General features: G+C 37.7%; 3 protein-coding genes across 4 annotated transcripts; all 3 read right to left on the bottom strand.

The window, feature by feature from the left end:
- Positions 1–8282: 8282 nt before the first annotated feature.
- On the bottom strand, positions 8283–31985 carry LOC128529043 (probable E3 ubiquitin-protein ligase HERC3). 2 transcript variants are annotated; one of them, XM_053502346.1, is made up of 23 exons: positions 31723–31985; positions 25953–26079; positions 25800–25870; positions 25351–25572; positions 25177–25268; positions 24548–24678; positions 23173–23300; positions 22996–23069; positions 22801–22910; positions 22387–22446; positions 22187–22292; positions 21891–22083; positions 20412–20569; positions 20175–20249; positions 18549–18602; positions 13174–13242; positions 12947–13081; positions 12702–12839; positions 12437–12603; positions 12244–12307; positions 12109–12167; positions 9635–10011; positions 8283–8933 (listed from the first exon to the last, which is right to left on the bottom strand). In XM_053502346.1, the coding sequence occupies exons 1-22, from the start codon at positions 31907–31909 to the stop codon at positions 9753–9755; spliced, it is 2679 nt and encodes an 892-aa protein (XP_053358321.1). In that variant the 5' UTR covers positions 31910–31985; the 3' UTR covers positions 8283–8933; positions 9635–9752. The 2 variants fall into 2 exon arrangements, with proteins under 2 accessions (XP_053358321.1, XP_053358322.1); XM_053502347.1 differs by lacking the exon at positions 18549–18602.
- Positions 31986–36644: 4659 nt separating this feature from the next.
- Positions 36645–55732, bottom strand: LOC128529042 (probable E3 ubiquitin-protein ligase HERC3). Its single transcript, XM_053502345.1, has 24 exons — positions 55469–55732; positions 54548–54674; positions 54386–54462; positions 53945–54166; positions 53770–53861; positions 50609–50739; positions 49541–49668; positions 49379–49446; positions 49145–49263; positions 48793–48852; positions 48594–48699; positions 48303–48495; positions 43042–43199; positions 42193–42267; positions 41255–41308; positions 40567–40635; positions 40350–40478; positions 40083–40217; positions 39831–40000; positions 39667–39730; positions 39530–39588; positions 38353–38536; positions 38154–38253; positions 36645–37375 (listed from the first exon to the last, which is right to left on the bottom strand). Exons 1-24 carry the CDS (start codon positions 55644–55646, stop codon positions 37161–37163), a joined length of 2913 nt encoding a protein of 970 aa, XP_053358320.1. The 5' UTR covers positions 55647–55732; the 3' UTR covers positions 36645–37160.
- A 1438-nt stretch (positions 55733–57170) lies between these two features.
- On the bottom strand, positions 57171–71413 carry LOC128529040 (probable E3 ubiquitin-protein ligase HERC3). The gene is made up of 24 exons (XM_053502341.1): positions 71111–71413; positions 69760–69874; positions 69011–69087; positions 68608–68829; positions 68340–68431; positions 67444–67574; positions 66732–66859; positions 66579–66652; positions 66381–66496; positions 65426–65485; positions 65223–65328; positions 64850–65033; positions 64483–64649; positions 64308–64382; positions 63825–63920; positions 63306–63398; positions 63109–63207; positions 62136–62276; positions 60961–61127; positions 60475–60538; positions 60324–60394; positions 59872–60055; positions 59626–59728; positions 57171–58358 (listed from the first exon to the last, which is right to left on the bottom strand). The coding sequence occupies exons 1-24, from the start codon at positions 71328–71330 to the stop codon at positions 58147–58149; spliced, it is 2997 nt and encodes a 998-aa protein (XP_053358316.1). The 5' UTR covers positions 71331–71413; the 3' UTR covers positions 57171–58146.
- Positions 71414–72089: the final 676 nt, after the last annotated feature.

Here is a 72089-nt window from a genome sequence, read left to right as displayed (position 1 = left end):
GACTCATTGTGCACGATCGATTCACTTGCACTTTCTACATGCAAGGACGACGACTCCTCTTCCCAAGCGGTGCTAGCAGCGTCTCCACCATGCCCGCCAACACCATCGGCCTCCAGCTGCACGACGACACCGCAGCGTGTGTTAACGGGTACAATACACATTTGATACTTCATATATCATAATATGTACAAATAGAATATCACAATATAGGATATATATCCTTATAAACCGTGTCTCATGAATTACTGTTGCTTACCATAAATAGTTTAATACCATAAATAATATTATACAATACCATAGATACTGTAAATGTAATTGAGTAAAATCACATTAATTTCAAAAATAATTTCTCTCATTCTCACTCCAATTTTCTACGCTCTGTTCCAGGCAAGAGGAAACGGAGCCTGCACCATCAGGAACATCTTGCTGCATTAAGAGAGATGCAGGTGGCAGACATTGAGCAGCAGGAGCTGAACCGTGCCCAGAGGGAGCGCCACTTGCAGATGGCACTGGAAGAGGCCAAACAAGCGAGGGAGCAGGAAGCGGCCTTAAGGGCAGAGGAACACTCTCAGACGGCTGCTTTCAATCAAGCATTCCTTAATGTTATGGGGATGCTTGTCCAGGCAATGAGTGGCCGACGGGAATAGAACTCTCTTGCTGACTAATGCCATAGGTGTTTTTTTTTTTTGTTTTTTTTGATAATGTTTGCACTACATGTCTGCACACTGTTAACAGTTTCTTCTGTTAACGTTAAAATTTATTTTGTTCTACTTGTCTGTTGTATGTCCTTTGTGCACTACGTGCATGTGCACACTGTTTAAAGTTTACAGTTTATATTTTCACAACTTATATTTTTATTTTTTGCACCTTGTAGATTTTTAGTGTTTTCTGGTCATATTTTTACCTGTAAAATTGTGTTGTGCTTTAATAAAAACAATCTGATCAAATACGTGTAGCCCAAGACTATATTAAAGATTTAGTATTGTATGAGCAGGTAAAGTACCTCCTGATAAAGACAAATGGTTAATGCCGACACAATACAAACCAAAAAAAAAAGGAATACACTGTAAAGTTTGAACTGGTGTTTAAAAATTTATTGATAATACACTTTACAGAACATGCTACGTGAATAGTTAGCTACTCAAGTAACGCATCAGACCTGCATGGACATCCCTGCCCTCCTCCTCTACAGCCTGTGGCACTGCCACCACAGTCTCTGCTGCTGGGGGTAAATCCCAAGCATTCTCATAGGCCTCACCATGACTCTCACAAAGGTTATGTAGAGCACAACATGTCAGCACCATGGACTACACAAGGTTGACAGCACAGTCATTTTTCATAATGCATCGCCATCTTCCTTTTAATCGACCGAAGGCATTAACCACAACGCGTGCTGGTTAACGAATTAGCTCTGGGACCAACATGGTTTCTGCTGCTGCACAGAACTCCTGAACACACCGACACACAGTTGTTATGCTTACACGGAGGTTTGTGTCCCGTCGCTCCATCGCTGGACGCAGTTTGTTGCATAAGTGGATGAATGTTTCTTCAGACATTCTAAAGTTCTCCAGCCACTGAGTGTTTGTAAAACCGGGAACAATCACATCCCACCACTCTGAAGCACAATCTGTAATATACAGAATCTGCATTTTAATGTAACACTGGCAGTTAAGTTTATTATATGCTTAGCAACAGTGATAAAAGTTAGCTAGTGATGAGCTTTTTTTTAAATGCTTACCCTTGTGCGTCGCCGAGATAACAAGTTGTCTGTGTTTTCGTGTTGTTGTAAAAGTTCCCAAACTCTTTTGTCTTTTTTAGCTGTGTTTTCTTTGGCTGCCATCAGCCTCTTTTGAAACAAACTCCTTCGTCTTGCTGTTAAAAACATCCACATGCCGAGAATGAAGAACACCATTCCGTCCATATGCTCCATTGTTGTGTGTTTGTTGTGGCGCGTTTAGATGATGTCACGGCAGTAGAGGCGGCGCAACTATGACGACACGTGAATAATCACGGCCACTCTAAAGCGGTACTAAACTGCAGTGGAAACGCAAACTGAGTCGAACTGAGCCGTGTGGTGTCGTGCCGAGCCGTGCCGAGCCGAGTCGTACCACGCAGTGGAAAAGCGCCATAAGTCTCCTGGGATGGGCTCCAGGCCCCTTGTGACCCTGTATACAGGATTAAGCGGTATATACGGTGGGTGAGTAAGTGAATGAGAGTGTTACAGAGTAAACATGGTTGTATGGTATTATAATATAATGAGAAGGTCCCTATGCCCATAAAACAGCGCTTCCTGCTCCTTATGTGGAAACACTTTCTATAGTCTGTGTCTAGATAAATATACATCCAAAACTTTCAGGTATGCTAGAATTTCAGATGAATAAAAATAAATGTTTTTCCACATTTATTTTTGACATGCACTGGCCAAAACTTTGTGGACACCCTTTCGTAGAGAAACCAACCCCTAAACTGGTTTTCCACCAGATCAGACATTTCCAACTCTGGTCCAAAAGGTACTCGCTGCCCTGCACAGTGTCTTCTCAGTTTCCAGCAGGCCTAACTAATAAGAAAACTTTATGTAGTGTGTAATAAATTTATACAATATATGAGTTTCACATTCTGAATTGAATTACTGAAATAAATCAACTTTTCAATGATATTCTAATCTATTGGGATGCACCTGTATTATATATATATATATATATATATATATATATATATATATATATATATATATATATACACTCACCTAAAGGATAGGAACACCTGTTCAATTTCTCATTAATGCAAGTATCTCATTAACCAATCACATGGCAGTTGCTTCAATGCATTTAGGGGTGTGGTCCTGGTCAAGACAATCTTCTGAACTCTAAACTGAATCTCAGAATGGGAAAGAAAGGTGATTTAAGCAATTTTAAGCATGGCATGGTTGTTGGTGCCAGATGGGCCGGTCTGAGTATTTCACAATCTGCTCAGTTACTGGGATTTTCACGCACAACCATTTCTAGGGTTTCCAAAGAATGGTGTGAAAAAGGAAAAACATCCAGTATGCGGCAGTCCTGTGGGCGAAAATGCCTTGTTGACGTTAGAGGTCCGAGGAGAATGGGCCAACTGATCTAAGCTGATAAAAGAGCAACTTTAACTGAAATAACCACTCGTTACAACCGAGGTATTTGTGAAGCCACAACACGCACAACCTTAAAGCGGATGGGCTACAACAGCAGAAGACCCCACCGGGTACCACTCATCTCCACTACAAATAGGAAAAAGAGGCTACAATTTGCACAAGCTCACCAAAATTGGACAGTTGAAGACTGGAAAAATGTTGCTTGGTCTGATGAGTCTCGATTTCTGTTAAGATATTAAAATGGTAGGGTCAGAATTTGGCGTAAACAGAATGAGATCATGGATCTATCATGCCTTGTTACCACTGTGCAGGCTGGTGATGGTGGTGTAATGGTGTGGGAATAGGGCATTGTTTAAATGCCACGGGCTACCTGAGCATTGTTTCTGACCATGTCCATTCCTTTAAGACCACCATGTACCCATCCTCTGATGGCTACGTCCAGGAGGATAATGCACCATGTCACAAAGCTCGAATCATTTCAAATTGGTTTCTTGAACATGACAATGAGGTCACTAAACTAAAATGGCCCCCACAGTCACCAGATCTCAACCCAATAGAGCATCTTTGGGATGTGGTGGAATGGGAGCTTCATGCCCTGGATGTGCATCCCACAAATCTCCATCAACTGCAAGATGCTATCCTATCAATATGGGCCAACATTTCTAAAGAATGCTTTCAGCACCTTGTTGAATCAATGCCACGTAGAATTAAGGCAGTTCTAAAGGCGAAAGGGGGTCAAACACCGTATTAGTATGGTGTTCCTAATAATTCTTTATGTGAGTATATATATATATATATATATATATATATATATATATATATATATATAAATAGTAGAGGAGAAAAGGTTGGATACACCTTTACTCAATGTTTTTTTTTTTTTTCTGACCAATTACATTGGTAGATTCTCACTGAAGGCATCAAAACTATGAATGAACACGTGGAGTTATGTACTTAACAAAAAAAGGTGAAATAACTGAAAACATGTTTTATATTCTAGTTGCTACAAAATAGCGACCCTTTGCTCTAATTACTGCTTTGCACACTCTTGGCATTCTCTCGATGAGCTTCAAGAGGTAGTCACCTGAAATGGTTTCCAACAGTCTTGAAGGAGTTCCCAGAGGTGTTTAGCACTTGTTGGCCCCTTTGCCTTCACTCTGCGGTCCAGCTCAACCCAAACCATCTCAAATGGGTTCAGGTCCGGTGACTGTGGAGACCTTTTTTTGTTAAGTACATAACTCCACATATGTTCATTCATAGTTATGCTGCCTTCAGTGAGAATCTACCAATCTAAATAGTCATGAAAATAAAGAAAACACATTGACAGATAGATGAGAAGGTGTGTCCAAACTTTTGGCCTGTACTGTATACAGTGGTTAATCAATCGGAATGTAGGTCCTACCGTCGCTGCGTTCGGCGGTACCGTTTGGCTTTGTGCGTTTGCTGGCTTTTACCGTTGAGTGGCGCTATATAACTACAGGCTGACGCCTCATGCCTTAGTTCATTCTCTGCTGGATTAATAAGACACAGAGTTTTAGAACTGCACGTAGTAGCGGATAAAATCAAGTAAAACATTGTAGTTAAACAAATTTATAATCACAGAACTAAAATGACGATACAAATGTAGAATTTAAATTAAATCTTATTAGGATCAAATTTAAACAAAATAAATGTTAACACAGTCAGCCTTTAAATTTTATCACGTGTAATTAGAAAAGACGCGTGTAGGGTTTTGTGTCGTCTTATATCTTGTGTTCTTTAAATTTATATAGATTTATTAACTAAAATAAATGACCATAAAATTATAACATTGTCAGGACGTTCTACTGCGTCAGCTGATGTTGGTCATTTAGCCCTGCTTGTGTTTGTGCGTTATTATAAGAATGAAATGCAGTAGACTGTTATGATCTGTAACAGGTTCGACCCATGTTGCACGGGCGGCACCATAAAGCACGGACACGAGGCGAGGTCTTACGGTAAAAGGGTAATTTATTTAGGTAAAATGGGGAAGGAAAGTGTTGAAGGAGGGAGAATGGAAAGAATGGGATAAAGGTTGTGCATGTGCAGTTCCGGGGGCTGTGCCACACTGGCATGCGGGCACACAGCTGGTGCTAAGTGTTGGTGCGCGGGGTGGCAGAACTGAGCACGCGGAGGCAGCCCTCCTGCACGCTCCCTCGTTACGGCGCTTCTCCCGCTGTCGATGGCCGGCGCGAGTTCTCGCTGACGCAAAAACCTAACCACACTTTTCCTCTTCGGCAGCGGGGCTGCGAGGGCGGGCACGGTGCGGGAGTGAAGATGCCGCGGGAGCTCGCGCAGCTCTTTCTCGCGCTGTCCTCAGCGCGGAGATCAAAGGGCGGAATTCTAGTGTCCTTGTTTAAAGTCCCTGGGGCGTGTCACATCTCCCCACTGACATGCTTTTTTTTATATTCTCCAATACATCACGTACTTCCCAGACCTCAGACAAACTTGTAATTAGAAAAAAAGCGTGTATGGATTTGTGTCATCTTATTTTTTGTGTTCTTTAAATTTATAGTAGATTTATTAACTGAAATAAATGACCATAAAATTAAAACAGTGTTAGGACGTTCTACTGCGTCAGCAGATGTCGGTCTTTCAGCCCCGCTTGTGTTTTTGCGTTATTATAAGAATGAAATGCAGTAGACTGTTATGATCTGTAACGGGTCCGACCCATGTTACTCAAACAACTCAGTTCAGGTGTAAGTAAATGGATAGAAAGTAAATGTCTGTGCTGTTTGGGGGAGGGACGTGCTAATGATTTGGTCGGCTCTGTGTGTGTGTGTGAGAGAGAGAGGGGGGTGTCGCGGTCGTTTTCAGTGAAACAAAGGCTCAGCTGAAAAATGTTAGGCACATCAGTCACTTAACCCCCAATAAAAGGTATTTGAGTGTTATGATAGTTGTAATATAACAGATGCGCACTGAATACTAAACCTAAACCAGGCACGGAGATTAATGAACCAAGATAGCCCCCATACCCGTTTAAAAAAAAAACAAAAAAAACAAAGAATATTATTGTGTATAGACTGATTAAAAACAATGCAATTTATGCTATCATAAGGAAAATCTCAAGTTCTTCCATTCCAATGATTAAAAAAGGTAACAATGTCAACTTTAGAATCTAGAATCCAGGAGATTAAAATTACACAAATTGAAATCACTGAAAGTCTCCAGAAGAGCCTCAGATTCAAGAGGTTTTTAAAGTGGGGAGAAGTGCATTTCAGTTCCTCTGAATGTATAGGTGAGAACTGCCGATTCACACCTGGGGTGGGTGAATCATTTGTATTTGAATGTTGTCTGGCATTGTAAAGCACTATAGTAACACTAAAAGAACAACCCAGGATTAATAGGAATTCTTATACTGCATAAACATTATTTAGCACAAAAAAATTCCTCGCGCTCGGGAAAACTATGCGTGCGGTTGAGCGCTGGTTAGACTATAGGAAATTAAATCGGAGGGTTTTTATTTAGACTATTAAAAAAATAACCTGCGTCTATTTTTAGGCGTGCCAGCTGCCACTTTTTAGTTAGAAGTTTTCAATACAAAGCTTATAATGCCCACATGACATGACGGAATAAGGCACGGCTGGTGATGATTGGGGTTTGTTGGGTTACAGTGGATTTTACTACGCGGTGTGAGTGCGACGGCCATCCGTCCGCTCGCGCTGACTCTGCTCTCCGCGGATGGCCGGACCGGCCCCTCCCACCTCTCGCTCCTTTGAAGTCCCCGGGGCGCGTTCCATTTGCCCTGCTTGCATGCCGCACTTCCGCGTTGTTGCACGCGCGCTGCGTACACAGAGCGTAGTAAAATCTACTGTAGCCCAACAAACCCCGAGTATTTTATAGCCCGGGCAACGATAGCAGCGATAGCTCACCAGTCATGTGTAATTCTGCGGTCCCGCTGCTTCGCATGTCTGAAGGGGAGGCCGCCTAACTAGTGAGCGAGGAGCGATATTGATTTGGGCGCACGCCGTGACAGGCTAAAAAAAACTGTGTCAGATTAATGTGCAAAAACTATATAATAAAACTATATAAGACTACATGCCTTTATAAGACTCAACTTTTATTTAAGCGCACTCACAATAACGAAAAAACGTTGTGATTTTGTAAGTGTTGTGATTTTGTAAGTGTTGTAAGCTGCGCTGTTCTGTATTGTTTTTGGTGAACTTGAGCGCGTCAGAAAATGAAAACAAACGTTTTTTTAAAAGGTCAGAGTCAGTCTGCTTGCTGTTTTCCTGACGCGTTCATAATCATTAGTCTACTTCTGCCGGTGCGCTCTGGAAAACTCCATGCATGCGGCTGAGCGCTGATTAAAACTATGGAGTAAATTAAAGAGGAGAATTACGATGCCGAATCGAAGTCTTGAGCCCAAACCTCATTTAAATTAAATTAACAAATATTATAAGTAAAAAACAATAGCGCACATTTAGAAACCGTTTATGAATTCTTTCCGACATGAGTCGGCCCGGTGTTATGCGCAGAGCGCTGGGAGATTTCCTGAAGCTCAGAAATCACTGGGCATGTTTTCTAAATAGCCGCTATCTTTAATAACTGATGGAGGTTTTGAGCTGTGTACACACGCATTCCTGCCTAAACAACTCTTAAAACTACACCTGTAACACAATAAACAGTAATATTTCAAACATGCTGCAGGCTGATATTTGGAGAAAGGAAAGAATAATGAATAAACCAGTTGTTGGGTCAAAATAACCCAACCAGGTGTTCATTTGTAAACTACATCTCATATGAGCCAACATGAGCAACCCAACAATGTGTTTAAAGTACCTGAAATAGATCTTAAATAACAATTCCAGATCTTAAATAACAATAAACCGATACAGAGATACGCTGTATAACGGTCACTGTTGTATTTACGGCAACGAGCGAAAATGTCACTTTGCGCCACCTGGCGGCCATTTTACGAATGACTTTGAAATGCAACTGATTTATTTTGGCCGCTGACGTTTTTACACGGCGGTGAGCGCGACGGTAATAACCATTCCAATTGATCAACTACTGTGTATATATATATATATATATATATATATATATATATATATTAAAGAGAGAGAGAGAGAGTTTGCATAATATGGAATTACTCACTAATTGTGCAACACAAGATAAAGACCGAGAATGTTTGATGTACTTATCTCTTTATTAAAGCTTTTCCTAAGATTCTTGGATCCAGAACTTGTCTTATCAAAGGCAAATCGTAAGCGTTAGGGTTAACAAAATAGTTTTTTCCAGAATAGAAAATAGCAGAAATATTATACACACACAAAATAAAGAACATAACATATAAAGAACATAGTACCCAGAAGAAGGGGAATAAAATTAGGAAACAAGGTATAAAACTTCAATGCAAACACATTTAAATGACAATAAACAGATTAATGTGATCCACTACAAGGAAGAGTATATAATAACCCTTAAACCATCAAATGAGTAAACATAGGAACTGTAACAGGTTATTATTATTTTAGGCTGATAACCTATCACTGTTTTAATGATATGTGTATGTAACGCCATATCAAGTCACACAGGTTACATAAGAAGACAGAAGATGACATGAAACACTTTTATCTTTGTCCAAAAATTTCACACAATGTGATGGCATCAGTGAGTTTGCTTTGAAGTATATGGATGCTGCTGTAATTCGGAAGGTGCAAAATGCCAAAACAGGTCTGTGCAGAGGGGAAACGGTCATCTGCGTCACTGTAGTTGCATCTTGTTATTGTCAGTCGCAGTTTAGAGATTCCCCCTACAGGCAGGCGATCGGTTCCATAAACAAAAGCTGGGGAAGATTTGTTTAGATCGATATTCATTTAGCCAAAAATATGTACAATGCGATACTTCAATGTACTTTCTTTTAAAAAAATAATAATAAATGTATGTGCACTCTCTCTGAGGTTACTATGAGGAAACAAATGAACAAAGTAATGACAGGAAGTATTATGTAGTAAAGTCATTACAGTATTTAACAAAGTATTAATTAATCATAGTATTGTTGCTAATTAATGCTAGGTCATGTTAAATAGTGCAGCTAGTACCCTTGTTCTGCAGGTAGTTAGCAATTTAAGATATAAAGCATAATTTAAGCACTGTCAATCTGTTGTACTTAATGTGACACCGTTGCACCCATACTTTTTGCAACCTATAGGATAGACCTAGGTCATTGTTAATCCTGTCTGTATAATATTTCTTAATACAAACTGTAATGTTATTTACCATTGATAATTTGTTATTGTATTTCTTTTCTGTTACTGAAGACCACACGCACACAAACACACCTTTGCAGCCACCAACACCTATCCAACCAACCCATCATTGTCAAATGTCCAATGCATGCAGGAATAATCCAAATAAACCATTCAGCTGGAACCATCTCTCTTGCCTTCAGTTTCTCTAACCGGACACTTCCACCACCATTTCCATTCGTACTCCACACGAACTCTTGAGCTGCCCAGAGGCTCGCACACCAAGTGTTGTACTTACTCAAAAACTTCTTCCTGTGCTCTTCATCAAGCTCGAAGAAAACGGACCAGAAGTGCTGGACGAGTTCATCTGAGGGTCCACATTGATTATAAATGACTCCCTGATGGAAATATGACCATTATGAAGAAATAAATCTATTATCACTGCTATAGAAATCCAAAACTCTGAAAAATGTACCTAAATGGTTTTGTACCTTTTGAAGCTCCTCCCAATCATATTTACACATTCCGTAGAGTAAGTCTCTGAGCTCCCCAGGCTTGAACATCTTCCAAAGTTCATAGGGGTTTCCACAAGAAAAACCTTCCTTAAATTTCTTGAACTGGTTTGCCACTGACTTGTTCAAAACAAAGTCGACGTACAAGTCCACATATTTCTCCCTGTAAAAGTATTCAATATGTTAAACTGTGTTTGTTATGATCTTTAATACAGTATGACTTATTGTGATATTAAACTACTTTATTATAAAGCTAAAAAAGGCAAAAAAAAATGCTTTGTGGGTTTGCTTGAGAGTAAATAGACAAAATACTGAGAAATTACATACAAGTAAAAGAGAACATCTTACTTATACATAAATCTTACTTATCCAGCCAAAAACAACCATTTAGGTGTACTAAAGTATAAATTAACATAAAAAAGGAAACATTTAAACCTTTGATGTAAATTTAATGAAATTAATCTAATATTTTAATGTGAAAAACAACTTTTACTAAATATAAAATCTAGGAAGAGTATTTTACACTTTGTACATTTACAATATTTACCATTAGCTAGACTTTGACTTACAATTTTATTAGCTACCGGAACTGATGCTAATCCAACCTGACATTAGCAAAGAAAGCAGGCTAACTTATTTAAATATATAAATAAATATTTAAATTGATGTTGAGAAATTATCATCATTCACCTCTACAAAAAAAGCAAAGAGGACATTTAATTTTATATGACTAGATAACTATAGAGCAAAGTATGTTGTGTAGCACGGGAAGGCACCAGCCAGTGAATACGTGGCGTCTGCATGTTCTTTCTGTGCTTGGTGGGTTTCCTCCAGGTACTTACACAGTCCAAAGACCATTTCCAAATTACCAGTGAGTGTGTGAGTGTCCCCTGCGATGATGGATAGGCACCCCAGGGTGTACCCACCTAGTGCCCTGAGTCCCCCTGGGACAGGCTCCAGCGTACATGAATTCAACTTCAATACTCCGGAAAATGTAGAAATATAACAAAATAATTATTAAGTATGGTGACTAAATACAACTACTCAAGCACCCCTGATCCTCACCAAAGGTCCTGAATGTGTCAATTGACTGTTTTACTATGAAGAAGAAATGTACAGTAGATATTGTAATAAAGACTCCAATGTTCAAGACAATGTTCAAGGATAAATGATTAGTTCCTTCTATGTCTAGTGAGAAAAGTCAAGTGCTTATACACTTCAGTTAAATACATGCTCTATTTTGATAAGTGTGCAGCTCATTACCAAACCAATCACACTGGTCCACGTTTCCAGTACATTCACCAAAAAAAAGGAAAAAAAGAAAACAAGTAAAAACTTCTAGATTTTGGCAGGAATGCAGTAGAAATTACTAAGAACATAATATTGTCTCCCTTGATGTGGCTCTACCATGCTGTTTTTGGACTTGTACAAATAAAGCCTGGTAAGAACGTGGTTGAAGCAAGACATAGCAGGAACTTAATAAGGACGCCATTGACCACTTAACGGCTTAACTAACACCCCTTAATGAGTTTATTGATGTACTACAAGCATGACATGGACAGGAGCGATGGTGTTCTGACCGAGTTGTCATCAGGATGTCATTGTGTTGTTGCTTCATCAATGGAGTTCTCACAGCACCCTCTTCAGGCTTGTGCGTGAGCATAGTAGGTCCATGTCACTTTATAGAAGCCCACATTAAGTTCATATTGCTTTCTTTCTAGTCTCTTTTTATCCTTATGGCACTCATGCAGCAGGTTATCAGAATGTCTATGTCACATTCAGAGTTTCTATAAATACTGGATCTAGTTCCTCACACCCTCACTTCTTGGTGAAGACCACTGTTTTAATTTATACCCACCCACCTGATGCAATGACGGCATGATAAGAGCGTGGTGCGATCTGATTAGACATAGTAATAACTCTTACTGCACCTGGTGAATGAGTGATTGTGATGTGTGGAAGGAAACTGGTGAAAGCATGATACACATATTGTGACAGGGATGTGGCGAGGAAGTAGTATACACTTAATAAATGCTCGTTTTTCTATTTTCACTGCATTCTTTGATATCTTTAGGACCCAGAGAGAACTTTATGGTTTTAGTCAGAGTGTGATGGGGTCTTAGATTAGTATGTTGTAGATGTAATTGCTGCATGTTGGTCATGTGATCACAAGATTTAAATATCCAGGTTGATCATATACAGAATAATAGTATAAATGCATGAAAACGGTAGTTTAAAAAAGAAGTACCTTATACAGTACCTGTTGGCTTTTGTGACTGGGATTTCTGCTCCATTTGGAATAAGTTCTTTTCCTTTCACCTGAGATAAGACAAAAACTTATACAGAAACCTTTTATCTTTTCAACATCCATTAAAACTCATGTAATTAATCTTACTGTGAAATCCAAATAGAGCTCCTCCACAACATCCTCGTCTTCTGTCAGTAAATTCTTTAGGCTTCTATGTTGGGGCATGGGGATGGGACAAGAACCTTGGTTTTACAAGTTTTTTTATTTTTTATGTTCATCTTTTAAAATTTTTAATTCACGACAACTTTGTCATTTTTTTTTTAAAGAAATGATGCTCAACCTGGCCTCCACTGGCGACAGCTCCTCCAGGTCACGCAGAGTCAGTCTGAGGTCCAGCAGCTTCTTGAACAGTACCACCGGGAAGTCGATGTTTATAAAACAGTGATTATAAAAGGCCAAGCCACACATGACGCCAAAGTAGAAGAATTTCTGCCTGGATTTAGAATCCTACAACCAATTAAGAAAAGTTTCATCTACTGTATATTGGTTTAAACATTAGTCTTGTATTAATGTTCTCCCCCAGCATAATTAAAAATCTGACTTACTGCAGAGAACCAAACGAGTCCCGAGTCCTCAGATACCTGGATTACTTTGGAGGCTTTTGTTATTTCCTGTCCAAGCAGGGTGAAGAATCCAGCACTCACGCCTCCGTAATCTAACCCATCCTCCAGATTAAATTTGACCTATAAACAAGTGTGAAATGTTATTTGAAAAAAAAAAAAAAAACAGCAACAATCAAATATTTTTTTATTATCGTAGTAATAAAATAACTCCATCATGTTAAACAAACCTTTAAAGGAAGAGAAAAATCATGGCAGCCCTTTTTCAGGTACTTAAGTGTGTCGGCCAGCACCGATTCTCTGTTCACATACAATATGTTTTGAATGCCAAACACAAGCGTTTGCCCATAATGTAACTGTAAAATCTGCATATAGGAAATTACATATTCAGTCAGACAGAGTAGATTCGAATGCAGCGTGTATGTCTGTATGTATGTCTGTGCCCAAGTCTACTTACCCTGAATGCTGTGCATTTACTGTTTATGTCAAGGATAAAAGGATAGCTTGTAAAGAGAATTGTACTTTCCTAAAAACAAACAAACAAACAAGCAAAATATGGGACCAAGAAAGCCACAAACATTATAAACGTTGACATTTAGTTTCTTTTAAAATGCATTATATGTGATGACTACATACCAAAACATTGATGAAAATACCTAGTTGGTCATCAGCGGGTAATGGCTTATGTAACAGTAGAGAGAATTTCAAGACATTGGATAGAGACAGTGGTAAATCTTGGCCAGTGAGCAGATGGTTGTGATTTTTTAAGGGCATGACTTTGGGTTTAACATTGGGGGTTTAGATCTTCACCACGGAGAGGTGTCTGAGGACATTCTTTGTTTGCCAAACACTTCATCATGTTTTATAACCTTAAGTCATTTTAATTCCTTATTTTCATTTTTATTTTAATGGGGTGTTTTAAAACCTCCAACCCATGTATAAATTACACTCACAGTGATTTCACTTCAGCTGGGCAATACTTTAAACACGTAAACTGTTTAAAAACAAAAATAACTAAGGTGATTTGAAATGACTAGAACTGGGTGAAGAACGTCTCGGGTTTCTTTGCTTTAACCCTGTTCCCTGAAAAAGTGGGAACGAGATGCTGCGTTAAAACGCTAAGGGAACATCTCTTTGTTCTACCGGTTGTAAAGCATGTGTGTATCAAACACACCAAATTTTGACTCATATAACCTCAGTCAGGTGACGTCATCCAATAAGGTGCACCTGCAGGTTATAAATAGGAGTGAACCGGAAAAATCCTCAAGTCAATTTTTGTCCGAAAGGGCGTCCAGTCACGCCAGCAGTGCGGCATTGGAGCGCAGCATCTCATTCCAGTTTTTTCAGGGAACAGGGTTACAGCAAAGTAACCCGAGACGTTCCCTTTTAAAAGAAAAGTAGTAGAATAGTAGAAAAGGAGTAATAGAGTAGTAGAAAAGGAGTAGTAATGGTGGACCAGCCGTTATTTGTTTGGACGAGAGAAGAAGAGATTGCTGTGGATCATTTTCTTTCAAAGATTTTTTAACCGGATTATCTTTGACTGGACATATTCCCCAGACTTCTTTTTGTAGCCACAGTTAATATAAAATTAGCTTGTCGCTACATGGTAAAACCGAAGCCATCTTTTTTTATGTATTGTCGGGTCTCCAGAGCCGTCGTTCAGTTATGGTAATGGGCTTTTAGTTTTCCGACACACGCTGTGGTGGTAGACCAGTCATAAATCACTGCGCCATCTGACCAATCACAGCAGTGAGGGCTCACGGAAAGGAGGGGTTTAGACAGACCGAATCTTCGAACTGCTTCACACGAGTCGTTTACGAATCATTTAGAAATGGGGTAAAATTAAATCTATTTTTGAAGAAAACTAACGTGTTTTTTGACCTTGCATACATGTAAACCTGTTTTAAGAGACTCATTGAGTAATATTAGCAACCCTTAAAATGGAATAATACGGGCACTTTAAAGACGAACACTACATTACTTTGGCTACCTGTTACATGTACATAAAAGGAATATGTTTTGTACATAATAATTTCATGTTTCCAAGATGAACATGAATAAATTATGTTGTATTTGCATGAAATTCCACAACTTAACATGTATTAGATTTAATCATGTTGAGATAAACCAAAGAGATCTTGTTACTATGAAAACCGGAAATATCAGAGCAAACATTGCGAGAAGATATCGCGAGAAGAGAACACAGTGTGTTGAGAAGACAAACGTTTGGCGGGTGTGTGGAAAAGGTAAGCAGGAATTAATTCCCATCTTTCCTAATAGAAACAAAATACTGAACATAAATGTCACCTGCTGTTTAGCGATGTTTAGTCACGTTATTTTGGTTTAAGCTATTTCTTGTATTTTTAATCACACTTAAAATACCGACGGTTATATGCGCGTGCTTAATCTGCGGTTCGGTTCTGGTTTCGGTCTGTTCTCATGAGTTGTGAAGCGAGAGGAACAAAGTATAAATATTGTTCATTTGCTAAATTAAGTATCATGAATTTTAATTGAATCTATCTCTGTATTTTTTCACAGCAGTTTGTGACTGAAAAGTGTCCTGTCTGCATCTGACTTCAGGAGTTTCCTGACCAACCAGATCTAACGGTCATATTTAAAAGTCATAACGTACAGTTATAAAGTACAAAACATTTCTGTTGGTGTTTAATTTTTTTTTTTGTGATTAATACTTATTTGTGGTGTTTTATGTTTTGTACATCTTTTCAAATTGAGACCTCATTTGTAAGTTGCTGCTGGTGTAAAAAATGGTGTTTATTAAATATAAAATAAAAATCTCTGTTTTATCCCGTTTGTCTTGTGCTTCCTTCCTTAACAGAATTCTGTTGACCAGGGCTTGAAATTTTAATTTACTTGAGTTGGATCACCTTAATTTACAACTGAAAAATTTGTTGTACCAACGCTATTCATTTATTTTAACAGTATTAAATTATGTTGGACGTAGCTGTAGTAAATAAGTTAAATGAACCTAATAAAATTAATTTGACTGATTCATTTTTCTTAAATTAAAATTACAATAAACATTTGAATAATGTAAGCACTAAGAAATTGTTAGACTTTTCAATGATAATGCAGTATCATAGGCATAATTCAATTACATTACAATTGCACAATCAATTGCTATTACAGTAAATGATAAAGATTATGTTAAGTCAACATGATTCTTTCACACAAGTTTAACATGAATGAAATACTTTGGTTTAGCAGCCGAAAATTGTGTAATTTGGCCACATTTTGATGATGTGGGACCGATGTACACATTAAAATCAAGTAAATTTAAAGGATTATTTTTTTCAGTGTGCGCGGGATCAGTTTTGAATTTGAACCCACTCCAGGAACAGAATTGGTAACCTCTTATAAAATTAAGGGGTGATTTACAGCGCCAGTTCATGTAGTTCTTTATCTTCATGGCGCTTATATCTTGCAATTCTGATAAAAAAAAAGGTTTGTTCAGAAGAACTACATAAAAAAAATATCTGACATTTATTAAGTGTAAGTGGGAAAAGACTGGTTTATATTTATTAAATTATTGTAATTGTTTCTTTCAACTTACAGCTTCAGCTATGAGGAATCCAACAGAATTGGATGCTGAAAAATTCATCAAAGATTTCCTTTGCTTGGCCCCACGGAGGATGTAATTTTTTGTTATTTGTTATGCATGTATGTATATATGTTATAAATATAAAGTGTATTGTTTTGTCTGTTTATAGTTTATCTCGTTTTCTCATTTTTGCATAAATTAATCAAATATTTGCTTGTTATTAAATTTATTTTTTTAAATAAGAAATAAAAGAATCTGTGTTTTATTATTAGTTTAGAGTGTGGTTTATTTATTTCTTATCATATTTGGTCATTGTAACATGCATTAGGGAGCATTATAGACGTGCCGAGAATATTTAATTAAAATAATGGGATTGTTAATCCCATAATGGGGTGTTTTAATAAAACGACGTCTATCCGACATGAATTAGACATTTGGCAGATGTATAAACATCTGATAAACATCATCTAAAGAGCGGATCAGGGATGTTTTAATTCATTTACGTCTTAAATACAGTACGTAGGTTAAGCTTCGTTCTAACATCTGGCACGGACGTCCCGGCGACATTTGGCAAATGAGCAAACGCCCTCTGCCAGACATCTGCCAGATGAAAAAGATGATGTGTGTGCTATCTGGGTCCTATCAAACTCTGCCATATTGGTGAGTTAACACTTTCTTTTCTTTTGTATATTCACTTGCACACACACACGCAAACACAATGCGGTCCTGAAGACCTGAGGATGTTTCGGTTCACTCCTATTTATAACCTGCAGGTGCACCTCAATAGATGACATCACCTGACCGAGGTTATATAGGCCAAAATTTGGCGTCTTTGATACACACATGCTTCACGACCGGTAGAACAAAGAGATGTTCCCTTAGTGTTTTCACACAGCATCGAGTGTAGCTTTTAAAAGAGAACGCTTGTGAAGAAAAAAATCATGGATGGAGATCACTTAAACATTTAGTAAAGTTGCATGGTGAAAAAAACCAAGAGTAAAAACCATCTGTATACACACACACAACGTGATGAGAACGTGTGTCCATAAGAAAACCACTTGTTAGTGAGACTCATTAAAAAGGGCTTAAGTTTGAGAGCCAGGAAGCATAAAGATTGGTCCTATTCCAGAGCGATGGGCGTTCTAGGTCTAGACTCAGCAATGTTATGTGACAATAAAATGAAGTCAGCTGACCACCTGAATGTACTGAATCACCAGGTTATTACATCTATGGAGGGTTTCTTTTTTCCCTAATGGCATGCATTATATTCCAGGACTATGTGAAAGAGTGGCTCTGTAAGCATAAGGAATCATTTTCACACATGAACTGGACACCACAGTGTGTGTAATCAAAGCTAAAGGTGACTAAATGAGATCTTAGAGTGTGTGACTTTATACAGTTGGTTTGTATTCTGCCTCAGGTCTAATGCTTTAGACAGTCTCTTAATAGTATAAAATACAGAGTGCTTCGTACCCTTTCATAATTTGCTGCAGTATGTGTAATTATTTAGATAATAAGACAATTTTGTGATCAGTATACTATAATTGTAACATTTCCTTTCTTTTTGACTTACACTGCATCAAGTTTAATTGGTCCTGTCGCTGTGTCAGATCTCTCTTTTGATCGCTTAGGTATTTGGCTATGCTAAGTGAGATACCAAAATTTGGGAAGCAAAACTTATTAGTTCTGCGCTGGCATTAACTGTATGCGCCATTACTTATTTTTAAAAACAATATTAATATTACATAATAATAAATTGTAAATAATGTGCATATACAGTACAGTATTGTGAAAAAGTGTTTGCCCCTTCCTGATTTTTTTTTTGCATATTTGTCACATTTAAATGATTGAGATCATCAAACAAATTTCAATATTATCACAAAGAAATGATTTTTAGAAAGGAAGAGTTAAATCTTACTTGCCACACCCATGACTGATTACTGCCAGATTCGTTGAATTTAAGAAGCCACACAAAAAAGCAAAATGATTTAAAAAAAATTCTAGAGCAGGTGAGAAACAAAGTAATTGACATGTACTAGTCTGGAAAGGGTTACCAAGCCATTCCTGAGTCTTTGGGACTCCAGTGAACCACGATGAAAGACATTATCCACAAATGGAGAAAACTTGGAACAGTGGTGAACCTTCCCAGGAGTGGCTAATCCACAAAAATTACTACAAATTAGTCAGTCATTTCCTAAACAGGGAACAGGGAGTAGGGAATAAAATGAAGCCCCTGTCCCCCCCCCCTTTTTTTTAAATCACTATTATCTTACCTTTTCTGTAATTCTCATTATAAGAAACAGTTCTTCTAAAAAATGTTGTTCCACCTAACAGACAAAACAAAATTTAGAACTTCTAGAAGTTTTGTACAAAAGATTACAGAAAAAAACACATTATACAAATATTATAAATTGGTTTGCATTTTGGTGAGTAAAAAAGTATTTGCTCCCCTACCAACGAACAATAATTTTGGCTTCCACAGACTGGTTATGTGCTTGTGTGGTACATAGATTGTTTTAAGAAGGTGTTCCTAACAACAACACGTTAGCAACAACTTGTTTCCTGTACGAGGTTGAAATGGGCTACAAGACAATCAGCTAGAAACTTGGTGAGAAGGAGAAAACTGTAAGAGCGATTATTTGCAAACAAAAGAAATACAAAATAACCATAAATTGCTCTCGGTCTGAAGCTTCATGCAACATTTCACCGACTTTCTTAAAGATAAGGATAATCATGAGAAAATTAAGGGATCTTTTTTAAAAAATTCTTGCCAACAAGGGTTTACCACCAAGGACTAAGTCATGTTTTGCTTGGGGATCAAATTTTATTTTCCTAATTAAAATGCAAATCAAGCTATAACCTTTGTATCATGTTCATTTTCTAGCTTTTTGATTGATGTTCTGTTTCTATCCCTAAACTTTTTGTTTAGAGCCAGACTTTTACTTATTTACTTTTGAGCACTAGACTGATACTGCTCTTAGGTACAGTGGAACCTCGAATTGTGAGTAACACAAGCGCTCCGCAAGCCTTGTTAACGAGCGAGTGATGATTTACCAGTACCAAGTATCATCGAGTATCATTTGGCACGCATGCGCTTCTTGTTTTGACGCAGAGCATCACGTAATTATAACTTTACCGATGGTTTTTCTCTCTTGTGCTCTGCGGAAGAGCGCGTCACTTGTATAAACATCCGTGCACGTGTGTACTGTTTACTATAACACTGTGCGCGTAAAGCATATTTTCACACATGTCCTTTAACGCGCATGTGTACTGTTTCTTATAACGCACATGTGTTACCTTGTTAAAGATGTTTCTCTCTCGCTGACAGACTGCACTGATTCTGTTAGTGTGTGTGTGTGTGAGTGTGTGTGCGCGTGAGTGTCATTAGAGAGCGTGTGCCTCCTCCCTCCTCTCTCACCTTTACACACACACACACACACACACACACACACACACGTACACATACAGTACACACACACACTTAACAGAAACACTGCTCTGTCACTTTTTTTAAAGGTAAAGTCCAGGTTAATTATACATATACACATACACAGTGTGTGTGCACACAAACACACTAACGGAAACACATATCTATCAGGATTTATTTTTACTTTTTTCAATTTACTTATTTTGTATGAATTATTTTTATATATTTATTTCTAAATATATATAAATATATTTATTTCTAAAATAATGTGAGTTTCCATTATTTCTTATGGAAGAAATTTCCTTTGATATGCAAGTGTTTTGATATACAAGCACACTTTCGGAATGCATTATGCACACAATCCAAGGTTCTACTGTACTATGATAAATCTGTAACATACAATAGATAATGAGTATGAGTACTGTCTCTAATGTCATAATGCCTAAAGTGTTCGAATAACTTCAGTCCTTACGGAGGTCAAGATGTCATTGAGTTCCTTGATAAGGAAGTAACCCTCAGTCAGTGATGCAGCTCTCTGACTATTAACCTGCAGGAAAATGTACAGTATATTATATCTATTATGTGATATATAATTTATTTTGCTGGATATGTATGCTTAGCATTATATTATACTGTTCATACCAAATAGAGTGGGAGTTAGTTTATATGTTAAAGAGTTAAACAGAGTGAAAAAAAGCCCAGTTCTTACATTGTAAAGTTTCTGCAGAACCTTTAGCAGATCTAATACTTCAGTCCAGTGGTCGCATGTTGTTTTCATCCTGAGTGACATGAAGTGAGCACACACAGAGTGAAACATCTTCACCAGAGTCCTGTAGTAGTAGTAGGGCAGTTTGGTCCACAGGCTTGCTGAGGGAGTTTCACACAAAATGAGTATCAGTGGTACAGTATCTTCTTTATCTTCATCTTCTCTATCACTTACAGGGTCTCAGGGGGCCTGGAGCCTGTCCCAGGAGACTGTTAGTACAACCTCACAATCCATAGCAGGGTGCGCGCACACACACACACACACACACACACTAACACACACACACACACACACACACACCTGCCGCACCACAAGATGTTATACTGTGTATAAGAGCCCTAACGCAGGGCTTCAATGAAATAGGAGCTTGTGAAAATAGCATGGGATTATTAATCTGAAACTTAAAAGGAAATCAAATAAACAGAGCTCCACCGTCTACCCAAGAATGGACGGGGCTCTGGAAACTAAAACAAAAAACCTGTATCCTCTCAGAGGCCTTTGCCCTTACCGAGGATACATGGGAAAATATATATTTGTGCTTTGCACCATAAACCTAGACATACAGTAGAGTGCACGCTAAACTGAGGTGTGTCGCTTTCTCTTTCTCTCTCTCGCGTCTTTCTTCCTTCCTTTCTTACTTTCTGTCTTTCTTTCATTCTTTGGCTCTGATACCTTACCGGTGCTACCTAAATTGTCACACAAAATGCAGAGGTTTCAGGAACTTTAAGAGACACACCGCCATGTGTGGTGCGTTTAGGCTGATTGCCTTAAGGCGGCATTGCCTGGCAACCACGTGTCTACCAAAGAACATTGCTCTGCCTTCCTGGTTCCCCGAGAATCTTACACTGCCTTGATTGTCTTAATCCTAAACAGTTCATTTTAATTTTTTTCCCCTAATTATTTTTATTTAAATTTTATTTAGAAGTTTAGCCTTTCACAATCTCATTTTTAAAGGGATCCTAAAACCACAAAATACAAAACACAAACAAACAAACAACATTAAATAGAGAACACTACAAAAACACAAGTACAAACAGCTTGTTCACCCTCTTGCCTCGCACAATCACACATAAAAAGACAAACAAAAAAAGACTATACTGATCCTACAGGCAGTTTGGAAACGCCAATTAACAAATGTGGGAGGAAACTGGAGTACACAGAAGAAACCAACCAAGCACAGGGAGAAATTGCAAACTCACATACAGACCCATTGCACGAATTGACCCTGGACCCTGGAGATACGTGGCGGCAGTGCTAACCACTAAATCATTGTTTCGCCATTATACATGAATTAATTAAAGCAAATGCTCTTTAAATTATTTGTAAAATAAAACATTTAAGTTTGCACAAATTAAAAACACAAAAATATTCTTTTAAATTTTTAATTCAAACAACTGCAACAATTTCATAAAGAGTACATACTCAACACCTCCATTGACTCAGGCTTCAGTTGTAAGATGGCACGTGCCAGTGCAACAGTGAGCTGTGTGCCACGCCCTTGTTTTTTCAGAACTCGGATGAGTTCAGGCAGGATGAGGTAAACCCTCAGTGCTTCCACACCAGCAGCATCCGGGCTCAGAGAGGGCAGAAGAGCTTTCTCCACCACCGTCTCGACCTGGAAAGAAATGATACCTCTGATATAAAAGTACAATAACAGTGGAATATAAATAACATTCTTAGTCCTGCCATTTAATCTCATGTCATTTGTATCGCCTTACCTCTGGTAGAACATTGTCCTTTTTGGCCAGCTTCTCAAAGGCAAGACGAGCCAAAGATAAATCGAGACCAGAATACAGTTTAGATGTTTTATAATGCTGGTCACCGCTAACAATAGATATGCAACATTACTGTGATTAGTACTGTATAGTGATAAATATGATCACTTCAGCATGAAAGTATTTTCAGTGCATATTTATACCTTTTCTCACAGAAGCTCCCATTAATGCATGACGCTGATGAGAACATTTTCTGGATTTCCCTACAGTGCAAAGAACACACAAGTTCTTAAAGTGTTTAGTGAATATTAAAGATGATTACAGCTTAATCTGTGGCTCAAATAAATGAATCATAGAACAATCTGTGTATTAATCTGTTGGGTACAAAAACCCAGACACAGTAAGTGTACCAGGGTGAGATACAGAGGCGTGTCTCTAACTCTCACTGGTGTGTTTATCCATAATGTATTGGAACAGAAATGCTCTGAATAACTTGAGTCAAGTACTGTACTGTATGGTGATGCATTGTGGCAAAACTCAGATCATTCTATCTAGTAAAACAGATAAACAAAAAACATCTATTCATGTGCAGTGATGCTTTCCTACATGTTTGGTACCTTCTCCAGGGTTTTGAGTTACAGGGTGAAATCCAGCGATCAATCATTTCATCATTTAACACTGCTGTGGTGTTAAAGGAACTTAGGTTTGAACTTGTTTGAACATCATCCTGTCAAAAAAAATAGAAAGGTAATCAGTAAATAAGACTTAAAACAAACAAAAAAAAGACATTTTTTAGGAGTTATTTTACTCACGGTTTCAGAGATAAAGAGGAGAGAAATATTTCCTCCAGCTGTAATTTTCTTAATCGCCTGATCACGGCTGTATTCTTGTAAAATAAAAAAATACAAAAATAAAACAACAGGTTGTCACTCGGTAAAAATATTAAATACATTCATCTGTTATTAAAACATTGCTAATAATGTACTCACCTGGTGGCAGCTTGACAGGAAACGGCACACACTGATTGGTCCTCAGGCCATTTCCCAGCTGACCTTGTGCTCCACATCCAAACGAGTAGATCGTGTTTGATGACTCAACCAGTGCCAGAGTGTGATGCCTTAAATACAAGAATTCAACAGACTCCCCATTAACTACAGATATAACAATGTAACATATCTAAAAATACTGTATACTGCATAAACTCTGTTTGATTTTTGTTTGCACAGGTATTTCTGTTACAGGCGCCACTGAACATCATCAACAGAACCTATTTAATTGGGTTAAAGCCTTGTTGGATGGAAGAACTATGCTGGTAAAGTGGTATAAAGTCAGTGTAAGGTAGAAAATGGGACGCCCCAGGGGATCGTGTTAAGCGAAAGGGAAATCACTTTTTGCTGATGATGGAGGTTATGGAAACATGGAATAAATGTTAAACATATAACTTGGAAACTTTAAAGTGGAATATATAAAGCTGAAAATTGGAGAATAAAATGGGGATTTCGATTTGTAATACAGGTAGTCCCCGACTTAGGAACGAGTTCCGGGAGCATGTTTGTAAGTATGATTTGTGCTTAAGTCTGATAAAATGAGTCTTATTTTGACATAAATATACAAAAAGGCATACAAATTCCCTTGACTAAATCTCTGTCCCCTTTCCCCAAAAAAACCTAACTGTGCCTAAGAAAATTAATCTCACTCAAATGTAGCAGTGTTGTCTCTGCGCCTTTAAATCACAAGGGGAATCACAGACATCTGTCTCAGAGCTGTTTTGTTTAGGATTTTCCGAAATTAGAATTATTCACCATCAGGGCAGATTTACAAGACATAAATTTTTTATCATGGTGCTTCTGGACGGATTTGTTGAAACCGGTAAGGCCGACTCAATTCTCCCGCCTCCTCCCACCCTCGCCCTGCCCCTCCCCCAAACACATAAAATATAGCACTTACATCCTACAAATATTGTATATAATTGTACACATTGGTATCTTTAGTGTCTATTTTTTGTACAATACATTTGAGCTACATCCATGAATGAACCAGAAGTAGAATCATGGTCCGTTCGTATGTGCGAAAATTCGAAACTGGAGCGTTCATAATGTGAATTCAAAATAAAATGTTTTAATAGAAGACGTATTAAATACATACTATAGTCAACGTACTAAATCCAGTGCATTAACCTATAAAAACTTTTTTATTCTGCATTATTGTCCTATTAACCAACACATTCTAACGTGTTTAAAAATAAGCTGTTTTTGATTTCACACTAAGAGTGCATTCTCCTGCATGCTACAGCGATAAGCATTTGTATTGTATAAAATGAAGCTTTTGGCTTTATGATATTGTATATTTAAAGATGTTACTTACCCTCCACAGGCTATCTGGGAAACTTTGGACCCCCAGAATTCAGCAACTACACGAGGCAGTAGTTCATCTCTCAGTGAGTTGTGTCCAAGCTGCCCATAACGACCTGATCCAAATGTGAACAACAACCCTCCCTATAAACATCAAATCAATGATGTTATTAAATAACCAATATATCAGCACTGTTATTTATTACCTTTATATGTGTGCTTGTAGTTTGTAAGATGCTGAAGCAGGAAACTTGTATAAGATCTATTGAAGCTGAATCTCAAGGTTTTTATGTCATAAGGTGATTTTTCCTTATTCATCATTTTTGGTAAGCTGGTGTCATTTGTAATCTTTTGTAATATTTCTGTAATGCTTATCTATTGCTTTGACAGCTTTGTGTGTGGACTGTGTTATGCCTGACTTGTAGATTGCTTTGAGTAAAAGAAAACCAAATCTGCCAAAAAACATTTTGATGTAAGTAAAGTTCTGTGTTTACTGGAAGTGCTGACGATGCAGATCCTTAAGAGAAAAAAATGACAAAAGATACAGTAAAAATTTGCTTAACCCTTCATAGCCTTAACTAATTAAAATATGGTAAATATCTTTGAAAAATCTTTGTGTCATTTCAGTTTGGAAGTGTGAACCTTTGTTAGAACAGCAGTATGGTCCTTTCCACATGAGATGAAGACAGTTTTCTTCAAATTCAAGCTCTTCACACAAACAGGGGCGTGTCTGTCTGTGAACAAATATTAAGACCAACATTACTATGTGGATTCTGACAGAGCTGTGTTAATACTACATGACAGTGAAGTCAGTACCATCAGTGTTTCCCAGACCCAGCTGCCCGGCGCTGTTTCTGCCCCAGCCGAACACGGCCCCCGAGAGAGACAGGGCGAAGCTGTGGTCTCCTCCTGCGCTGATCTGAGCCAGTGGGATCCCACACAGAGACTTGAGGGGCTGAGGAGACAGAGAGCTCGGCTTGCCTTTCCCTAAACCCAACTGACCACTCGAGTTCTGACCCCACGTGAACAGCTGACCATCTGAAAGGGTGAGTGGGAACAGCAAATTTTGAAAATAGGTGAGCAAGAACATTAATAAATTCTTAAAAAATAATGGGAACTTAATCCACAAATAATAAATTTTACTGTAAAATGATCAAATACTATATATAATGTGTTGTACGTTTTAGGGAATAATTTACATTTTATAGCTGTCAATTACATGCACTTAGTCCCCACTAAAAAAAGAAAGTGTTGTAACTTTGTACCTTTTGTTAGGGCGACAGTGTGATAGTTGCCACATGCAACTTGTGAAATGTTAGTTAAGCTGCTGATCTTCCTGATCATGAAGAACAAAACGAAGAATACATAAAATGAAATTAGTACAGCTGGACAAGTCATTCTCCCAGATGAAGGCCTACCTGGGTATGTTCGATTGGGTCGAATGCTTCCATTCCCACACCGCCCCTGCCTCAGTTACAATCACAACATGCTCCTGTCCGGCGCTGCATATGGCAGCTCGCTCCTTCTTCAAATCTAAAGTCATTCCTAAAAACATATACACTGTCGTTAGTGGTGTTTTATACAAAAAGCCTCACTGTTGTCTTCTTCAATAAACTCTGTGTTTGTTTTTGCATTGCACTGTGTATCTTACTCCACAAGATTTCACACAATATGAAACTACTTTTATTAATCCCAAAGGGAAATGTACATGTGTATTCAGATGTCATAAACTGTATATAAGGAATACAACACTCCTCAGCATGCTGTTAAAGGAGCATAATTAAGGCCAGGTTGTGTGATGCAGCCCAGTAAGATATTTGGTGTAGATTTATAAGTTCCCTTTCAAAAGCACTCACTCGATGCTATGGGTACATCTTAAAGAACCGCGAGTTGCGGCACATTCCTGTGGTTAAACAGTGCAATCTGGCAGGCACGCACGAGACGGAATTCCCCCTTTCTCTCGCGCTCTCGCCAGATCAGGAAGTTTTTCCTCCACTTCTCAAGCGCGCATCGGCGCTTCTTGTGAATGGATAGGAAAGACATACTCTCGCTTCCGCGGATGTGAAGGAGTTACTGCAGGTAAGTAATGCATGCGATCGATCAATCGCATATCGTATTTGGCCGCGGAAGCGGGATTTTTCCCCAAGTGCTCAAAATTTAGACGACAGGTTTCTGTCAGATGGCCGGTGGGAGGAGCCTCAGCTGCGCTCTCTCTCTCTCAATCTCCCCCCCATTTTTTTGGCAACCTTCATGACAAGTTAACTCTTTCATGGAATAGCTTTATTCATCCCGTGTTTTTCGTGCCATCAACTTCGATTTATTCGAATATCGTTGATGCGAAGGCGCGGTTATATGATGATGTCCCAGATAGAAGAGACGCTTGTGGGCTGTCTCTCTCCTGGGACATCATCCTCTCTGAAAAAGGCATACACTCCCCACCAAGCCGCGAAGACTGACATCTTCCCTGGTGGCAAAAAGCTTTTAGGCTGGTGCTCTACTGTACACCATGGCGATTTTGCAGGCTTACCAGGCCTGCTGAAAGACTAGAGCACTGGCGGGGCTCTTCTATGGCGGTTCTGAAATTACGCTGAGCCACAGACCTGTCTCTTTGTGTAACAAAGCAGACGGCCTGTGCTATTCGCCTCAAAGAAGTCTGACCTACGTACTGTCTTCTCGTTCGCCAGGACTGTGGGGGAGGGGCGCGTAGAATTCCTCTGAAGGATGAAGTGTTCTCCCTGGCACCCCCAGAAGGTCTGTGTTCTTGCTCCTCCACCACTAGTGTTTCGGACAACACCGCTCTCCAAGAAATGTTAATTTTTTGGTCTTAACCTGCCATGTTTCAGGATGCCGAACATCTAACATTCAGCCCACACCACCCCCACCCCACCCGGCTAACCGCATTTGGTCTAGCTCACGCACACATTAGACGACTGGCTGATTCTGGCTCAGACTTGGGAGCTAGCGCTTCAACATCGGGATACAGGCAAGGCAGCTGCGTCCACGGTGATACCTTTGGGCCTTCTGCACATTCAGTTGTGGCTAAAAGCAAGGGGATTTTACTCGGGGCCAATCCCCGGAGGCAAATAAGGGTTACGCACCTAGGGCTTCGTACCCTTTTTATGTGGGGTCCCACTCTACGTGCGTTTTGTCATCGCGGGACGCTTCCCTCATGGGCTGGGGTGTGGACTTAGATGGCCTTCCAGCCCAAGGGAGCTGGAGAGGCCATCTTCTTGCATCAATTGCCCCGAAATGATAGCTTTATTTTGGCCCTGAAACACCTCCTCCAGCAGTTGAGGCTACTATGTCCTAGTGCGGGTGGACAACACTAGGGAAGTCTCGTACAAAAATCTTGAATAAGCTAGCGCACCAGGTTCTGCTTTGGCCATAGGACGAGTTCCTGTCCCTTAAGGCGATTTACATTCCAGGGCATATGAAGTTGGGAGGCCTGGAACCTTCACGCACTAGATGAACTTATGCCCTCAAGGTGAGGGTATTTGAAAGTGCTGCATGGCTAAACATGTAGACCCAGTCCACTGCCGAATTGTTTCAGTGCTGGAGTTTCTGCAAGAAAAGTTGTCCTCGGGCTTATGCTCTAGTACCCTCAGAATGTACATAGCCGCTATTTCGGCTTGTCATGTTTTGACTGATGGGGTCTGGTTGACACCCCTTCCAAACCACTAGAATCAGCGCCTGTCTGGCTTCTGATCTTAAGATATTTTTTCTCATACAGTAGTTACTTCTTTCAAGAGAATTCGAGATCTGCAGGCTTCCCATCCTGACTAGACTTTGCCCCTGGGCTAGTCAGAGCTGATCTGCATCCTCACCCGAACCATTTTCATAATTGACCATGCACCCAGTCTTCCTTGAAGCCTTCTGTCCTCTGCCTTTTACAGCTCCAGAGCAGGAAAGTTTTCACTTACTGTGTTCAGTACGCACTCACCAGGGGGATTGCCTCATCTATTGCGCTTGCAAGAGGTGCCCCCATGCAGCAAGTGTGTTATGCGGCAGGTTGGTCCTCTCTGCACATATTTGTCAGATTTTATAGTCTGGATGTTCATGCTACTCCAGGCTCACAGGTCCTTGAGTCAGCCTCCCAGAGCTATCTCTGAGACCTCCTTGGCCTTTGTGTGCACACGCTACACAACCCTGGGGGTCCAGACACTTGCAGTGCGGCGGCGTTGGTATTCCTGTTACCATAGCGTTTTCACGCAGCATCGAGTGTAGCTTTTGAAAGGGAATGTGTCGGGTTACTTTGCTGTAACCCTGTTCCCTGAAAAAGCAGGAACGAGATGCTGTGCTCCAATGCCGCACTGCTTGTGTGACTGAACGTCCTGAAGACAAAATTGATCTGAGGAATGTTTCCGGTTCACTCCTATTTATAACCTGCAGGTGTGCTTCATCAGATGACATCACCTGACCGAGGTTATATATGCCAAGATTTGGCGTGTTTGATACACACATGCTTCACAACCGGCAACACAGAAAGATGTTTCCATAGCGTTTTCACGCAGCATCTCGTTCCCGCTTTTTCAGGAAACAGGGTTACAGCAAAGTAACCCGAGACGTAATCACTAAATGTGTTTTATGGCGCCCCCTCGTGGTCCAGAGGCACTAAGCAGCTGCTTATAGTGCTTATATTATTCATAGGTTTTTTTTTTTATTATTGTAGGCAATTCTATTTAACACTAGAAGCGCCGCGCCAGTGTCACCTATGCGACAATGCGCCATTCATTCCCGCGTTGATAATCAGCAGAATCTATTTTTCATATTCAACTGAGAAAACCTACTACAGAGTCTCCACGGGGACAAAAGAAGAGGGAAAAAACGTTTTGCATTATAACCAAAAGTTTTTGGCATGACTTTTTTCTGCCGTTTTTGCTCCTCCTTTGTCCATCTAGGGGCTTCGTACTATACCAAAAAGGAAAGCTCTACTTAATTTTATATCATATGGAGAAAATTTATTAGTTTGTTCATTCTATTTTAATCTTCTGAACGTCTCGGATGAAGCAGGAGCAGCGATTTAGTTCTGAACTCGCTTCCGTGAAATTATCGCTAAAACAATATGAAATTGGAATAAATCAGATCTACCACAGCAGATAATAAACTATGCTATGTCATAACCGAAGCAAACACCACGATTATGCCTCGTTTCGTTCAGTGTTGCTAGGCAACGGATCACGCGCCTTTGCCGCGGTGTATTATAAATATAATTGTTTCACAGCTTATGCACATGTAATAAAAGCGAGGGAAATGTGGAAGTGATGTGTGGCCACTGAATGAGAACTAAATCAAAGATTTTGGTAACTACACTGAGTGTAACATCTGCATAGTGACACTAAACAGCTGAACAACTTCACTTTTCCGTTAACCTCTAAATGGGGGAAAAAAATGTATTTTGTTTGTTTATATTTAAAATGTTTATAAAAGTACACAAAGTAGGCACGCGCGCACACACACACACACACACACCTCCCCTGAGCTCTCGGTCAACATCAGATGCAGATGCAGATTCCAAATGTATAAAGATGCATGCTATCTATCTATCTATCTATCTATCTATATATATATATATATATATATATATATATATATATATATATATATATAGTATACATATATATATATATATAAAATAAACTGCATATATGGAATGACACCTGAGACAGTTACATATACACACTGAATAACGCATAGATAGTATACGCGATCCCTTGAGCCATCTGCTGAGAGAAATGAGAATCGCCTGTTGGAAAAGGCAGGAAACGGCATGACCGGCGCACAGCTGTCAGCGATTTTACATAAATAAGAGCAAAATAGCTTTATACTGGCTTTTACTGGTGCGATTTTGAAAATGTAAGCATACAGGATGATTAAGCTCACAGAACTAGGAAAAGTCATGAAAGGAGGGTCCTAGAATTTGATCGAGTGTAAAGTATTTTTTTTTTTTACCCCCTTGCGGTCAAATGACCGCTGCTCGGCGCTTCTAGTGTTAATGTTTAAAACAGATATATTATCCTGATTGATATTTTACCTACAATACAATTGCATAAATTGCATAATTATTACTCATTTGTTAATAACTAACTTACAATGTACTATATAAAGTATATTATAGTTATATATATATATATATATATATATATATATATATATATATATATATATATATATATATAAATACTCAGCAAATTAAGAAACGTCCCTTTTTCAGGACTGTGTATTTTAACAATAATGTTGTAAAAATCCAAATAACTTTACAGATCTTTATTGTAAAGGGTTTAAACAATGTTTTCCATGCATGTTCAATTAACCATAATCAATTAATTAACATTCACCTGTGGAATGGTCGTTAAGACCTTAACAGCTTACAGAAAGTAGGCATTTAAGGTCACAGTTCTAAAAACGCAGGACACTAAAGAGACTTGTCTACCGACTGTGAAAAACACCCAAAGAAAGATGCCCAGGGTCCCTGCTCATCTGCGTGAACGTGCATTAGGCATGCTGCAGGGAGGCATGGGGACTGCTGATGTGGCTAGGGCGATAAATCGCCATGTTCGCACTGTGAGACGCCTAAGACGGTGCTACAGGGAGACAGGAAGGACGGCTGATTATCCTCGCAGTGGAAGACCACGTGTAGCAACACCTGCACAGGATCGGTACATCTGAAAATCACACCTGCGTGACAGGTACAGGATGGGCACAACAACTGCCCGAGTCACACCAGGAACACACAATCCCTCCAACAGTGCTCAGACTTTCCGCAATGGGCAGTCCATGAGGAGGAGATGCACTGCAGTACTTCAAGCAGCTGGTGGCCACCAGATACTGACTGGTACTTTTAGTTTTGAGCCTCCCTTCATTCAGGGACACATTGTGAAACATTTTTAGTTTATGTCTTATGGTTTTGACTCTTTTAGTGTTCATACAAATATTTACACATTAAGTTAACTGAAAGTAAAAACAGTTGAAAGTCAGAGGACGTTTCTTTTTTTGCTGAGTATATACTCAGCAAAAAAAGAAACGTCCTCTGACTTTCAACTGTTTTTACTTTCAGTATATATATATATATATATATATATATATATATATATATATATATACCTGTGTATTTGTGCTATCTGATCCCCTAATTTATGTGCGTTCTGATTAATAAACATAAAATGCAATAAATCATTAACAGAATCTCACGTTGGTACGGTGTCTGTCTTCCCTTTCCCCTTTGCGACGTCACTATGGTGACTCTCCGGCCCGGGTCCCGGATAAACGTTGCAAGTCCCTCTGTGATTGACACATCCTTGCTTCCCTTAACGCGGAGGATTTTATTGGATCCTTTATTGTCCTGGTGTGAAGGAATCAGTTTGCCCCAAAAAAGCATTCTGAATCCCACAGGGTGTCCTCTCTGGAACAGTGTCCAAGTGTCTCAGTGTCTCAGTTTACAGTGCCTCAGTCCCAGCTGGTGGTGTAGGATGAATGAGAAGTGAAACAGAAACATATTCAACCAGATGAAACAAAACCGAAACTCAGCTGCGTTCATGCAAACAGCGAGTCGACTTGTTATTATTATTACCTGCCAGTAGGGTGTAAGAAATCTGAGCAGACTAAACTACTTTTAAACACAAACTCATATCTACAGTATGCATAGGCTATATGTCTACATAGTAAACTAAAATTTTATCTAAGTGTTGGAAATCATTGTCTCTCCATCCTTAAATTATACCTGTCACTGGGAGTGGTACTATATTTGTAGCACTACATACACAACCATACAGAAGTAAACAGACCAACATGTGTTCATTTCCACACATAGGCATTTGGCAGACGCTCTTATCCAGAGTGACTCACAAAACTGCTTTGTAGTACAGTAGGTTCCATTATCAGATAGATCTTTACACTTGGTTACTGATACCATCAGTCAAACAATGACCGCCCCCCCCCCCCAATCCCCGCCCCCCATTATTATGGCCATTATATATTTACCTTTTTCAGAATGACATTTTTGCAAATACATAATCCGAAGTACCTCAGGAAATATACAATATATGTCATGCATAAACTTTTCATAAAGATTGGAGTGAGATTCTGAAAATGAGGGCATTAGTTATGTGTGTACACACACGGTGGGTATGCAATGTTTTAACTGTGCATACCCAGCCATTTGCCATTTTCTGTACGCTAACCACGGCTTGTGTTGCAGTGTTAAAGTAAAACTACAGATGAATGTATTTATTGTTGGGGTATGTGTTGTTGTTCGTCTGAGGTTGTATTTCTTTAATACTACTTGTAAGACCTGCCACGATAAGATTTATTTAATACACACAAAATAAATTAATATAGAAATGTATACTGTATATAAAATTAAAAGAAGGGGCACTAACTTTTACCTTTTACACATGACTGTAGTTCTAAGTATGCAGAAATGTTTGTCGGCTGTTTGTCGGCTATTTATTTATTTCTTCCTAACCTTATGTTAGACAGCTACTTCAACTGTATTAAATGTTCACCTTTTAGTTGCGGTCCTCTACTGTGTAGGTTCTACAGGTCAGAGGAGAATCGATAGACTGTTAGACTGACTGCAAGGCAGCAGTAACTCAAACAGCATCTCTGGACTATGAAGCAGATGGGCTACAATTTGTATTGGATAATATGATCATTTTAATTTATACATATTGTCTGACACATTTCAAACTAAATTTCATTATTTTCTTTTGATTCTGTAAAGCTGCTTTGACCATTGTTAAGAATAAAACTGCTTTGCTTTGTATAGCCTCACCAAAATCCAGAGGTGTCAAGTAATTACAAGTAAGTACAAATACTTTGTTACCTTACTTAATTAGACATTTTGGAGTCATTATTTTTCAGCCGACTTTTTACTTCTACTCCTTCCATTTTTACGCAATTATCTGTACTTCCTACTCCTTACATTTTAAAAATAGCCTCGTTACTAATATTTTATTTCAGCTTGTCATTCAAAAAACAAACAAACAAACAAAAAACATCCAGATAAATTGCACCATCCGGATGGAGCGAATTTGGTTGTGGTTGGATGAGAAGTATAAGCATACCATCCCGACACCCTATTGGTTGGTACGCGATCCATCGCACCTGCACATGACGTCACGTCACACACTCCAGCAAGGACGTTTGAATAAATTAGCATTTACGGTTGACAAGGTTGTGATAAGTAGACGAAGATGATAGAGACTCAAGATTGGGCCAGGGGTAGCTCAGTGGTTAAGGCATTGGACTACGGTTCGGAAGATCCCAGGGTTAAACCCCACAACCACCAAGTTGCCACTGTTGGGCCCTTGAGCAAGGCCCTTAACCCTCAACTGCTCAGATGTATAATGAGATAAAAATGTAAGTCGCTCTGGATAAGAGCGTCTGCCAAATGCCCAAATGTAAATGTAAGATTCGAGCGAAATGTCACAACCAAGCACCAGTGAGGAGGTTGGTAGCCAGGAAGACCGTATGGTATATATACACACACTATAGTTCAAAAGTTTGGGGTCACTTTTTTTTTTGTTTAGTTTCTTTGATTTTAAGTGATTTATTTTCTACATTCTTCAACAATACTGGGGATTTCTAAACTATAAAATAACACATATGAAATTAGGTAATTATGTAACAAGTACAAAAACAAGTTATTTGTTATTTTAAGACACAGAGGTCAGCCTTTCTGTAATAGTTCTTGCAAGAACAGTACTGTCAAGTGCATTTGCAAAATCCGTCCAGCACCATAATGAAACTGGCTCTCATGAAGGCCGTCCCAGGAGGGCGAGACCAAAACCTACCTCTGTCGCAGACGAGAAGTTCATTTAGAGTTATCAGCTTAAAAAATCTGACCAATTAACAGCACCTCAGATTAAAGGCCTTATGAAGTCTTTACAGAGCAGAAGTAGCAGACACATCTCACCATTACCTGTTCAAAGGAGATTAATGCATTTTTTGGACGCCTTCAGCATTCCTTTACAATGTAGAAAGAAATAAAAATCAGGAACCATCATGGAGTTAGAAAGTGTTCTAAAACTTTTGAATGTATATATAATTTTTTTAAAGGATCACTTGGATTAATCATTTATTCTGACAGCACTAATGTTTATTGTACACAACCATACAAGGGTAATTGTTACTAAGCCTGCCCTGGGTACACTAATTTTCTTGTATGTTGCCCTTACAGATTCCTGCAGCTAAGCTTGGATGTACATTTACATTCCAATAAAGGTTACCGATGACATGCCTCTGAAGTTTGACTTTTTGCACCATTAAAATACTTATAGGTTGGTACCATATGGTTCTTTAATGTATTTGATTGAATAAACAGCATTCTTTTTCAATTGCCATATACAGTAACCCAAATCACTATGGCCGTTAAAAAATACAACAAAAAACAATAAAGCATTTTTCTTTTTTTTTTATGAGGTGTTAGTGCAGTATATAGACCCGTGGCACAGCCTAAGCTTTTATTCTTAATACTTTTCCCCCCTCACGTTACTTTTACTTTTATACTTTAAGTAGTTTTGAAACCAATACTTTTACACTTTTACTGGAGTAAAAAGCTTGAGTTGATACTTCAACTGCTAAAGAAGTCTTTTTAAACCCTAGTATCTACAGTATACTTCTACCCAAGTAATGAATGTGAATACTTTTGACACCACTGCCAAAATTTCCATCCATCACTCAGGAATCTATGCACCATAAAATATTAAAATGACCTCCTTCAGGTTGATATTCTGCAAGAAAATGTTTTATCCTAATTTTCCTAATATTCTTTTGATTCTGTAAAGCTGCTTTGCAACAGTGACCGTTGTTAAAAGCGCATATAATTGTATGGGGTTACCAAAATTGGACAACAGAAAATCGGAAAAATCATCACTTGGTCTTGATTTTCTGGTTGAATTTTGACTCATATCATTTATACTTATAATAGTTATTAAATTAATTTTAATATATCAAACTGTAAACATAGACAGATTATTATTCCTGGTGAACTCCCTGATGAACAGAAAACCTTGAAAGCATTGATTCAACCTGCCTCATATCAATGGTTAAGGCTGGTAGTAGTGTAATGGTGTGGGGGATATTTCTCTGGCACACTCAGTACTAGTGTAGATGTAGATTTACGTCATTTGGTAGTATCACATTTACATTTTACATTCTTACTATTTCCATCTGACCAATCCCACAGCCGACCTGAGTATTGTTCCTGACCGTGTCCATCTCTTCATGAGCACAGAATAACGCACCATGTTACAAAGCTAAAATCATCTTAAACAGGTTTTTTAAACATGACACTGAGGTCACTGTATACACACGGCCACCAGATCTCAGTCCAATAGAGCATCATTAAGATGTGCAGCGACTGCGTGATGCTCTTGTGTCAATATGGTGCAAAATCTCTAAGGAATGTTTCGAGCACCGTGTTAAACCCCTGAAGTAAAAGTATACAATATGTGGTAAAAGTACACAAAATAACACTGCAATACTACTTCATAATACTCACTTGCTCACTTATCTTCTATACCGCTTTATCCTGTATTTAGGGTCACAGGGACCTGGAGCCTATCCCAGGAGACTTGGGGTACACCCTGGACAGGGTGCCAATCCATCGCAGGGCACACACACATACACACACTCACACACTCATTTACACACTATGGGCAATTTGAGAACACCAATTAACATAATCTACATATCTTTGGACTGTGGGAGGACACCGGAGTACCCAGAGGAAACCCACCAATTTCGGAGAGAACACACATGCACACAGGGCCGGGAATCAAACACGGACCCTGGAGGTGCAAGGCGACACCACCATACCACCACTTCATAATACTACAAGGATTTAAAATACATGGCCATACATAGAAATAGGACTATAGTGGAAATTTGTATCATTCTGTAAAAATTTATAATGAAAAAATATGGAATTATTCACTAAATTATTTACGCAAAACATAAGACAGAGGATATTAAATGTACTAGTGTCTTCATTTAAGCTTCTTCTAAAATTCATGTCTCATCAATGGCAAATGTGTATAACGTAAACAAAAATAGTTTTGTAAAACAGAAAATAGCAGAAACATTATAAACACAATATGAGCAAGTCAAGTCAAGTCAAATTTATTTTTAAAGCACATTTACATTTAACACAACACAGTTGAAAAAAATGCTGTACAATCCTGAAATAGCTACAGACAGGAACAGAATAAAAAAAACTGATACTAATAAGAAAATAAAATGGAATAAAATCCAAATCCAAACAAACCAATAAGCAACAATAGAAATAAGCAACAAATAAAACAGCAAACCAATAAATAAATAAATAAATAATGAACTGCAGAATAGTGCGCAGAAATAGAAACTAAGCAAAAAAGGAATTAGGAAACAAGGTTTAAAACTACAATACAAACCCATCTAACTGACAATACAGCAAGAGGCTGTAATAACTCTTAAACCATAAGGTAAGTAAACATAGGTACTGTAGCCAGTCATAATGATAGTTTCACTGATAATATACAGTATGTGACACGTCATATCAAGTCCTCAGGTTAGATACGAGTCACATATGAAGCTAGGAGTAATGGACTTGAAGTGGACATTGTAATGCCACCTTTCCAAAAGTACCTTTATCTTTGTCCAAAAATTTCACAATATTTAATGGCATCAGTGAGTTTGCTTTGAAGTATATGGATGCTGCTGTAGTTCGGAAGGTGTAAAATGCCGAAACAGGTCTGTGCAGACGGGAAACGGTCATCTGCATCGCTGTAGTTGCATTTCACAATTTTCAGCTGCAGTTTAGAGATTCCTCCTACAGGCAAGCGATCTGTTCCATAAACGAAAGCTGGGGAAGTTTCATTTAAAACAATATTTATTTTGCCCGAAAGTTACTAATTTATTATTTAACAAATATGTATTAAAAGAATAAAACATATGAAAGAAAATTTATGCTGTATATTTATTCATCCATCCATCCATACATGCATGCATTCTTCTATCCATCAGTCCATCATTTTATCCATCCATCCTTCTATTAATTTATCAATCCATCAGTAATCTATGCACCATAAAATATTGACTAACTCAAGGATGTATGATTTAAAAATATCATCTCAATGCATTTTAATATAGTGGGTAGTGAATAAAAATTAGGCTTCCATAACCCTTGCTATCACAATATGATGAAGGATGTTCAAGTAAATCTTTCAAATCTTTTGCTTGATGTTTAAGTCAATCGTATGACCTTTCGATCATAACAATACATTTACATTGACAACATTTGGCAGACGGCCTTATCTAGAGCGACTTACATTTCGTAAGGGCCTTGTTCAAGGGTCCAACAATGGCAACTTGGTGGTAGTGTTGGAACCTAGGACCTTCTGATCAGTAAAGCTACCGTTCGCCCTATACTGTACACCATAATACACAGTTATGAGAGTAAACACTCTTTTCTTTTTTTTTTCTCAGTACTTTTCTTTCTCTTTATAATCACCTCCTACACTAATACACTGATCCACATCTAAAAAGGTGGCCTTCCAGGAACTAAGAATAAGGAATTTCATCCTGGTTTGACTTAAATGCCCCATCCTATATTACTATTTCTATCCAAGTGTTGAACTTACCCAGAAACTTCTTCTTGTGCTCCTCATCCATCTCAAAGAAAACAGACCAGAAGTCCCGGATAAGGTCGTCTAAGGGTCCACAATGTTCATAAGTGACTCCCTGATGGAAATATCACGATCATGAGAAGATATCTAAATCATTTCATTATTATTATAGTATTCAAAATAAAATTTTGTGAGAAATCAAATGTTGTCATACCCTTTCAAGCTCCTCCCAGTCATATATCGACGTGCCATAGAGTAAGTCTCTGAGCTCCTCAGGCTTGAACATCCTCCAGAGATCAAAGGGGCTTCCACGAGAAAAACCTTCCTTAAACTTCCTAAACTGTCCTTCTACAGACTTGTTAAAAACAAAGTCGACGTACAAGTCCACATATTTCTGCCTGTAAAAGAGTGCAATTCATTAATCTGTGTTTGCTTGATTCATTTATTCAACTTCTATATCACTTATCCTGTATACAGTGTCGCAGTAGGCCTGGAGCCAATTCCAGGAGACATAGGGCACGAGACAGGGTACACCCTGACCCAGGGTGCCAGTCCATCACAGGGCACGCATGCACACACTCACTCACACATTACGGGCAATTTGGAAACACCTGCACCTAATTAACCTTCTCTGCATGTCTTTGCACTGTGGGAGGAAACCAGATTATCTAGAGGAAACCCAACATGCAAACCAAACTCCACACACACAGACCCAAGGCAAGATTTGGATCATTTCAACATTTTATTTCATACTTTTAAGTCTTTGATTAGTTCAGCATATTGAAACTTATGGTGGCTTATCAGTTTTTAAATGGAAATAGATAGCTACTGTATAAAGCAAACTACATCATGTTGCCTTAAAAGGATGGCAGGTAATAAAAAATAGTATGATTATTAAGTAGTATTTACTGTTTAATGAACCTGGATTGAAACCTATAATAATAATAATAATAATAATAATAATAATAATTTAGTATAGTAACTATGTAAAATTGCTCAAGCACCCGGATCCTTATCAAAGGTACTGAACATTACATCTGGCTAATTTACCATGAAAAACAATATATGATTAGTGTAATAAAAATTATAACCTAAAACTATTGTCAAAATTATCATACATTTTAAACTAGTCCACTCACACACTATTTAATGGCTTGGAATTCAATGTTTATTTCTAGTATGATATTTACTTGAACACTTTAGTTAAATACAGGATCTATTTCGATAACTGTGCAGCTCATGTACGATTAGTGTGTTGTAGCTATAATTACATGTTAAATGTAATCATGTGGACCACAACATTTGAAAACCTAAGAAGATCTCTAATACCATAAATGCATGAAAATGTTTGTTTAAAAAATAAAAATAAAAAAAAAAGATGCACTTTATACCTGTTGGCTTTTGTGACTGGGATTTCTGCTCCATTCGGAATGAGTTCTATTCCTTTTACCTGACAGAAAAAAACACTAAAAGTACAGCCACCATTTGCCTTTCAATTGGCTAGTAAGACCCATGTAGTTAACCTTACTGTGAAATCCAAATAAAGCACTTCCACAACATCCTCGTCTTCTGTCAGTAAATTCTTTAGGCTTCTATTTTTGGGGGGAAAGAAGAAACTTGGTTTTACAAGTGTTTTTATCAACAACAAAAAAAAAAATTGTCATTTTAAAAAAAAAAGAAATGATGCTCCACCTGGCCTCCACTGGCGACAGCTCCTCCAGGTCACACAGAGTCGGTCTGAGGTCCAGCAGCTTCTTGAACAGTACCATCGGGAAGTCGATGTTTATAAAATAGTGATTATATAAGGCCAAGCCACACATGACGCCAAAGTAAAAGAATTCCTCCTGACTGGATTCAGAATCCTACAATAAATTAAACATCAGAAAACATTAACGGTCTCATATGCATGTTCTCTCATAGAATATATAGAAGAATCTGACTCACAGCAGAGAACCAGACGAGTCCCGAGTCCTCAAAAGTTTGAATGACACTGGAGTCTTTTATCTCCTGTCCAATCAGGGTGAAGAATCCAGCACTCACGCCTCCATAATCTAACCCATCCTCCAGATTAAATTTTACCTATTAGTAAGAAAAAAAGTCATTTAAAAAACGTATAAAATAATCAAACATTTTTCCCTATCACAGTATTAATAATAATAATAATAATAATAATAATAATAATAATAAACAATCATCAACAGTTAAACAAACCATTAAAGGGAGACAAAAATTATGTCTGTCTTGTTCCAGGTACACACGTGTGTCAGCCAGCACAGTTTCTCTGTTCACACACAGTGTATTTCGATTGGCAGTTAAAGAACCATGTTCCATCTGTAAAAACTTCATACAGGAAAATTAGTAGTTACATCAAGGACACACTGAGTAAAATTTTAAATATAATTTATACCAAATGATTGCGTCCATTTACCTGGAAGGCTGTCTGTTTACTCTTTAAATCAAGAATAAAACGATAACATATGAGGCGTTCCATCCTGTCCTACAACATAAAAGAAATCACAGACATTATAATTATTGAAATTTTAATTGAGTTTCTTGAGTAGTCGCATCTACAAGTCCTCTTCGCCACTCCGTCGTCGCCTCTGCTCGCCAGCCGCGTGCCTACATGCCAACTGGGCACTGCTTTTCAAAAAGGCACTTTTTGCACATCTATTTCCTTTCTCACTCCTTAAAGTCCCACCTTTCCTTATTTTTCCACTAAAACTTCCCACTTTCCTGTAAGACCTTGCCTCCTGTCTGTGTGTTTGTGGTGCCACCCGAGTTTGAGATCTTACAGCGTGTTTATATACGAGTCTTCAATAGTATATGTTTTGTAATGGTATTTTTATATTGTTTTCTGATTTTCAATATATATTCAGTATTTTATTTCAGTAGAGTGAAATTGCCACAGTAACAGTAACAGGTATCTGAAGTGCTGACGTTGTCAGGGTCAAGCATGGAGGAAGTGATGTCTGCATTAATGACATTGCAAGGGTGCTCAAATATTCTAAACCTGTTTTCCTAAGTGTTCTGTTATTACAGTTCCATGTTTCTTGATTTAGACACAAGAAGAAAAAATAATGAACAATTTTTTTTTATGATTATCATGATTATCTTACCTCTTCAGACAATCTCTTTACTGAGAATAGATGTTTTAAACGATCTTGATTCATCTAAAAAAAAAAAAAAAACAACAGTTAAAACTTTGAAACGAAACTAACATTTCGTTATTATTTTTTTACATTTAAATTTTTTGTTTTTATTTTTGCTAAAAATGACCATGGAGTCCATTTATTGTCTGTTTAAGAATAATTAGTCACAAAAAAAAAAAGGTTTTCATTATAGAGTTGCTGCTCTATACAGGCTAAGCAGTCCATGCACTATGTACAGGGTAGCATCTCTCCTGGTGTATTTAAAAATAAGTATTTAAATCATGTAAACAATAATAAATGTATGGATGTTCATTACATCATTGTTTTGGTAAAATCAATAAATAAAAAGAATAGCCTTTGCATTATAATTAAAAAACTTCCCAGAAAATTATACAGAGATTATTATATAATTATATTTAAAAGACTTCACTTTGACTCTTTGGAGTGAGTCCAGAACTTAATTTTGAATATGGAATTTATCATTAAGGCTGAGGAAAGTTCTAATAAAACTTCATTTTGAAGTTTAAATAAAAATTTTAAAAATGTATTCCTATTTTAGAATAAATAGAAAGCTTGCCAAGTACATTCAAGTCCATACATTTTAAAAGAAAGATAGGTTTTTAGCATTTGGGCTCTGTACACCACCACACGTAATTTAAATTGAAACATTCAACATGTGAGTGAAGTCAAGACTTTTAGCTTCAATTCAAGGGGTTTGACAAAAAGTTTGGCTGGAATTACAGTAATTTATATGCAACACAGCTAGAAATGTTTTGAGCATTAAACTTATACTGCTCTTAGGTACTGTGAATGTAAAGCTCTGGCATACAATAGATATTAAGTATGTGTACTGTCTCTAATGCCATAACACCTATATGAAGTGTTGGAATAACTTCAGTCCTTACCAAGGTGAAGAAGTCATTGAGTTCCTTGATAAGAAAGTAACCCTCAGTCAGGGATGCAGCTCTCTGACTATTAACCTGCAGATAAATGTACAGTATATTATATCTATTATGTGATATATAATCTATTTTGCTGCATATTTACTGTATGCTTAGCATTATATTATACTGTTTATACCAAATAGAGTGGAAGTTAGTTTATACACTCACCCAAAGGATTATTAGGAACACCTGTTCAATTTCTCATTAATGCAATTATCTAATCAACCAATCACATGGCAGTTGCTTCAATGCATTTAGGGAAGTGGTCCTGGTCAAGACAATCTTCTGAACTCCAAACTGAATGTCAGAATGGGAAAGAAAGGCGATTTAAGCAATTTTGAGCGTGGCATGGTTGTTGGGGCCAGACGGGCCGGTCTGAGTATTTCACAATCTGCTCAGTTACTGGGATTTCTTTACGCACAACTATTTCTAGGGTTTACAAAGAATGGTGTGAAAAGGGAAAAACATCCAGTATGCGGCAGTCCTGTGGGTGAAAATGCCTTGTTGATGCTAGAGGTCAGAGGAGAATGGGCCGACTAATTCAAGCTGATAGAAGAGCAACTTTGACTGAAATAACCACTCATTACAACCAAGGTATGCTCCATCAACTGCAAGATGCTATCCTATCAATATGGGCCAACATTTTTAAGGAATGCTTTTAGCACCTTGTTGAATCAATGCCACGTAGAATTAAGGCAGTTCTGAAGGCGAAAGGGGGTCAAACACCGTATTAGTGTAGTGTTCCTAATAATCCTTTAGGTGAGTGTATGTTAAAGAGTTAAACAGAGTGAGAAAATGTCCAGTTCTTACATTGTAAAGTTTCCGCAGAACCCTTAGCAGAGGTAAAACTTCAGTCCAGTGGTCACAAGTTGTTTTTATCCTCAGTGACATAAAGTGAGCACACACAGAGTGAAACATCTTCACCAGAGTCCTGTAGTAGTAGTAGGGCAGTTTGGTCCACAGGCTTGCTGAGGGAGTTTCACACAGAATGAGTATCAGTGGTACAGTATCTTCATCTTCTCTATCACTTACAGGGTCTCAGGGGGCCTGGAGCCTGTCCCAGGAGACTGCTAGTACAACCTGACAATCCCTAGCAGGGCGCACACACACACACACACACACACCAGCCGCACCACAAGATTTTATACTGTGTATAAGAGCTCTAACGCAGGGCTTTCGAGGGGGTAAATAAAATAGGAGCTTGTGAAAATAGCATGGGACTATTAATCTGAAACTTAAAAGGAAATCAAATAAACAGAGCTCCACCGTCTACCCGAGAATGGACGGGGCTCTGGAAACTATAACAAAAAACCTGTATCCTCTCAGGGGCCTTCACCCTTACCAAGGATTTATGAAAAAATAAATATATTTGTGCTTTGCACTTTAAACCTAGACATAGAGTGCACGCTAAACTGAGGCAAATCGCTTTCTCATTTTCTCTCTCGCAGCATCTTTGGAAGGCAGAGGCTGGGTCTTTGCCTCTCAATGACTTTCGGTCTGTCTGTCTGTCTTTCTTTCTTTGGCCCTGATACCTTACCAGTGCTACTTAAATGGTCGCACAAAGTCCCAGGACCTTTAAATAGACACGCCGCCATGTGTGGTGCGTTCAGGCTGATTGCCTTTCAGCGACATTGCCTGGCAACCACGTATATACCAGGCCGCGCCTCTGCCTGCAGATCTGCCCATTCGTAAACAGTGGAGACTATTTTTGCGCGGCTCCATCTCTCGCGAGGACCGCGTTGTTACACGGTACTAATAATAAATAAACACTATTGGTCATCAATGGTGAGAACATTGCTCTGCCTCCTTGGCCACCTGGGAATCTCATTCTAATCTCCCTGGCCCCCTGAGAGTCTCACACTGCCTTGATTGTCTTGATCCTAAACAGTTAATTTCCCCTAATTATTTTCACTTAAATTTTATTTAGAAGTTTAGCCTTTCACAATATCATTTTCAAAGGGATCCTAAAACCACAAAATACAAAACACAAACAAACAAACAACATTTAGATAGATAGATAGATAGATAGATAGATAGATAGATAGATAGATAGATAGAGAGATAGAGAGATAGATAGATACTTTATTCATCCCCATGGGGAAATTCACAAGATCCAACAGTCCACAGATAGTTACATTTAGAGAATAAGAAAAATAAGGTAAAAAACAATCCTATAAAAAAATGGGTAAAAGCTCCTATGCATATTATTGTGCAAAGTCAGTGGTTTTGTGCATAATGTGCAAAAGGTTTGTGTTTAGTGAGGATGTTATGCTATGGCCTGATTCCCCCTCACCCCAAACCCCACGTGTGCGGTTAAACAGTCTCATGGCATGGGGGAGGAATTACCCACCACTGTACCCACCACTGAGCCTGCCTTCCTCACCAGCACCGGTCTGGTAAAACATTGTCATAAGTTTTTTACAGATGTTAGAAGATGCCAACCTTCTGAGAAAGTACAAGCGGGTCTGTCCTTTCTTGTACAGAGTATCTGTGTTAGCAGTCCAGTCCAGTTTGTTGTCCAGCTGCACTCCCAGGTATTTGTATGGCCTGAGTCTTCTCAAGTCCACCACCATCTCCCGGGTCTTCGTGGTGTTAAGGTGCAGGTTGTTCAGGTTACACCATGCAGCAAAGCCCTGGATCAGTTTTCTGTACTTCTCCCTTTTTCCATTTCTGATACAGCCCACGATTGCAGTGTCATCTGCAAACTTTTGTACATGGCAGGACTCCAAGTACTGGAATGTACTGTAAGTCTGACATGTAGAGAGTTACCAGGACTGGAGAAAGCACAGTCCCTTGCAGCACTCCTGTACTGCTGTTCACTGTGTCAGACCTGCAGTTCCCCAGCCACACATATTGAGGCCTACCTGTCAAGTAGCCTGTGATCCAGCCCACCAGCTGTGAGCTCCCTCTCATTTCTTTCAGTTTGGAGCATTGGCTGGATGGTGTTAAAGGCACTGGAGAAGTCCAGGAATGTAATTCTCACAGCACCACTTCCCCGATCCAGGTGAGACAGAGCTCTGTGGATCATGTAGGTGATGGCATCCTCCACACCCACCTTCTCCTGGTATGCAAACTGTAGGGGGTCAAGAGCATGACTGACCTGTGGCCTCAGTTGATGCATCAGTGTCCGCTCCATGGTCTTCATAATGTGTGATGTCAGAGCGACTGGTCTGTGATCGTTCATCTCTGCAGGGCATGGTTTCTTTGGTACTGGGATGATGCAGAATGGTTTACACAGCTGAAGTACCTTTTTCTGTTCCAGCCTTAGGTTGAAGATGTGCTAAAGAGGCTCTCCCAGCTCCAACGCGCAGGCCTTTAGTAGTCGAGGTGATACTCCACCTAAGCCGTCTGCCTTGCTGTGGTGGAGTATCTTTAGCTCTCTACACACCTGGGCTGTTGTGATTTCAGGTGGAAGGACAGTTTCCTCTTTTCTAAATTTTAAGCTGGAGAGGATAGAGTTGAAGAAGGGGCAGTGTGGCTTGCAGTGTTCTGAGTTGCAAAAAAGTGAGTTGGTATTGGAAGAAAGGAAGGGGTGTACACAGGAGGGGGTTGGAGGTACAGTGCTCTAAGGTGTGAATGAGTTGGAGTGGTCAAACCTATTAAAAAAGTTGTTATACTGGTTTGCTCCCCCCACATCTCCCTCAATAGTTTCACACCGTTTTAAACTGCACCCAGTAATTGTCTTCATTCTATTCCACACCTCCTTCATACTGTTGTTCTGCAGTTTCTGCTCCAGCTTCCTCTTGTACTGCTCTTTCGCCCCCTAAGCTGAACCTTGAGTTTCTTCTGCACGCACTTGATCTTCTGTTGATCACCATTTTGGAAAGCTCTCTTTTTTATTTAGGAGAGCTTTGATGTCACTTGTGATTCAGGGCTTGTTGTTTGCAAAGCAGCGTACAGTTTTTACAGGAACAGCAACATCCATGCAAAAGTTGATGTAATCCATTGTGCAGTGTACAATGTCCTCAATATTCCCACTGTGTGACCCTTGCAGCACATCCCTATCTGTAGTTTCGAAACAGTCTCTCAGAACATGCTCTGAATCAGGAGACCACATTCTGAATGATCGGACAGTTGTGGGTAGCCTTATAACATACAGTGGTGTGAAAAACTATTTGTCCTGATTTCTTATTCTTTTGCATGTTTGTCACACTTCAATGTTTCTGCTCATCAAAAACCGTTAACTATTAGTCAAAGATAACATAATTGAACACAAAATGCAGTTTTTAAATAAAGGTTTACGTTATTAAGGGAGAAAAAAAACTCCAAATCTACATGGCCCTGTGTGAAAAAAGTAATTGTTAAAAAAATAACTTAACTGTGGTTTATCACACCTGAGTTCAATTTCTGTAGTCACCCCAGGCCTGATTACTGCCACACCTGTTTCAATCAAGAAATCACCTAAATAGGAGCTACCTGACACAGAGAAGTATACCAAAAGCACCTCAAAATCTAGACATCATGCCAAGATCCAAAGAAATTCAGGAATGAGAACAAAAGTAATTTAGATCTATCAGTCTGGTAAAGGTTATAAAGCCATTTCTAAAGCTTTGGGACTCCAGCGAACCACAGTGAGAGCCATTATCCACAAATGGCAAAAACATGGAACAGTGGTGAACCTTCCCAGGAGTGGCCGGCCGACCAAAATTACCCCAAGAGCGCAGAGACAACTCATCCGAGAGGCCACAAAAGACCCCAGGACAACATCTAAAGAACTGCAGGCCTCACTTGCCTCAATTAAGGTCAGTGTTCACGACTCCACCATAAGAAAGAGACGGGGCAAAAACGGCCTGCATGACAAATTTCCAAGGCGCAAACCACTTTTAAGCAAAAAGAACATTAAGGCTCGTCTCAATTTTGTTAAAAAACATCTCAATGATTGCCAAGACTTTTGGGAAAATACCTTGTAGACCGACGAGACAAAAGTTGAACTTTTTGAAAGGTGCGTGTCTCGTTACATCTGGCGTAAAAGTAACACAGCATTTCAGAAGAAGAACATCATACCAACAGTAAAATATGGTGGTGGTAGTGTGATGGTCTGGGGTTGTTTTGCTGCTTCAGGACCTGGAAGGCTTGCTGTGATAGATGGAACCATGAATTCTACCAAAAAATCCTGAAGGAGAATGTCCGGCCATCTGTTCGTCAACTCAAGCTGAAGCGATCTTGGGTGCTGCAGCAGGACAATGACCCAAAACACACCAGCAAATCCACCTCTGAATGGCTGAAGAAAAACAAAATGAAGACTTTGGAGTGGCCTAGTCAAAGTCTAGACCTGAATTCTATTGAGATGTTGTGGCATGACCTTAAAAAGGCGGTTCATGCTAGAAAACCCTCAAATAAAGCTGAATTACAACAATTCTGCAAAGATGAGTGGGCCAAAATTCCCCCAGAGCGCTGTAAAAGACTCGTTGCAAGTTATCGCAAACGCTTGATTGCAGTTATTGCTGCTAAGGGTGGCCCAACCAGTTATTAGGTTCAGGGGGCAATTACTTTTTCACACAGGGCCATGTAGGTTTGGATTTTTTTTCTCCCTTAATAATAAAAAACCATCATTTAAAAACTGCATTTTGTGTTTACTTGTGTTATCTTTGACTAATAGTTAAATGTGTTTGATGATCAGAAACATTTTGTGTGACAAACATGCAAAAGAATAAGAAATCAGAAAGGGGGCAAATAGTTTTTCACACCACTGTAATTATAGTGAAAACACTACGAAAACACAAGTACAAACAACTTGTTCACCCCCTGCCTTCCACAACCACACCCAAAAAACAAAAAAAAGATTATAATGATTGTCAAATATAAGCACAGGGAGAAATTGCAAACTCCACACACAGACCCATTGCACGAATTGACCCTGGACCCTGGAGATACAAGGCGGCAGTGCTAACCACTAAACCATTGTTTCGCCATTATACATGAATTCATTAAAGCAAATGCTCTTTAAATTATTTGTAAATTAAAATGTTCGCACAAATTAAAAATAAAAGTTTGCACAAATTAAAAACACAAACATATTCTTTTAAAGCTTTAATTCAAACAATTGCAACAATGTCATAAAGAGTACATACTTAACACCTCCATTGACTCAGGCTTCAGTTGTAAGATGGCACGTGCCAGTGCAACAGTGAGCTGTGTGCCACGCCCTTGTTTTTTCAGCACTCGGAGGAGTTCAGGCAGGATGAGGTAAACCCTCAGTGCTTCCACACCAGCAGCATCCGGGCTCAGAGAGGGCAGAAGGGCTTTCTCCACCACCGTCTCGACCTGAAAAGAAATGATAGCTCTGATATAAAAGTACAATAACAGTGAAATATAAATGACATTCCTATTCCATTAAATCTCATTTCATTTCAACGCCTTACCTCTGGTAGAACATTGTCCTTTTTGGCCAGCTTCTCAAAGGCAAGACGAGCCAAAGATAAATCGAGACCAGAATACAGTTTAGATGTTTTATAATGCTGGTCATCGCTAACAATAGAAATGCAACATTATTGTGATGAGTACTGTATATTGATAATATGATCATTTCAGCATTAATGTATTTTCTTTGCATATTTATACCTTTTCTCACAGAAGCTCCCATTAATGCATGATGCTGATGAGAACATTTTCTGGATTTTCCTACAGTGCAAAGAACACACAAGTTCTAAAAGTGTTTAGTAAATATTAAAGATGATTACAGCTTAATTTGTGGCTCAAATAAATAAATCAGAGCAATTTGTAATCATGAGTGTACCAGGGTGAGATACAGAGCCGTGTCTCTAACTCTCACTGGTGTGTTTATTCATAATGTATTGGAACAGAAATGCTCTGGATAACTTGAGTATAGTGATGTATTGTAGCAGAACTCAGATAATTTTATCTATTAAAACTAAGAAAAAAAATTCATGTGCAGTGATGCTTGTCTTTATACTTTTGGTTTCTTTTCCGGGTTTTTGAGTTACAGGGTGAAATCCAGCGATCAATCATTTCATCATTTAACACTGCTGTGGTGTTACAGGAACTCAGGTTTGAACTTGCTTGAGCATCATCCTGTATAAGATAAACAAACAAAAAAAAACATTGATATAAGAAAAAATTAATAAATAAGACCTAAACACAATAAGACATTATTTTTTGCCAAAAAAAGAAAGTTTTTTTTGCTTACAGAGATAAAGAGAACAGAAATATTCCCTCCAGCAGTAATTTTCTTAACTGCCTGATCAGGGCTGTATTCTTTTATATACAAAAATAAAAGACCAGTTGTCTCTCGTTAAATACAAGTAAATACATTCATCTGTTATTAAAAGATTGCTAATAATGTACTCACCTGGTGGCAGCCCAACAGGAAACGGCACACACTGATTGGTCCTCAGGCCATTTCCCAGCTGACCTTGTGCTCCACATCCAAACGAGTAGATCGTGTTTGATGACTCAACCAGTGCCAGAGTGTGATGCCTTAAATACAAGAATTCAACAGACTCCACATTAACTACAGATATAACAATAATCTAAAATATGAAACAATTTAGAAATGGTGCTGTTTTAGGAAAATCATCAATGACACAAACCGGAGTTACTGACTTGATTTATTTTTTTTTAAACATTTTTTTTCATTCCTTTTATTCCACTGCAATTTGTGAACAATTACAGTTTTTATTCATTTAAATTCTATGCATATGCTATACTGTAAACATTTATTTTTTCACCCAGCCTCATGTTTCTCTTTCTTTGTTAAAGTTGAATAGTAAAGTTTCTCATAACAAAAAAAAGATACATCTTATGTTACACCAGCTGACTGAAATTCAATTCAATTTTATTCAATTCAATTTTATTTGTATAGCGCGTTTAACAATTATTGTCGCAATGCAGCTTTACACAGCTTTTTTTATCAAAGGAATTATTAAGGTTTGTATGGAGTGTGAATGTGTATGAATCAAAATGGTCAGATCGTCCCTGATGAGCAAGCTGAGGGAGACAGTGGCAAGGAAAAACTCCCTGAGATGGTAATAGGAAGAAAAGGAAGATAATTTTATATACAGGTAAATAATATGATAAATATAATGTAATATGCTAAATAAACATCAACAAATACTTATGCGTTAAAGTCTGTTTATGTGGCACATCCTTGTGTAAGTTACTGTAAAAAACATTTTAGATAACTACTACAGATAACATACTAGAATGAGTCCAGTAACCTAGATAAACTTTGCAGTGTCCAATATTGTCCTATTAACCAATCAGATTGAACATTTCACAGTGTTTAAACATAAGCTATGTTAACTTTCACACAAAAGTGCATTCTTGTGCATGCTATAGAGATAAGCATTTGTTTCGTATCAAATATACCATTCATATATAAATATAACTTTTGACTTGTATATTAGAGGTTACTTACCCTCCACAGGCTATCTGGGACACTTTGGACCCCCAGAATTCAGCAATTACACGAGGCAGTAGTTCATCTCTCAGTGAGTTGTGTCCAAGCTGCCCATAACGACCTGATCCAAATGTGAACAACAACCCTCCCTATAAACAGCAAATAAATTATTTTATTTTATTTCATACAGTTATATACCAGTACTATTATACATGTCTTTATAGTTAGATGCATGATGTAATGTAATGATGCTGAGGCATGAAACTAATAAGTAAAGATAATTTATAACTAAATATCAAGCTATATGTACAGTAGGCTGCAAATGTCTTAGGCACATTCAAAAAACTGCTAATAAGCTGCAAGAACAGTATCGTGAAGAGCATTTGTAAAACCCATCAAGCTCCATGATGAAACTGTCTCTCATGAAGACCTTCCCAGGAAAGCAAAACCAAAACTGAGCTCTGCTGCAGAGGGGACGTTCATTTAGAGTCACCAGCCTCAGAAATCACCAATTAACAACCAGCACCTCAGATTAGAGCTGTTATGAAGCTTTACAGAGCAGAAGGAGCAGATATACATCTCAATATCAACTGTTAAGAAGAGGATTATTGTGTATTTTGGATAAACGCCTTCAGTATTGTTTAACAGTGTAGAAAAAAATAAAAAATCAGAAAAGACCCGTGTCCAAACAGTTGATTACGAGCATCTGGAGATAAAAGGGAAAGGAGTTGGATAGGTCCTGGGCACACAAATCTCTGAGGACAAATCTCTGAATTGACACAGGCTTCTCCCAAAAGATAATAAGACATTGTACAAGAGGCATCATTGTGGAAAAAATATTTCTCAGCTTTTATTTACATTTGAACAAAAAGTGGCATGTCCAAAATTATATACTGTATACCCTTTGCAAACTGTCACAGTCTATGGGAAAATCCAAACTTCTATACCATTCCAAATAGTCCAAGATGTTCTAAAGCATCCTAATTACCCTGATTCATTGGTAACAGCTGTGTTAATCAACTCAACCTGTGAAAAACAGAATCTCTCTGCTGTTGGTTTGTGGACAGTCATGGCTAAGACAAAGGAGCTCACTGAGGACCTGCAGCTGTGCATTGTGGCTGCTCACAAGTCAGGAAAGGGATATAAGACCCTAAATGTTTTGAAGTTCCAGTGGCTACAATGCAAAGTATTATTAAAAAACACAAGACGTTCCGCACTGTGAAAAATCTCAGAGGATCCCCACCAAGGCCATCCGGATGAATCTGGGCTCTGCTGGTGGCAACAGCACAAGACAGACAGTCTAACAGACAGTCCCACTTTGCCATTGCAAATGCTCATCTGGACAAAGAAGAAGACTTCTGGTTTTCTGTTTTATGGTTGGATGAAACAACAATTGAATTGTTTGGCCATAATGGTGTAGCCTTTATTTGGCATAAAAAGGAGAACACCATCAACCCTAAGAACACCATTCCCACTGTCAAACATGGTGGTGGGAACCTGATGTTTTTGGGGTGTTTTTCAGCCAGTGGAACAGGGAACCTAATCACAGTAAACGGCACCATGAAAAAGAAGCAATACATCAACATTCTCAACAACAACATCAGGCAGTCTGCAGAGGGAACTTGGCCTTGTGCACCAGTGGACATTTCAGCATGACAACAACCCAAAACACACAGCAAAAGTGGTGAAGAAATGGTTAGCAGACAAAAAAATTTACATTTTGCAGTGGCCCAGTCAGAGTCCTGACTTAAATCCAATTGTGAATCTGTGGAGGAGCTAAAGATCAGGGTAATGGCATGGAGACCCTCCAACCTAAAAGAGTTAGAGCTCATCGCTAAAGATGAATGGGCAAAAATACCAGTGGAGACGTGCAAAAAGCTGGTCAGCAATTATAGAAAGTGTTTGATTTGCTGTAATAACTAATAAAAGGGTTTTCTATTGATTATTGAGAAGGATATGAATAAGTTTGGACATGCCACTTTTTGTTCAAATGTAAATAAAAGATGAGTAATAATTTCTTCCACAATGATGTACTGGTACTTTGACTTATTATCTTCTGGGAGACACCTGTGTCATTTCTAAACTTGCTGGTTGAATAAAAGTAACTTTAGGTCAGAATTTGCCAGGGGTATGAATAATTTCGGGCTTGACTGAATATATATATACTCAGCAAAAAAAGAAACATCCCTTTTTCAGGACTGTGTATTTCAACAATAATGTTGTAAAAATCCAAATAACTTTACAGATCTTCGTTGTAAAGGGTTTAAACAATGTTTTCCATGCATGTTCAATTAACCATAATCAATTAATTAACATGCACCTGTGGAATGGTCGTTAAGACCTTAACAGCTTACAGGAAGTAGGCATTTAAGGTTACAGTTCTAAAAACGCAGGACACTAAAGAGACTTGTCTACCGACTGTGAAAAACACCCAAAGAAAGATGCCCAGGGTCCCTGCTCATCTGCGTGAACGTGCATTAGGCATGCTGCAGGGAGGCATGAGGACTGCTGATGTGGCTAGGGCGATAAATCGCCATGTCCGCACCGTGAGACGCCTAAGACGGCGCTACAGGGAGACAGAAAGGACAGCTGATCATCCTCGCAGTGTAAGACCACGTGTAACAACACCTGCACAGGATCGGTACATCCAAATATCACACCTGCGTGACAGGTACAGGATGGCCACAACAACTGGCCGAGTCACACCAGGAACACACAATCCCTCCATCAGTGCTCAGACTGTCTGCAATAGGCAGTCCATGAGGAGGAGATGCACTGCAGTACTTCAAGCAGCTGGTGGCCACCAGATACAGACTGGTACTTTTGATTTTGAGCCTCCCTTCATTCAGGGACACATTGGGAAACATTTTTAGTTTATGTCTTATGGTGTTGACTCTTTTAGTGTTCATACAAATATTTACACATTAAGTTAACTGAAAGTAAAAACAGTTGAAAGTCAGAGGACGTTTCTTTTTTTGCTAAGTATATATATATATATATATATATATATATATATATATATATACACACACACACACAGTATATACTGTATATCTGTCTAAATAATCTGTTTTGAATAGAGAAAAGACTATGTATAATACTACTACTACTACTTTATTTATTAACTACTGCAATTCTGGTTGGAAATCTTTGTGTCATTTAAGTTTGGAAGTCTGAACCTTTGTTAGAACAGCAGTATGGTCCTCTCCACATGAGATGAAAACAGTTTTCTTCAAATTCAAGCTCTTCACACAAACAGGGGCGTGTCTGTCTGTAAACAAATATTAAGACCAAAATTACTATGTGGATTTCTGCCAGAGCTGTGTTACTACTACACGGCCATGAAGTCAGTACCGTCAGTGTTTCCCAGACCCAGCTGCCCGGCGCTGTTCCTGCCCCAGCCGAACACAGCCCCCGAGAGAGACAGGGCGAAGCTGTGGTCTCCTCCTGCGCTGATCTGAGCCAGTGGGATCCCACACAGAGACTTGAGGGGCTGAGGAGACAGAGAGCTCGGCTCGCCTTTCCCTAAACCCAGCTGACCCCTCGAGTTCTGACCCCACGTGAACAGCTGACCATCTGAAAGGGTGAGTGGGAACAATTTTGGAAATTAGGTGCCAGCAAGAATATTAATAAATTCTTAAAAAGTAATGGGAGCTTAATCCACGAATATTAAATTTAACTGTAAAATTATCAAATACTGTATATAATGGTTTATACACTTTTTTGGCATTTTATAGCTGTCAATTGCATGCACTTAATCCCCACTAAAAAAGAAAAAGTGTTGTAACTTTGTACCTTTTGTTAGGACGACAGTGTGATAGCTGCCACATGCAACTTGTGCAATGTGTAAGTTATTTAATGGGCTGATCTTCCTGATCATGAGGAACAAAATGAAGAATACACAATAAGATAAAATTAGTACAGCTGGACAAGTCGTTCTCCCAGATGTAGGCCTACCTGGGTATGTTGGATTGGGTCGAATGCTTCCATTCCCACACCGCCCCTGCCTCAGTTACAATCACAACATGCTCCTGCCCGGCGCTGCATATGCCAGCTCGCTCCTTCTTCAAATCTAAAGTCATTCCTAAAAACATATACACTGTCGTTAGTGTTGTTTTATACGATAAGCCTCACTGTTGTCTTCTTCAATAAACTCTGTGTTTGTTTTTGCATTGCACTGTGTATCTTACACCACAAGATTTCACACAATATGAAACTACTCTTATTAATCCCAAAGGGAAATGTACATGTGTATTTAGATGTCATGTACTGTATACAGTTACAGTATACAGTAAGGAATACACCACTCCTTAGCATGCTGTTAAAGGAGCATAATTAAGGCCAGGTTGGTGTGATGCAGCTCATTAAGATATTTGGTGCAGATTTATAAAGTAATCAACAAATGTGTTCTTATGGCGCCCCCTGGTGGTCCAGAGGCACTGAGCAACTGCTTATAGGGCTTACACTAAATAACAGATGTTTTTTTTAATTGTAAAGCAAAGTTATCAAATAATGCATTACTTTGAATAAATTTTGATAGAAAAATTATACAATTATACAATTATACAGACTGTTACTGTTGTTGTTACTTAAGTACCTAAAACCATACGTATGTCATAGTTTTGAAATCCCCAGTCTTGTTCTCAAATATATAAAATAAATCATTAAACAAACACGATAAAAAAAACAATTCAGTTAGAAGTTTTGTTTAAACTTTTGACTGCTACTGTGTATCAAACTGTAACAATAGTAAGAAGTAGAAGATTCTTTTATGCGTTTTGTGCTCTTTGATCCCCGATTTATGTTCGTACTGATACCTGAACATAAAATAAATCATTAACAGAGTCTCACATTGGTACGGCGTCTGTTTTCTCTTACTCTTATGTGACGTCACTAAGGTGACTCTCCGGTCCGGGTCCCTGATGAACGCCGCGAGCCCCTGAGATGTGATTGACATATCCTTGATTCCCATCTTGCAGAAAATTTCATCACATATTTTATTGTCCTGATGTGAAGGATCATCTTCTGTTGAGTTCAGTTTGCCCCAATAAAGCATTCTGAATCCCACAGGGTGTCCTAGAGGTGTCCTCTCTGGAACAGTGTCCAAGTGTACAGTGTCTTAGAGTCCCAGTGTCTCAGTGTCCCAGTCCCAGCTGGTGGTGTAGGAGGAATGAGAATGTAAAGTGGAACAGAAACACATTAAACCAGACAAAACAAAACCGAAACTAAACTTTCTTCATGCAAATAGCGAGTAGACAAACACGCCTGTAGATGGAGCTGCCCTGTAAAATATGGAATCTTTCTGTAATTGAAACGAAAAGTCATGTTTTTTATTGATACAGAAAGTTCCATATTATGTTTAAACTGCCTTGCTATCGGTCAAAACACAGTATTAGTAATGATTTCATGTATAATTTGTAACTAATCTACCTCACTATATGCTATTTATGCAAATTATTCTGCACTGTGAAAATGTGCTTCTGGTTAGATTCTAACTGTATTTTGTTGCCTTGTGCCTACATGTGCAATGACAATAAAGTTGAATCTAATCAAATCTAATAATACAGAAAATGTGTGTGTGTGCCAAAGACGCTACTTCTGAAGTTTATGCAACATGGAAGTGACTGATCTCGCTTCCCTACAAATTTCAACTTCAGACGTTTTGGAGAGAAGATTTTATATGTTCCATTTGTATACTCTCATTTCAAACTCTAATCATTTAAAATGCTAATTATTCAGATTTCTTTATGAGTATTGATACCAAGCTTCTGGAAGCATATGACATGCAAAAATTGTTAAAACTTAAAAATCTAAAAATCTGTAGTGTCCGTAACCATGTCAAATTCATGTTGCAATATCTTAACAAGTATGTTTTATTTTCAGGTTGATGTCTTTTCATGTAAAATCTAAACTGGCCAAATCATCTGAGTGACGATTAAGATCATTGAAAGATTTGAATTGGACAAAGTTAAAGACACAAGTGACATAGAAGGGCACGAAATTGTATTCAGCAAATGTGTTTCTTTTTATCTGACAAAAATATAAATGTGTATGCATATTTACAAAACACAAGTCAGCTGGGAGTGTGGAGAGAGCTGATTGGCTGATCTCTTTTTGGCGACAATATGGGAAGCATTTAGCGCTCTCACATCAATCACGGCTCTACAGCCAATCATAGACGTCTGTGAGCTCAAGCAAGCACTAGGAACAGATAGCGCTGTCCTCTGAGTATGTTACACTGCCCCAACAGTGTGTGAGCGAGTTTAAAAAGATGCTGTAGGCTGGCATCAAGTTGCTGTCTTTGACTGGTAGGAGTGGCCCTAATGTGGGAGTGTCCTAATAACAGGTGGGAATTAGATACAACAAAATTAGTGAGAAAATCTGTAAAAAAAAAATAATAATAATTATTAATAATAATAATATTAGTAGTAGTAGTCCAGGATCATGGAGTGCCGCAGGACACAAAAGACATTTAGATTAAAGTTCTGAAGAACTGATGTGATAACTTACCCCCCCCCCCCCCAAAAAAAAGAGCTAAAATGTAGCCCTTTTTGTTATTTTAAAAGGAATTCTAGGGAACTTTTTATTTATTTATTTATTTAGTGACCTTATTCATTATTGCATTGTTCAATCATTATGCTGCTAGTGTATAATGTGATACAGTACCAAGATTATAATAATGAAAACTTTATGGTTTATGAATAAAGGGTGATTATTGTGGAAATTAATATTTAATATGCAAGGAACAATCTTCTACTATATAAAACAAATAAATTGAAATAAATTAAAACATTTTACATTGTAGCCTTTAATTAACCTCCTAGCTGAAGTCAGAGGGTGCACATCTAGGACAATAATAAAAAACATGAAGATATGCTGAAGAATAAAACTGCAGGTTTAAACACACCATGAAGTTTAGCTAAACAACAAATACTATAGTTCTTACAAGAAAATTGTTTACACAAAACTCTGGTGACTTCAATACCTTTGACATACTGAATTACTGCAAAATATCACAATTAAAAAAAAGCATTGGTTTTGTTTTTTGTAGTTTTGTAGTGTTAAATTTGTGTTTCTTTTTTATATTTACTCTTAATAAATATTTTAAATACGTTTCAGGCATTCTTTTTAATATACAAAGATACATATGGTATTTTAAACTCAATAGCAAAATATAATTTTATAAAAGTGCTAAACTGGACATCTATGAATTCAGAGTGTGTAGTCTGGATGTGAGGTTAATGTTACATGTTTAATGTATTTTATTTAATCCTTTAAAAAAAATTTATTTAGATTTTTTCTTCAGAAAGTAAACAAACACTTTTTGAGGTTATGTGAAATTATATAATATTTTTTAAAAAGTGCAATGAGAGCCAGGTTATGAACCTGCCTTGAAAAGCCTGTTTGCTTACTAAGTTTTTACCCTCAAGGTCCCCGTTTCAATCCTTGAGAATCAGCTTCTCAAGATTATCGAAGGGGTTTCAGCAAAACGTCCCTAACTTCCTCCCCAAAAATTACAACCTCACTGAGTAATTAGGCTAATATATATAGTCATTTTAATCTTCCCAGAAGCCTCTTCTGTGGTGTATGGCCTCAACGAGCTTGGTTTGAAGTATTTCTTTTGATTGGTACACAGGGAGGTCCAGTAGGGTGTGACAGGTAAGGGCGTGGGGTAGATGATCCTCTGTGGAGTTAAAGAAGGGTCGTACTGTCATCCTCACCTGTCCCATACCCAGAATGGGAACTCGATCAAACCCGGTCACGAACACTGCAGAACAAAAAGGACACTTACACTTTTACAATGTTGTTTATAGAAATGAAGGAGCAGATAAATAAAGTGAATAGAATTAGGGCAAAGTCATTAGTTATGTTTTGTGTTATTAAGAGAGTTTTAATAAAAGTTGCATAATTGTCCAAAAATTTAGAACTGCAGCAAAATAAATGCAAAAATGTGCATCCTTCTTGGTGTGTTACATTTATAATATTTTTATGCGCCTTGTTGATGTTTTATGTCTAATAGTGTTAAAACTAAAAAGGTAAAAAGTTCACTTTTGAAAAATGTATTCTATAAAAATGTATCCTTAATGAAGCAATAAAATTGTAAAAAGATTTCAAACTTTGTCCACTTACAACTACAGCATCATCTAAAACCAATCTGAAGCCCCACCCACTTGGGACAATCAAATCATATCATATACAGTATGCCTGTGATCTTGTTTCCTATCAGCCATAACATTATGACCACTGAATGGGGAACTGAACTAGACTGATCACCGGCCTCCAAACTCCCCGATCCCAATCCAATCAAGATCCCATGACTTGTACTATCCAAACAAGTCTGACCCATGGAGGCCCCGCCCACATCCCAGAGGCCCAGTGGAGTCATGCCCTGAGAGGGCTAAAGCTCCTCCTTGGTGATTTTAATGTTACATTAATGTGTATACAGTATGCCAATTTACAATTTATGTTTTATTTTTGTGTTAATTCCTTTATAAACCTTAGAAACCCCAGGCAACTAGAGTGGAAAAGCAATATATTTTTAAATAATTTTCATTTTTTTTATTTTTTATTTTTTTTTAATATTCAAAACCAAAAAACTCTTAAAGAGCTTAAAAAAAGCTGTCTTAATTCAGTTTATTTCTGTCCTGAACCAGAAGGACTTTATAGTCAAAAAGTTTAACATTTTTGAACTAGATTTAACCCTGGGAAATGCCACAAAACATATTTTCAATAATAGTGCAATTATTATTATTATTATTATCAGTTAACTTATTAATAAGTAATACTTTTATTTATTCATGTTTCCCCATTGACCTTTCTGTAATAGGCTTCCTCTGAATAGCATCTTTACAGTAAAACAAATATTTTAATAGTAGTTATATTGGTATCAACAAACATAAAACATTAGATGCCTTTTAGATATGTTTTTATTAGATTAATTAAACTAAGCCTCAATTCTCATATCTAATGTTTTATCTCAAAATTACCTCATTCAGCTGTAACACACTGTATAGAAAATAATTTAATGGACTCACAGAGGAAACTTTTCTTGTCCTGACTTGACAGTTCTTCAAACGCTTCCCAGAATAAGACAATCGTTGGATGTTTTGCATGAAATCCACCTTCATATGTTGCATTCTGTTCATTGAAAATAAATGTTGTAATGTTTTAATAACCATATAGATATCAGTTGCAAATGTAATACAAAATAATAATTATAATAATAATAAAGGTTTTAGAAAGGGAGATCATTATTTACATAAATACATGTAAATGTTTACCGTTTTAAAAGTGTCCCAGTCGTACTCCTCTGAGCCCAACATCACTCCTCTGAGCTCCTCTGGCTGGAAGAATTTCACCAGCTTTTTGTCACACACTTTGTAAAATCCTCTTTTAAACTCATTAAACACTCGCTCCACTGATCTGTTCAGCACATAATCCATATACGAGTTCACAAACAGGTCTCTGTCAAAGAAATAAAATGAATTATATTTAAGGTCTTGAACCCCAGCAGGACTTTTTCACTAAAAGATATTTTTTTTTTTTTTCAATTAGTAAAACATTTTTGTTAAAGCAAATATCAACTATTACAACTCCGTTAAACTGTTAAACATTTGTAACTTAAACTGTATGCAAAATAGCAAAATCACAAATAAATCTCCTACATGACTTTCATTTAAATTCCACAATTATATGGAATAATCACATAAATATTTATTATAATGTAACCAACTTGTTAGAGCTTGTCACAGCTTTGTCAGGCTCGCTGGGATCCAGTTCAACCTCCCTGTTGTTCCAGACCACCTGAGCATATTATAAAGAAAATATTAACTGAGAGACTGTTTATGATAATAAATTAACCATGCATAATAATGAACACCTACAGTGTAGGTCATTTCCATGTTCTCAGCATCATCATCACTGTAGTTCAGTAAGTACTGCAAACTCCTGAATACAGAAACAGACAGTAGCTGTCAAAAAAAGATCAGCGATAACACAAGCTTAAACAGTCTGAAGCAAAGGTACTGTTCATTTATTCAGTCATTTATTTATACAAACTCCACACACGCAGCCTGGTGGTGAGATTAGAGCTAATGAGGGGTGACGCAACAGACCAAAACTAATCTAGTGCCACAAATATGTATGTATATAGTGCTGTAGAACATCTACAAATTAAGTGCTTTCTCCATGTTTTAATAGCTATACACGATATATACATTGTTTCCTTAATTTCTTTGCAAGTTAAAAAGACTAAAAAAGCTTTATTACAAACAAATCAAGCAAAAGACTCTAAACTTAAAGGTATAGCTTCACCTCTGAAAGTTTCACCATATCAGTGATAATGTTTTTCTTTGTGTAAAAAAACTTACTGTGCTATGACTGGACTCAGCTCAGCAAAATCCTCCAGAGAAGGCGTGATGTTAAGAAGTTTTTTAAACAGCGCTAAGGGAAAGGGCATGTGCACGACACTGTTGTTGTAAAAAGCCAAACCACACAGGAGTCCGAGAAGGAAGTACCTCTCCTCTGGTAAACTGGGCTTAAGGAAAGAGAGGTCGAAGAGAAGAGTTAGAGAAAGCTGTTTATCGCTGTTTATGGACTAAATGTGATAAAAATTTGAAGGGACGAGAACAGACATTTTGTGCAGCCAAAGGACTACTGGTGTACTTTGTACTTTGTTGGTACAAAGTGTCATGCTGGACATCACTGATTCTATTAAATATTAATTACTAATATGAACATGACTATAATTTGAAAATTAGCATTCTTCATCTTTAATCAGTGTTTTGTCTTGGTCAGGATTGTGATGGATTCAAAGACTATCTGTGAAAACCTGAAACTAGTGTGAAACATCAAATAACCCGAGCTCAGGATCAAACTGACAGGAGCAGGAGTGGATCAAACAGTTAAGGCTCTGGGGTACTGATTGGAATTTCAGGGGTTCGAGCCCCATCACCACCATGTTGCTACTGTTGTGCACCTGAACCCTATCTGCTCCGGGGCGCTGTACCCTGGCTGATCTGACCCCAGCTGGGACACGTGAAAAAATTATTTCACTGTGCTATAAAGTACATGTGACAAATATTGAATAGTGAATTATTATTATTATTACTATTATTATTAAACTTGGGCCAGCAACATTAACTGCTGTGCAACCATTTTATTTGGCAAAAATTATTGAGTTTGTTGGTCGTTGATGGTATATACATTCAAACAAACACAAGGGAGTCATTACTTTAGCTTTTTGCCAATAAGACAATTAATTAAGACAGCTCCTGTTCCACAGTGTCCACTGCTCTGATTTTCACAGTCCACACTTAAAAACGCATGGCACTAAACCAGGGAATGGATATTCCTATATCTGTATACGAAAGCGTACTAAACCCAGCTTGTAATTAATAGAAAGCAACTTAGTTTCACCCCATCGTCCATGTGGAGTGTGCTGTAGATATCTACACTACACTGTTTCTCTACACTAACAGGAAGTCACTGCACATTCATATTCATAAGTGCATAACTACTCTCATAATTGTTATTGTTGTCTTACCTCAGGAGGGAACCAGATCAGTGTATTTGTGTCATTGTACATGAACATTTGCGATTCTGAGTCCAGCAGCATTTTAAACGCTTTGTGAAAGAAGTCCCTCTTATTGACATCGCTCGTTTCTTGGTTCTCACAGTACACCACCTGCATGTTAAACACAGTATTCATAATGTAACTGCTCAATGTCATTCAATTTTACTTTCATTTCATTGTTTATTAAGTAATTTGAATTAATAAAGGCAATGTTCTAATAATTAATATTATACATTTTGGGCTTACAGTAGTACTGTATCTAAATATTAATGATAATGTTGTGGTCCATTCTGAAATAATTGCATAGGTTTAGATTTAGACATCTGATCAGAAGAGAAAAAAGGCAAACTTCCTGACCATAGTCCTTTTATCAGTTTCTTTAAGTGCTGCTGCACAATTAGTTTAATTATAAATCTGTAGAAGCAAATTAGAAGCAAAACCTGGGCTTTTATCTGATGTAGTCTACTTCTAAAAGTCTACAAGCTGCAACACTACAGGATTTTTTTCAAACTTACATATTAATATTCCTACATACTTGGACTTTTTACTATAATTATTACTATACTTTGACATCACTAGAGGTAAAAGTAGTTTTTAATTCTTGCCAGTACATGTAGCCAAAAGGTGAGGAGAATTGACTATAAAGATGATGGACAGTCCTGTAAATCTTAAGTAAGTTTTTCCTTATATTTTCACGTATCAGACTTCAGAATAGCCTCAGCTAATTAACTGATTTAGACCAAAAAACAAAAGTTCCAAGATTGAATCCCAAATACCATTAAATGGAAAGCTAGTGCACTATGTAGAGTGTAGAATCGCTTGTTCCTCACACCATGTACTGCCCTTGTTCAGGGATTAGACAGGAATTTGGGATTCAGCATTACATTAGAAGCTAGATAGCCGTGAACATAATATCTGGTGAAAAGCTTGCATTTGTCTTTACCTGCATCCAGCCTTTCAGCGCTTGCTCACTCGCAGCCCTCAGGTGTCGGAAACAATCCTCCAGGAGTGCAGTACGTCTTATCTCCATTCTAAAGGGTCCCTACAGTTAGAGTTGTCCAAAAGTGGAAAAAAAAAATACATATTTAGACTAGGTTGAGTGAATACAAAAATAGCGTACCAATAAATTTAAACACATACCCTACATTCCCTCGAATTTAAAAGGCGGTATTTAGCCTCCAGAGGAAAGATGCAAGGACATGACTTCAGAATTCTTAAGGTGTGCTGCATTTTCTGCATTGAAAGAAAAATAATTCAGTTGTTAATATGTAAGCAATAAAGCCTTGCTATTGTAGTTATTTTTTCTCTAATGTGACCTGAAGCAAAGTCTGCTTCTTTGGTGCAGAAATTATGTATCACTACACTGAATCCAAAACTGTTTGCATTTGAGGTGGAACAAATTATTATTGCCAAATTTGGTTTGAGTTATAACAAAATCCGAAAAAATAATTATATATGTATATATAAAATATATATTTATATACATATATACAGTCGTACAAAATGATAAAAATTTACATTCCTTCATCAAACCTTACCAAAACAATTATTTAAAGTTTTTTTTTTATGGAATGAAGAATTTAGAAAGTGTAGGCTATAAAAAATAAAAAAGCTTATATTTTATAATTCAGAAAGGCTTAGAATGGACATATTACCCACCAGGTGTTTTTGTTGTTCTGCCTGCATCACAGTAATGTCTCCACCCCAAACCAAACGCCCATATAAATTATTTATGTCAGTCTGTATAACATGCATCTGGGATTTAAAGGATATAACAGTATAAGTAATTCAAATCAAAATCAAATGACCAGATTATTTCCAAGATGTGAGCCCTAAGACTCCAACATCCTCATGAGAAGACGTCACATTTTCTCCCAACGACACTGTGCATTTACTTGTAAGATCATCACAAAAGGACCATTGGGATTACACTTTTTTACCAAAATACCTGGTTGCTATACAGTACATGCAATAGTTATCAGATGCTAATAAACAGAAGTGGAGAGACAGTGAGGATAAACTACAATATACACAACATTAGAGTCTGGGTCTTAGAAGGTTATAAACTAGCAAATAAATAACTGAATGCCCTATATCTAAAGGTATATCTTTTTTCGATAACAATTACAATTTATACAATACCATGTCGAACAGCTCATTGATTTCATAGATGATGAAATTCGCAGATGTGAGTTCTCTTTGGTTCCTGCAGGAAGCCTAGATAATACAAAGTAAAAGAAATGTAATAATGTTTAACAATCAGAAAGCATTTATTTATTTATTCATTCATTCCATATTTTAAGTATAATATGTTCACCTTGTGGAGCATCTGGAGGACTTGCACAGATTTATGTAGTGGTGTATCCAGGACTGGTTTTTGTCTATAGTCATATGTCAACTTAGATATCATTTTTGTGGCTGAAGTGTAAAAAAGTTCCACTACTGTTTTAAGGAAGGTTTCAGGGAGTTCTGACCAGAGGGTCTCTGGAACAAACAATAAAATACCATAAAAAAGCCTTGAGGCACAATGAATAAATATGGCATGGTTAAATTCATCATATTTTTTCCAGACCTTATCTTTATTATATAAATAAAAATGAAAGTGCTGCTAAAAATTTCTATGCATATGTATTTCCATGTACACCTTTTCAGAGTGATTGATTCTGTTGCTCAGTTAAGATTACCTAAAGCATCACGCATGGACGGATCCAGGCTTAGAATGGCAGAAGCATATAATGCTGTGAGCTTTGTCTCAGGTTTCAGTACTCTAAGTAGTTCAGGCAGGATGAGAAAAACCCTCAGAGCTTCCACACCAGCAGCACAGAAACTCATAGAGGGCAGAAGAGCATTCTCCACCACCTTCTCAATCTGAAACACATACACGAGAAATCATTAAAGTCTCCGTTACTGCTGCATCCTTTCAGGTTTAAGTTTTCGAATAAAAAACAGAATAAAAACTACATTTCAATCTGATAAACACTGATGCAGCAGACATACATATTTCAAAATAGATTATTTATTTATTTATTTAATTAATGTAACGTTTCAGTGATTTACCTCCTGCAACGCCCCCTTCTTCTTGGCCAACCGCTTGAAAGTGTTTTTTACCGATTCCAAATCCAAACCAGAGAAATGTGTGGATGTTCGGTAATGTTCATCACGACTATATACATAAATTAAAAAAAAAAAATAATATAGTATGCTTTCATGTTTTTATTTTAAATGTAAGTACATTTACCTATTAAATCTCTCCACATTACCTTTTTATAATGAAGCTCCCATTTATACACGCCGGAGAGGAGAAAACTCTTTTTATTTCCCTTTGTTAGTTAAAAAAAAAGAAGAAAATAAATATATAAATTGTCATCCGATAATATGTAGTATCACTTAGTACAGTAAATACACAGTTTATAGCGATGACAGGTGCTCAAATTAAACCGGGACTTGTGTTAAAACTTCTGGTAAATGACAGTGTAACAGCGATTGAGATTTACAGACGGCTTGAAGAGCAGTACAATGATGAGACTCTTAGCTGCAGTAAAACATTTAAATGGACTTTTATAGGAGTTCCTGGGAGGCCAGTGTTTCAGACGTGAAGCAGGCAGTCAGGGCTCCGGCATACTAAGTATTGGATTATTTTGTAATTATCAGGCAGTCTGGAAAAATCTGGTAAATTCCGGGAAAGAGCCATGAATTACAAAAATAATATATATTTTGTCTTTAATTGAGTTGTTTTCCTTTCTAATCCAGTCTAGGCTTTATAACATGTCAGTTTAACAAATTGAAGAACAGGAGATATGTAGCCGGTAGAGCAAAACTAGATTAATAACTTAATCAGTCAACTTTGAGTAAAGAGATGATCAGGATCATTTTTAAACAACATCAGAGACTTTTATCTCCTCTGAGAAGAACAACTTTGATGTAGATGATGCTGATAACTAAAATGAGAACTTATTCACCACTTTATAAGTGTAGTTCCTTAAAATGTGTCAGTCTTGTTGATTTTTATTAAGATGTGCCCCGCCTCACAAATCTTTTGCTTTTCTTTCCTTTTTTTGGCATTTTGTGCAGGATTTAGTGAAAACATAGCACCAGGGCTCCCAAGAATGTTATTAACTACGGTAGGTGTAAGGTGTAAACTAATGCATAACATGTTCTAAATCCATAACATTTAAGTAACGCTTAACTGTGGCATAATTGACCAACAACACTCACTTTTTAATTGTTCGCCACTCTTTTGATTCACACTTGGAAACCCATCTGTGAATCATTTTGTCCTCCAACAACGTAATCCCTTTCCTTTGGTTAGGCTCCAAGTGGTGATCAGAATTCTACAACCCAAAGCAAAACCAGAGCTGTTAACAATTTAAAAGCATTAATTATTAAAACTGGATCAATTATGTCCTATTGTACCTTAGGACAGCACAAGACAAAGGACTGATCCCCACCAGCAACGATGATCTCAACTGTATGGTTGTCATCTGCCTCTGTGAATTAATATTTTTTAAATTTGTTAATTAAATGCATGTATTAAATTTATGATTCATATAGCAGGTTGGTAATTACCTGGTGGCAGCTGTACAGGAAGTGGCACACACTGATTGGTCCTCTGCCCATTTCCCAGTTGTCCTTGTTCTCCACATCCAAATGAGTAGATTGTGTTTGATGATTCAACCAGTGCCAGAGTGTGATTCCTTAAATACATGGGAAAAAACCCTACTGTAAAAGGCATGATATACAGTACAGGACATTAAGTCGATAGTTACATTCAGTCTTCTATAATTAAGGTATTAAATTCTGATCTCATTTCATATTTCATGTGCTGTCATAGATTGTGTTACCTAAGAATACACACACACACACATATATATATATATATATATATATATATATATATATATATATATCTTACGTTTGATATATCGTAAAAATAATAATAAAAATAAGTTTACACTGCCTATGTGTCATTTTCAAAACTCTATACTGTATGGCACCAGTCAAAGGATCGGACAAAGCATCTAATTTGGTGCTTTGTGATTAGGGATTTATTTTCTACATTTTACAATATTTGGATTTTCAAAACTATGAAATAACACATACGGCATTAGGTATATCAATATTAACTGTTTAAAAAAGATTTTGGAATCCTTCGGCATTGTTTGACCATGGTGTTGGAAGATGTGTTCAAACTTTTGACTGGTCGTGTATAAGAATTCAGATTTGAATTTTCACACAAACTCAAATTCAATTATGTTGTATTCATAGATACAATACACACCTCCCACAGGTGATCTGGGACACGTTTAAACCCCAAAGTGCAGTAACCACTCTAGGCTGAAGTTCATCTCTGAATGAACTATGACCAAGCTGTCCGTAATGGCCGGATCCGAACGTGAAGACTGTTCCTCCCTAGAGTGAAAAAAAAGAATAAAAATAAAAAATAAATTAAAAGCTAAATAAAAAAAAAGGAACTTAGTAACTTTTACTCTGAGTAAATTTTTAATGAATTTTTTACTTTTTACTTGAGTAGATTTTTATAAGCGTAACTTTACTTGTACTTCAGTTCCTATTTAACAACTACTGTAAATTGTTTAATAAATACTGTTTAATAACTAAATATGCCAAATAAGGAATAAAAGACTTGTAGGAGGACAGTATGGAAAAATACTTAACAATAAGGTGGAGTGACATGATGCAATTTGTAGCAGAGTTACTATTACTACCTGAAGTTGACTAATTCCCTTTAAAGACAAGTCTAGAAGTGATTTATTCCTTTTCTCCCCCAGCAACATGACAGTTATTACAACTCATCACTAATTAAAGAATGATGCATTATGCCCTTTACTGATTTACGTTTTTAACATTTGGCAGACTGCCTTATTCACAGAGACTTACAGTACATTTTATCCCATTTTTACGTCTGAGGGTTAAGGGCCTTGCTCAAGGGCCCAAGAATGACAATTTGGTGGGGTTGAGGTTTGAACCTGGGACCGTCTGAGCAGTAGTCCAATGCCTTAACCAATGAACTACACCTGCCCCTAACAGCTATTTTGTGAAATATTCTGCAATATAATTTTTTTTTAATAATTTCCTTTGCAGCTAGAACTTCTATGAGCACTGACGTGACAGAAAACTAATCATTAGTAATTCATTAGAACTGAGATGTGGTTATACCTTTGACAAAGTAGCAGTGTGTTCCTCTCCACATGAAATGGAAATCGTTTTCTTCTGGCTCAGGTTACTTACACACGTTGGAATGTATATGTCTGTGACAAAAAGTTAAACAGTTATGATCAGATTAACAATTGTATTAATATAAGAATAGCATCTACTCTATTTGTTATACAGTACCTCATACTGTATAAGGGTAAATGTTGCAAAGGTTTAGTGCTTTTCTGCCAACATAAATAATAAAATGAGATTTTAATAAAAATCAGCCTACCATCCTTATGCCCCAGACCCAGCTGCCCGGCGCTGTTTCTGCCCCAGCCAAACACGGCCCCCGAGAGAGACAGGGCGAAGCTGTGGTCTCCTCCTGCGCTGATCTGAGCCAGTGGGATCCCACACAGGGACTTGAGATGCTGAGGAGACAGAGAGCTTGGCTCGCCTTTCCCTAAACCCAGCTGACCGCTCGAGTTCTGACCCCACGTGAACAGCTGACCATCTGAGGGTATGACAAGAAGCAACAAAATGTATACACCAAGCCAGCTGATGTCTAAAGCAAGTTCAGTAGGATTTCTATTAGGACAAGAAGGAGTTTGGTACAGTCTATTACTGGGGTACGGATGCTTTACTGAGTCCTTACTGCTTGAATGCTTAATTGACAACAAATATTTTGTAAATACCGTTTGTTAGTGCCATGAAGTGCTGGTCTCCACATGCAACCTGAATTACAGTTTTATTGCAGAGGCTCTTTATGGGGCTGTAAAAAAAATGTAAATACTTAATAATTACAATGAACAGCATTACAGTGGAACCTTGGATTACGAGCATAATTCGTTCTGGGCTCGTATTCCAAAACACTTGTAAATAAAATTTTCTCATAAAAAAATAATGGAAACTCAAATTATTCATTTCACAGCCCCCCCCCCCCCCCCCAAAAAAAATAAAAAAAACATAAAAATAATTAATACAAAATATTAAGTAAAAATAAAACAAATTAACCTGCACTTTACCTTTTTTTTTTAAAAAAAAAAAGAAAGATCCCGACAAATAAGTGTTTCCGTTTATGTGCCCAGGGGCTCTGTGTGTGTGTGTGTGTGTGTGTGTGTGTGTGTGTGTGTGTAAGTGAAGTAAGAGGAGGAATCAGTCTCCCCCTACTTATCTTACACAGTAAACCTTTCCTCTCTCATTTAAATTTTACACAAACATTAACGGAAAGACTATTTTGTCTGAAAAATTAGCAAGGAACAACGTTAATGACACTCGTGTGTGCGCATACTAACGGACTCACTGCTGTTAAATTAAACAAACAAATGCACCGACTTTACCTTTGAAAAGAACTAAGAAATTACTACTAATACTACTAATAAATAAATAAATAAATAGATGAATAATTTAATTAATAAATTAATTAATGATAGGAATTACATGCCTGTAAACATTGGATTTCTCCAAAGAAAATATCCTTCCTCCATTTTCCAGAAGAACAGCATCAGTTTCACCGCAGCTGATCAGTCTGATTTTGTCTTTCTTCTGGTCTAAAGTTTCTAAAAATAATAATAAGAATAAAACAATAATAGAAATATTGATGGGAAATTGATACAGTAAAACAAGCAGCATTTGTTTTCTGTTACTGAGTGAAAGTTTATGCTCTTTTATAGGTTATAAAATTGTCATGAATTGTTTACACATTATACATTATTCTGATGCATCTCTGCCTAAGATAAACTACGGTAATAACATACTGTAAGCATTGGCTTAATATCTGAAATTGAAAGTTTAAACAGATGCACATGCAGATTAGTATACAGTATCATAGGTAAAGCCACAATCTGAAGAATAGAGGACAGAATAGGCTCAACTTTCCAAAATAACCAGAAAACTCAGGCTTGGTAAAGTCAGGTGTGAGCTAATACTGTACTTCACACGGAAAATGAGTTCAAAGTCCACTTAGATGGAGCGTCACTGAGGCGTGCATGATTATAACTCAGGTGAGTGTGTGGTGATAGTCACTGTGTTGGGAATTGTAGTCCATGGTGTCCATGGCTGTGATGTGTTGTGGGTAATGGAATTTGAGTCAATTGAGCAACACTAACACTTAAGACATTAGCCTGGACCTAAGCTGTAATAACTCAACCCAAATCATGATGGATTATTGCACCATGGAGCAAGAGGGAGGGAGGGAGGGGGGGGGGGTATGGGGGGGGCAGGCAGACGCACATAAGCCAACATATGTATTTGATCTATTAAGGTTATTTACATTTGCATTTATCTCATTTGACTGACACTTTCACCGAAACTGAAACAGGAAAGTACTTTGTTACCTTCAGGAGCCAAATTTCTAAGCAAATGTCAAATAAAGCTCAGGTATACAGTACACTATAGATAATACAGTGGGTTATGATCAAATTAATAACAATATGTCCCTCAACATACAGTCATGCAGTATAAGGTGTGAATATATATATATATATATATATATATATATATACTGTATATATATATATATATATATATATATATATATATATATACAGTATATATAATGTGTGTGTGTATATATATATTATTATATATTATATATATATATATATATATATACAGGAAAACTATCTATCTATCTATCTATCTATATATCTTTATATATATAAATTTGCCATGTCCTTTCCAGAATGCATTATATCCAAATGACAACCAAAAAAAAAAAAAAAAAAAAAGGCAAATATTAAACATAAAAACAAAAATATGCACCATGTTACACATTATTCCTCAGAAACACTTACTGAGTTTCCCAGACTTGACCTGCTCTCTGGTGTTGAGTCTCAGGACAGAAGCGTTTCCATCCCCGCGGATGAATCCCATGAGACTCTTCCCTGGAGACACATCACTGATCCTGGATTTGGGAGAAAGGTACCCAATGCCGGTGTCCGTGAATCTCACACTGTCGGGTTTCACTAAACCAAACCCGTCCGGTTTTACAGCTTCTCCCCAGTAACACAGCATGCTGCACACACACAAACACACACTCACACAGAGACTGATGGTGTGAATGTGTTCGCTTTATGAGCGTCATGCTTTATATCCTGCTCTCAGCATAGACGGAGAATGAAAAGCGAAAGTGAAACTCTGTGACTGCGCGGACTTCAGGGGAAACACCGCGCCACTGTACGGATCACTTTCTATTTTAGCGCCCCTAGTGGACACCAGGCTGAGCTGCATATCAATGCATATATACTGTATACAGTGTTTGTGCCATTCTCCAAACCTTTGGCCACTACATTTAATTGTTTAACATCTACATACACAGCCGTGGCCAAAAGTTTTAAGAATGACACAAATAATAATTTTTACAAATCCTATTTGTCAGATGTTACCCTGATATACTAAAGTATAATTACAAGCATTTCGTGTTTTAAAGGCTTTTATTGACAATTACATTAAGTTTATGCACAGATACAATATTTGCAGTGTTGATCCTTATTTTTCAAGACCTCTGGAATGGACCCTGACTGATGGAAGCCCATTCTTACATAATCAGTGCTAGGAATTTCTCAGGATTTGAGTGTTTTTGAGTACTGATCTCACTCCTTTTGAGGATTCAACTCAATTCAGTTAGATTCTATTTTATTTGTGTATTGCTTTTAACAATTTTCATTGTCGCAAGGCAGCTTTACACAGTCAAAAGAAAATTATGGAAATTTGTGAAATGTGCAAAATGTGTATGAATCAAAATGATTACATACTATAGCTCCTGATGAGCAA

This window comes from Clarias gariepinus, chromosome 8 (assembly GCF_024256425.1).
Source record: "Clarias gariepinus isolate MV-2021 ecotype Netherlands chromosome 8, CGAR_prim_01v2, whole genome shotgun sequence".
In the NCBI taxonomy this organism is placed as follows: domain Eukaryota; kingdom Metazoa; phylum Chordata; class Actinopteri; order Siluriformes; family Clariidae; genus Clarias; species Clarias gariepinus.
Note: the sequence above shows the minus strand (reverse complement) of the source record. Positions and strands in the feature narration are given on the sequence as shown.

Excerpts from the sequence above, each read along its gene's own strand:
- LOC128529043 (XM_053502346.1), bottom strand. The coding sequence starts at position 31,909 with ATGCTTTTTTGGGGCAAACTGATTCCTTCACACCAGGACAATAAAGGA. Across the intron at positions 25,269-25,350 it reads GGGTCTGGGAAACACTGATG|ACAGACACGCCCCTGTTTGT; the intron begins GTACTGACTTCA and ends ATTTGTTCACAG. Across the intron at positions 22,447-22,800 it reads AACTCAAAACCCTGGAGAAG|GGAAATCCAGAAAATGTTCT; the intron begins GTACCAAACATG and ends TTTGCACTGTAG.
- LOC128529042 (XM_053502345.1), bottom strand. The coding sequence starts at position 55,646 with ATGCTTTATTGGGGCAAACTGAACTCAACAGAAGATGATCCTTCACAT. Across the intron at positions 54,675-55,468 it reads CTTAGTGACGTCACATAAGA|GAATGACTTTAGATTTGAAG; the intron begins GTAAGAGAAAAC and ends ATATGTTTTTAG. Across the intron at positions 40,636-41,254 it reads TAAAGAGATTGTCTGAAGAG|GACAGGATGGAACGCCTCAT; the intron begins GTAAGATAATCA and ends TTTATGTTGTAG.
- LOC128529040 (XM_053502341.1), bottom strand. The coding sequence starts at position 71,330 with ATGCTGTGTTACTGGGGAGAAGCTGTAAAACCGGACGGGTTTGGTTTA. Across the intron at positions 65,329-65,425 it reads GGGAGCTTCATTATAAAAAG|TCGTGATGAACATTACCGAA; the intron begins GTAATGTGGAGA and ends TTATGTATATAG. Across the intron at positions 63,921-64,307 it reads TCAATGAGCTGTTCGACATG|ATGCATGTTATACAGACTGA; the intron begins GTATTGTATAAA and ends TTTAAATCCCAG.